The sequence below is a fragment of the Nematolebias whitei genome, chromosome 6 (assembly GCF_014905685.2).
Source record: "Nematolebias whitei isolate Nwh7 chromosome 6, NemWhi1, whole genome shotgun sequence".
Taxonomy (NCBI): Eukaryota; Metazoa; Chordata; class Actinopteri; order Cyprinodontiformes; family Rivulidae; genus Nematolebias; species Nematolebias whitei.
Window position 1 is genome coordinate 38,127,456 of NC_056503.1, and position 72,089 is coordinate 38,199,544.

At 40.6% G+C, this 72,089-nt stretch overlaps 2 protein-coding genes across 2 annotated transcripts; one reads left to right on the top strand and one right to left on the bottom strand.

Moving 5' to 3' along the window:
* The first annotated feature begins 5,730 nt into the window (after positions 1 to 5,730).
* On the top strand, positions 5,731 to 52,281 carry synrg (synergin, gamma). Its single transcript, XM_037677588.1, has 23 exons — positions 5,731 to 5,789; positions 10,201 to 10,241; positions 12,310 to 12,440; positions 12,757 to 12,884; positions 14,938 to 15,043; positions 15,123 to 15,234; positions 15,964 to 16,326; positions 19,996 to 20,262; positions 21,248 to 21,328; positions 21,421 to 21,617; positions 22,613 to 22,849; positions 22,928 to 23,058; positions 25,868 to 25,983; positions 26,294 to 26,356; positions 29,538 to 30,491; positions 37,065 to 37,607; positions 38,696 to 38,859; positions 38,986 to 39,039; positions 39,524 to 39,620; positions 40,021 to 40,169; positions 40,579 to 40,689; positions 40,814 to 40,852; positions 51,810 to 52,281. The coding sequence occupies exons 1-23, from the start codon at positions 5,755 to 5,757 to the stop codon at positions 51,939 to 51,941; spliced, it is 4,251 nt and encodes a 1,416-aa protein (XP_037533516.1). The 5' UTR covers positions 5,731 to 5,754; the 3' UTR covers positions 51,942 to 52,281.
* A 12,708-nt stretch (positions 52,282 to 64,989) lies between these two features.
* dusp14 (dual specificity phosphatase 14) lies at positions 64,990 to 71,364 on the bottom strand. The gene is made up of 2 exons (XM_037678261.1): positions 71,297 to 71,364; positions 64,990 to 65,742 (listed from the first exon to the last, which is right to left on the bottom strand). The coding sequence occupies exon 2, from the start codon at positions 65,637 to 65,639 to the stop codon at positions 65,019 to 65,021; it is 621 nt and encodes a 206-aa protein (XP_037534189.1). The 5' UTR covers positions 65,640 to 65,742; positions 71,297 to 71,364; the 3' UTR covers positions 64,990 to 65,018.
* Between the last annotated feature and the right edge of the window lie 725 nt (positions 71,365 to 72,089).

The window sequence follows — 72,089 nt, forward strand, 5'->3', positions numbered from 1 at the left end:
CCCCGGTTGGACCTGGGGTCTTTCTGTGTGGAGTTTGCATGTTCTTCTCGTGGTTGCGTGGGTTTTCTCTGGGTACTCCGGTTTCCTCCCACAGACTAAAAACATGCATGTTAGTCTGCCTTCAGGCCCAGACCTCCCTCGCAAAAGAGATCTGTGATCTCAATGGGATTTGCCTGGTTAAATAAAGGTTAATAAAAAATACAATAAATAAATAAAATTCTGCAGACCTACCCTGCAGCAACGAAGCCCATAAACAATGTTGTTAACTCTTAAACCTACTAATTTTAGCAGCATACTACTAAATTTACTTACCAGCGTGCCCCCGCTCGGAGGTCCACGTGGATGGGCTGCCAGCTCTCAAGATTCACCGATGGTCTGGAAGTCTGGTTCCGCTCCAGTTCTGGTCCAGTGGGTCCCGTGCTGCTCTCTGCATCCTATGGCCGCCGAAATCACTGTAATAAGCTCCAAACTTTTTCTGAGCAGATCAAAACTTTCCCTCTAGTAATTTATTAGTAATTATTTACTGTTTGTTTTTTATTAAATAACTTTTACTTTTAAACCTGAGACATTTGGGGTTCAACCACCACCAGATCGTTACAATAAGACACGTTAAGTTGTATTAGGGTCTTGGCTGGGTGGTAAAAATGTTGGTATTTGTTGAAATAAATATCAAATGTGTTGGCGGAGTTGACTTTGGAAGAAGTTGAATTGATCAAACTGATTCGCATCTTCACTTTTGTTTTTAAAAGAATGCAAAGTTTCTGGTGAGTTTCAAAACGTGTGTGAACCTTTATTTTGAAATAGTTTTTTTTTTAATCCTCGAGCTGCTGACAGAGAAGTATGGAAACCCATTTTGTCATGAAAGAAAAAAATAAATGTCCAACAGAAAGTCATAATTTCAAGTTTTAAAGTAATAATTATGAGAACAAATATCATAATTTCGACTTTTAAAGTCATAGTTACAAGAATAAAAGTCATAATTTCTATTTTTAAAGTCATAATTTTGATTTTTAAAGTCATAATTATGAAAACGAAAGTCATAATTATGAGTTTTAAAGTCATAATTATGAGAATAAAAGTCATAATTTCGAGTTTTAAAGTCATAGTTTCAACGTTTCAAATTTAATTTGGAAATTTGTCTTTTTACACCGTGACTCTACATGGATGCAACTTCCTGTCAAGCACCAGTAGTTTTCCTGCATAGAACATGGATTCATTCGTTCAATGTATGTCCCTCAGCCTTCAAACATCAGTCCTTTTAAATAAAGGTATGTAATGTATACATCTTTTCATCGCCACTTTATAGCATTTAGTATCCAAGCCTATTTCCGCTATGAAATAAAAGCCCAACAGGAAGTAATAATTGAGTTTTAAAGTCATAATTATGACTTTAAAAGTCAAAATTGTGACTTTAAAAGTTGAAATTATAACTTTTATTATCATAATTATGACTTTAAAACTCATTATTATGACATTTATTCTTGTAATTATGACTTTAAAAGTCAAAATTATGACTTTAAAACTCATAATTGTTACTTTTATTCCTTAATTATGACTTTAAAACTTGAAATTATGACTTTAAACTCAAAATTATGATTTCCTGTTGGGCTTTTATTTTTTTCTTTCATGGCGGAAATGGGCTTCCCTATCGACGCTATCTCAGACATAGAAAAAAGCTGCTAGCTCCTGTTTTATCTCACTGTTCTGATTTTTCTAGAAAACTTGCTCAGAAAAGAGTCACGTATTGACTTGTTTAGTCTTTTCATGACGTATTCTTCAATCACAGCAACAAACGGTGTTAGGGTCACTGTTGGCAAAGTTGAAGAAAATACGATTTAAAGTCCATTTACTCCAAAATTTTACGTTTTAAATCTACCTTCCATCTTTTTGGCTTCAAACTTGACCTGTTTATGGTCTTTTGTCAGACAACTGCTGCTGGTGCACGTTTACCCACAACCCCCTTCTCTGTTGTCATGGTTTACCAACCTTGTCTGTTTGGCAGGAAAATATAATACAACACTCAAGCTATAGATGATGTTTTGCATATGTTTGCATCATGTTCAGTCAACTCGGTTTAAATTTTTGGCAGCTTTCTCGGGGCCAAAGAAACTTTACGAAGGACCGTATCTGGCCCATGGGCTGCCAGTTGACAAGATCTGTATTATATGAAAGCAGTCAAAAAGGAAAAGCAGTGAGTGAAAAGGTTTTGTATCCCTCCTTCAAGAGGACAGGTAGCAATCACCTCAGGGGAAGAAGCTAAAAGAAGAGGATTTTAAGCGTCCTCTTGTTCCTAAATCTGGAGGGTTGGGGTTTGGCGGTTCTGGAGCAGGTGTAAAAGTTCAGGACGTGGAGAGAAGAAGCACCATTAAACCCTTCACATGCATCCAGCGAGCACCAAACAGCTTTTTCTTCTCCACAGCCCCAAACTGTCAGCAGCTCCCAGTTAAAAAGAGCCCAGAACTTCTTGGTTCTGTTGAAACACACGAACAGCTCAACGTTTAGGTGGTCAAAGGACACTGCTGGGCGTGTGCTCCTCAGAAGTTCAACAACGATATCTTTTGTTTTCTCCTCTTCCATAGAGAGATTCTTATCAGTGCTCGGATGACTCACCTCCGTCCTGCAGTTTGGCTGGTCACTGTTGGAGATAAGACGCACCACGGTTGGGTCGGCTGCTGTTTTTACTCAAGGAGGCGTTACAAAATGATGTGTTTGTGTTTACTCAACGCCAAGGCGGAAAGCCATCAGCAGTGACCCTGAAGGAGGATTTGGTTTGTTTTCCTGGTTTTAGCTTTTTTTCTCTCTCCCACTAATCATTTTATTGCAGGAGAAGCCTGAGAGGGAGTTCCTGGAGCGGCATTGGTGGAGACTTCATCTGGAGCAGCTGACCTCAGTGATGGCTGATTCCATCTGTTTAAGGCTGAGTTGGACCGCTTATCCACAGTGATATTAGTATTACAACCACCTGAATTAATCATCCATCCATCCATCATCTTCCTCTTGTTTCAGAGTTTGGATCTCAGGGGCAGCAGCTTGAGCAGGCAGGTCCAGGCAAATGATGATAACACATAGTACTTTATAAAAACAGTATAAAAGGTAATAATAATAAATTTTAAACACCCCAAATGTGCAACACCAGCAGACTGATGTTACACTAGTTGTCCCTTAGTGCACTTATGCAGTTTTTATTACAGCTTTTAAGTTCAGTAACGGCTGATGGGTAAAAACTACTTTAAAATCTGTTTGTTCTTGTCTTGATTGATCTGTACCTTTCCCCTGATGGTAATAGTTCAAACAGATCATGTCCAGGGTGAGACGTGTCCTTTAAGATGCTGTGGGATTGTCCTACGCAGCACGAACTGTGCAGATCTTCCAGTGAGAGAAGAGCAGCCCACGGTCTTCTGGGCTGTGTTGGTAACTATCTGGAGCGCTTTCCTCTGAGCCACTGTGCAGCTATAAGATACCACACAGTGATGCAGTATGTTACGACGTTCTCTATGGAGCATCTGTAGAAAGACAGCAGCAGTCTCTGAGTGATGTCGTTCCTCCTGAGCACTCTCAGGAAGTCCAGTCTCTGCTGGGCCTTTTTCAACAACTCAGAGGTGTTCATGCTACAGGTCAGATTCCCCTCAGTATGGACTCCCAGGAAACGGTAGTCAAAGACGTAGTATCTCCTTGATCTTCTCTGGGGTCTCCTCCCACTCGAACATGCCCAGGACATCTCGATAGGGCAACGTCCAGGGGGCACCTCTCTCCCAACCCAGAGAGTTATTCAGAGAATTAGTTTTTACGTGTGTTCCTTCACAGAACTTTTAGTGTGTGTCTGGTACACCTCTCCATAAGTTTCTAAAAAAGTTTCTGAGCATTGACAGACTAAACCAGTTAACCCGTTAGCCACAAGCTCTCTGTCCAATCAATGTCCTGCAGTCTGTTGGTGTCAAATCTTCAGCTCGAGTCAGGTGGGATCACCTAATGGAAACAGTCTGAACCTGCGCCTGGTTGACCTGAGTAAGGCCAAGTTGAGCCCGTGGAAGAAAGCCAGGAATGAGATGTGCATGAGACTGATGTGACTTTGTAAAGGAAATGAAAAGACTCAATTATTTTACAGTAATGTTAGACTGGTGAGATCAAAAACAAATTAAGTGGAAACTTTAGTGACCAGTTGGAGGATGGTTGATGGGGCTGGTTTAGTGTTTTGATAGGGAAAAAAAACACTTTTATTTAAATTCCAACAAAGTTAAGTTTCTTTGTGTTGAAATGTTTTGTCTTTCGTACAAAAGACTTAATTAGTCTGAGGAGCCACAACAAACTCAGTCCCACAAGCAGCACACTCACATAGTGGGTCAAGTTTGATGGTGATAAGATGGTTTCTGGAGTCCTCCCTCTCCCCCGTCGACCCCTCTGAGGCAGCCATGGTCCAAGTGTCTCAAAACATCAAAGTTAATGCTCAATAATCCAACATAAAGAAACCGTCCAGGTGACCTGATTTAGCGTTGTTGGATATTTTTTTTTACCTGGAGAATGAACTTTTGATGTTTTGCAGTTTATTTTCAACAATTTTTTTTATCATAATCAAGGATCCTTTACAGCTGGGTGTTGCTTTTCCTATTACACATTTCTGCAGGTGCATTGCTGTCAAATTGTTCTTTTGTAAAATTGTGAAGCTGACACTACTTTGAAAATAACATTTTACTCTTTTTTTTCCCAATACTAAAAGCATACGCTTGACAAACTGCTGCAAATTGAAGGGGGAATTAAGGGAGTCTTTGCTGCTTCATAGAGAAAAGTTATACTTTGACAATTCTTCCCTGGTTTAAACATTTTAGCAGTGAGACTGAAAAAAATAAGAAAAAACAAATTTCATAACTCCAGATGTTATTCAGCATGCAATCCAAAGATAAATACTGACACCTGCTGGTCATAACAGGAACTGCAGGAACTAAATAAACCAGTTTAAAGACTCAAGGCTACAAAACTGATGGTAAATGTTGCCCATGCTGGCTTTTCTCACTTGGTGAACTCAAACTTAAAGTGTGATCAAATGACAGCTGAGTTTCTGCATCTTTTTTCCTTCAGAGAGACGCAGGAACAACCTCCAAATGACAGACAAGAAGGGGAACAGCTCAGGGCTTTATGAAGAGAGTTATGTGAGAAATTCAAAGGTACAAAGCAGTTTGTTACAGATTGTATACATAATTCAATTTATGCACAAAATGTCAGCAAAGACAAAATACATTTTGTACAAATTTGTGCATGTGGAATTTATTTATTATCATTAGCCTTTATTTACTTAACAGCAGTTTTTGCTTGTAAATAAAACTGTTGCCATGTCAGGCGGTAAATCGCAAAATTTCGATATACTTTGGATTATTTTGAAGCATTCGAGTTGGAGAATTTAAAATAATAATATATATACTGAAACTGTATTATTGCATTACGTTTTGCCTGCACATCACAGTTGTTACTGCCTGTCTTCACAACTAACAATAGGAGGCATGTTGAATGTGTCACCAAGTGGAGCCATACACAGCTGTGACATCTTTATTTGTGGCCATGGCCTCTTTATGAATTTTTTTCTTTCATTTTGTCACATTCCGTCCATAGCTTTGCTCCCTCTTCTGAGACAACAAAGAACTTCCGCGGTGCACGGCTCGTCAGGCGCAGCCAGCTGTGCCTGTCAGGCAAAACTCAGGGCACCTTCTTTTCACGGTCGACGCCGCTGACGTCATCTTCATACTAGTGACTGCTGTTATCAAGATGGCGCTGCGGCCAGGGTCTGGAGGAGGCAGCAGGTATTTTAGCCTTTTAAAATTGAACTTTTTGGACGAAAACAATTTCTTTATAAAATATACACTTCCGACTTTCATACAACCCCCCTCCTGGCGCTCAGAACCGTCCCAGAGCTCGTGATAGAGGCCGGTTTTGTTGTCGAGCGACTGAGATGAGATGGCTGGTTGTCAGGTGTCTCGGCTAACGTTAGCTCCTGGCTGTTGTCAGAAAGGAAGCACATAATGCTAACAGTGCTCACATTTTTACACTTTTCGCACTAAATGTTGGCCATAGCAATTATTCTCCATGATGTCAACGAGGTTCTGGTTTATTACGCTCGTTTTCTTTGAAAGCTGCTAATAAAACCCCATGTAGCCCTAAAAAGACAGGTATGTGTTGACAGGCCTGAACGTACCTGCCAACATTTGTCACCATTTTAGCATCTTTAAAGACACTGACTGCTATTTCAGTATATGGAGAGTTTTTTTTAAAGAATATATGAGGCTAAAAATAAAAAGCACAACTGTCCACTCTTCGAAGAGTCAGTTCATTGCTCTGGTTTTAATATATATCCAGTAAATACCCCTAAAAGGTGTTAACTGTCACATCCATCCTTCTTTTATAAGCATTTGGAGGACATTGGGGAGCAGTGGACTGCAGAGGAGATGGGGATGCTTCGTGATTATTTCATAAGAAGCAGTTTGAATAATAAATATGGTCTGGCAACAAGCATCTCGGCTATCCAGGTGATACTGATCCGACAGGTGAAACCAAAACCCTCACACTGCCAAGGAAACAGGCTTACTGTACATTTTAAACAAATATAAATGAGAATTTAAGAGACTGAGCTGAAAACAGCACCTCAGACTGAGGAAGTCTCTTGGATGAGAGACGAAACGTTTCTAGATTTTTTTGCTTTGTATTGTTTTTTGTTTTTTTGAATGTCCAGAGGACCAGATTGAACTTTTTTGGATTTTTCTACCTGGATTATTGAGCATGCATCAGGATATAAATGAGAACGGCTTCTCAGATTTTACAGGGCTCATCTTTTTGGCATTACTAGAGCGAGAGAACAATCATTAATTTCATTATTTTTTGCTCTTGAACTTGAAGATCTTCCTATTTTTTTTTGTATACTTTTTTCTGCAGTGAACGATTCATTTGTCGTTATATCTTTGTCTTAGTACCCGTTTCTCTTCATAGATTACCATGTTTATGTGCATTAGATTACAATAAAATTCATTTCACACAAAGTGTGTGGCTACAATAAATTACATTTAAAAAAAATCGTGCCAGTTTATCGAAGGCGGCTCAATTGATAAGCCTCACAAACTGATGATACAGTCATAGCAATAATTTTTTAAAACAAACATGACCACTAGAATAAAATCGCTGGCGGAGTTCTTTTCAAAGCCCTGAAAACAAACAGATCTGACCTTTATTAGAGTCCCAGTATTTGTTTCCTCTCATTATACGTAGACTGTACATGTTTTGTAATTTATTTGGGGGAAAGCTTTTATTATAATATTGCAATAAATAAGAAGTAAATCACTCATTAACTGCACCTGTTTGTATTAAAATGATTAGTTTAAGTACTATAAACATGACTGCTCCAGCAGTAAAGCCTTTTTTTAACAGCTTTTGTCGATTGTAGCATTTGTATCAGTGCTGCGTTTTACTCAGTGAGATGACAAAGAGACACAACAACAGTCCATCATGTGTATGATGGATTCATGCAGTTTCTATGTTTGAAACAGTTTGAAGGGCTTTTACAGAGACTTGGGAAATTCAGCAAGTGTTTCCTTTCTAAGGGCGATTTCCACAGAACAGGAACAGAAATAATGCCCTGTCACCCTATTTGTCTTTGTTCAAAGCCCCGTGTTTTTTCAGAAGAGCGTGCCAGTAGCTGTTGGGTGATTACGGGCCTTTTTCCTCACAGTGTCCGCAGCTGCTGTAGCTGCTTATCTCCTCACACGTTAATCTGCTCAGCCGTGATGACCTGCTGTTCACTGCAGGATGGTGGGCAGCAGTGCCGTCGAGCTCCAGTCAGAGCTCTTTAAGCTGCAGATCTTACAGAGAGCAGATGTGAGGCTGTAAAAACCGTCCAAGTCGAGCATCATCAGTGACGTTATCAGTCGTTTTGATGGCAGCTTTGGCCTCCTGCTTGTAGGTCACCTGCTGTAAGTTGTCATTTAGCAGAAAAGGAACAAATACGCCCAAAAATAGTTTTTCTTGTCTTTCATCTAGTATTTCTGTCATGCACAGTGAACACAATTTGTTATAAAATGTCAATGTTAGGATATTTTCTAAAGGATTTTTAATGGTCAGACATGCTCTAAAAGGGTAAAATTATATATATATATATAATCCCTCTCCTCTCTCATAAACCAAGAAGTAGCTTGATTACTGTGTGGAGATATGAGGAAATTAATAAAAAAAAAAAACACTGCAGCCACAGTGCACTTTACAAAACAAAAAAAAAATACAAGGATAGTTTTTATTATATCTGGAGCGTATGAATTTATTATTTGTTTTAGGGGTAAATGAGTTAAACTGTATAGATCTTGTAAAATTCAAAACTGGTCAAATAATGTGCAGAGCAAAACATAATTTGTTACAAGAAAATAGGCTAAATTTAAAGGCTAAATATTATTATTATAGATAATAGAGACAAACGAGACAAACAGCCATTCACTCTCTCACTCGCACCTAGGGACAATTTAGAGTTACCAATCAGCCTAACATGCATGTTTTTGGTCTGTGGGAGGAAACCGGAGCACCCGGAGAAAACCCACGCATGCACGGAGAGAACATGCAAACTCCACCCAGAAGGGCCCCCGGACTGGGATTTGAACCAAGGACCTGCTCGCTGAGAGGCAGCAGCTCTACCAGTTGTGCCACTGTGCTGCCCAATCTTCTATCTGCAATAAAACAAATATAATTAGCTAAAAACAATTACAGTAAAGATAAATTATAGAAATTATACACCGTTTACAATAAATGAACTCAAAGTTCAGTTCTAAATGAAATGGGAAGAAGTATAAACGTGTATATTATCTGTCTTTTTTCATGTCCATTAACATTTGTCAAATGTCTGAAACAAAATATATTAATTCATTTATTCCACAAGAAGATAATCATGTTTTATTTCATGGAATGTACTCTTTGACATTTGGATTTGCTCTTTGAAGGAATGCTGCTGATAAATTACGAGAATTGATGATTTTGTTTAAAGCTTTATTAGACTGAAAGAGCAACCTCAACTGTATTTAAGTAACAACATAATCAGGCTTTAGAGCTGGATTCAAACTGTTGTTTGTTCTGAGTCTTGACTTGTCCCTCGCCTGTTGCGTTAGCGATGATTCAACGTAGCTGCGAGTCTTTCCCGTCAGAGGCCCTCCTGGTTCCATCTTTATGTCTTGGCATCGCTGCTTCCAGCCCCAAGGACCGATTTCTAATAAGTTCAACAAATAGCTGAAGGCTTGTGTGGGCTGGCTCCGGCGAGGGGGAGACTTGGCTCACTTGTGGAGATTTTCCTTAAAGGCTTGTTCAACGACCCAGAGAACGAGTCCAATTCGCCCGAGGTTTACCCAACTATCATCTGCACAGTTCACCCACAGGCGGCCTCATTGTTGTTACTACTTGTTAGCATTCAAACACTTTTGTTTGTGAAATTTTATCTAACCCAAATAAATCAGTATTTGTATTTTTAGTATTTTACCTCATTTCATAATGTAGCTTGATTTTAGTTTGTTTTATATCACTACCTTTATTTTATATGCATTTTATGGCTGTTAATTGTTGTGTGTACCTCGTCTGTGGTTTGTCTAAAACAGGTCTTTCTTGAAAACGAGTCCTCGTGAGTCGTGACTCAATGAGACTAACCTGCATAAATAAATGTTGAATTAATAAATTACAGAATTTATTTTATGAAAAACGTTTAACCTTAAAATCTGATATTTTAATGTAGGGTTGCAGCATTTGACTTCGTTAACTCTGTAGCTAAATAGCAACATTAGTCAGTAAACACATGGTTATAAAAGCACATCTTTAAACAGAAAATGAGTACCAGTACTTTTTTTGTTAAGTTGTCATTTGAAGTTAGATTTTCTAATGCAAAACAGAATTTAATCCAACAAAAGAGTCATTAAAATAAAGTTTGGCTTAATTTATTAACAGGTCATCATAAAAATGGTCATCTTTCAAAGATTGTTCCACATTAACCTCCGCCTTCCTCCTATAGTCATGCATTGTGTTGTACTCCTGCGTGCTTGTTTAAAACCTAATTTTATAGTTCGACAACAACAACCCTCAGCTGCTGGTGGTTCAAAGGAAGTGTCCTTTGCAAAAATCAGAGTTTCTGTAGCTGAAAACATCTTGAAGTTGTTTGAAAACCCTCATAATTTGTGTTTTTCCTTTTCGTCATTCTTTCAGCTTTATGTTTCCTGTTGGAGGGGGCCTGGGACCTCCACAAGGTGAGTCATACTGCAGTCAGTGTTAAAATATTTAACCGGGTTTCTTTTCAAAAGATTCATTAACAATTTAAATGTGATTTAGGTGCTTATTATTGAAGCACGTTGTCATTAAACAAAGATTTATTTTTAAAAAAATTCAGTAAAACATATTGGTCACATCATATTGATTAACAAGTCACTAATAACCAATAAATCAAAACTACTAAAACAGGAAACAATTCATGTTTCTGTTAAATAAATGTTGAGTGCTGAATGACTGCTAAAATTAGCTGAAGAAGTTGAAACTGGGTTGGCAAAGCTCAAAAAAGCAGAACACTGGCTAAAAGCCAAAATAGCAAAATGCTAGCTAAAAGCTAAAATTGCAAAAGTGTAGCAAAAAGGTAAAAGCAGCAGAATTTTAGCTTGAAGCTAAACATAGCAAAATGCTAAAAGCAAAAAGAAGCCGATTAGTAGCTAAAAGCTAAAAATAGCAGTCTTCTTCTTTCATCTTTTCCCTCTTCAGGGGTCGCCACAGCAAGTCTTCCTCCTCCATCTCACCCTGTCCTCTGCATCCTCAATAGTGGTAACTATAAATAAAAAGTAGCTAATTGAGCCGGGCAAAATTAATCTAATGAGCTAAAGCAGATTTCAAAGACCTTGCAAAATGTTTTAAAAAGTTAGCTAGAAATTAACAGTAACAAAAGCCTAGCTGAAAGCTAAAAGAAGAAAAAGCATTAGCTAAAAGCCCAAAGTTGCTCAATGCTAACTAAAAATTAAACCTTGCTAACAAAGCAAAAGGTTAGCTATAGCAAATGTACCAAAAGATTAACTCAAATCTAATAATAGTAAAAAGCTAGCTGAGAGCTCAATTTAGCGTAATGGTGAATGCAAACGGTAAATGGCCTAAGAAGTCCAATATAAACTCCAGAGGTAGATTTAACAAAGAACAATGTTTTAAAGGAATTGAAAAGATGTCGGTGATTTCCTTTGGGGAAAATATTTATAAATAAAGTTGAATATTTTGAAAACTATAAAAGTTACCAACAACAAAAGCCATAATGCTCATCTCCTGAATAAGCTGAACTTTTTGTCTATAATAGCACCACATAAAAATAATGGGGAAACATCTGTAAAGATGCGTGTACTCAACTGATCATCCAAAAAGCAGAAGAAGAAAAGTAAGCGTTCCTTTTAACAACTGGCCCCTATAGTGTTTACATCACAGGCAGCCCGGCGGTGCAGTGGTCAGAGCTGTCGCCCCTCAGCAAGAAGGTCGCCGGTTCACCTCCGGGCCTGTCTGTGTGGAGTTTGTTTGTTCTCCCTGTACCCGCATGAGTATTCTCTGGGTACTCCAGAAAAAAAAAAAAAAAAAAAATTATCACGAGATGTGAATGGTTGTAGGAAAAGTGGGCAAAGAAAATGTATATAGTGTTTACATCACCAGCTGTCATTAGAAATGCACTGTAGCAATAAAAAAACAGCTCCCTGGAGGTTTTACTTTTATTCCCCTCTGCGCTGAGACTCTCAGTTATATCGTTGCTCTTCCACGGGCGCTTGCCGTATTGAGGCCGCTGACTCTTCAGTAACACTGATAAGCCATTCACGCACCACTGGGACAAGCGTCTCTTAGGGTCATTACATGCTTCTGTTAGCAATGTCATTCCAGTCAGACAAATGAGACTGTTAGCAGTCTCTGAAACAAGCCATTTATTCAGCCCAGTTGAGCTTTAACGCAGTGAATCATCGGGAGCCTCCTGCAGGAGTTCACTGCTCTGCTCGTCAGCTTACACAGCATCTGTGAAAATAAACACACACATTTCCAGTTTTTTCCTCCCTCACTTCTCTTGTTTTGCTTCAGGCTGCCACAGTAGTCGCCAGAAAATCGGATTTGCATTATCGAATCATTTCCAGGCTCTGGAAGCTGTTTTTTGTTTGCTGCCTTTAAAAAAACAACAACAACTTGACCTCTGTTATCTTTCACACAGTAAACTTGAATTCAAACATGCTGCTTTATTTTAAATACTAACTGTATACACAGTTCATTTCAATATCTGCATTAAATTAGAGCTGTTTTTGTGTGTTTCTGCAGGAATGGTCCCCATGCAGCAACAGCAGCCACAGCAAGGCTTCCCGATGGGTCCTGTCATGCAGCCGAACATGCAGGGCATGATGGGAATGAACTTTGGGGGACAAATGCCCCCAGGTGCCATTCCTATGCAGGTCAGGCTCACATTTTATAATGTCTATGCTCTTGAGGATAAATAGGAACGCTGCTGCAGGGATTCAGCAGATGTTTTCTAGTGGATTTAAAGCTCCTCTTATTCCCATTTATTCCACATTAACGTCTTCTCAAACTACTTAAAACATTTACAAGAATTTATTGCAGCCTGGTGGGTCTTAACAAGGCTTTAGGACATTAACATCAGTCTGTATTTTCACTGAGACCATTTCATATCAAACCAAATGACTGTGACACTAATGAGATTTATCCACTGCTTTTCTCTGTGTTTAATTTTCACGTGTGGGGATTTCACAGGGTGGGATGGCGATCGGGATGCAGACCCCCGGGATGCAGTTCTTGGGTCAACCGCAGTTCATGGGCATGAGACCCGCTGGACCACAGTTCACCGCTGACATGCAGAAACAAATGGCTGAGGAGCACCAGTAAGGCATCTTTATCTTTTTGTAATGGTTTTATTTTATCGTTAACATGATTTATTTTAATATATGATGATTCATATCTCCTTCAGCATCATTCGCTCTGATGATTCTTTCTTTTTTATGAAGTCCCATCAGGTTACAATGTTAATTTTTCTTCTGTGTCATGGCTAAACAGCAGAATTAACGATTCTGTTTGCGCGAGCGCAGCTGGAGGTTTTCATAATGTCCCAGAGACAAAACTTAACTGAGAGGTTGAATCACTTTAACCTCTGCAGCGTTCAGGACCTTTCTCTTGTTTAAAATGTTAAAACTCTTTCAAAATAATTTCTCCTTTAATCTTCTTGTTCAATATTTTTAGACTTTTTGTTCATTTTTATACTGTTGCACATAACAGTCACTTAATATTGTGGTTATTCTTGTTTTCTGGAAAACTGGCTCTGAACTATTGATGGATGGGATGGCTTGGACTGGGGTTGTCAAACTTTTTGGGTCCAGGGACCCCCTCATAACCCTCATCTTTATTAAATAATTCTCTTCAGTTTGTCTCTATAATGCAGTGGAAATATTTGTGTAACATAAATTCATTCATTCAACCTTTATTTAGACAGGTTAATCTCATTGAGCCTCGGGGACTCATTTACAAGAGAGACCTGATTTCTTAACAAAGAGTGACGACAACAGTGAATAACAATGACAACAATAAACAGTCTTAAAAGAGGCAAACAGATTTTATTTTTAACGAATTAAAACAAAATGTCAACCAAAAGGACAGTCAAAGGAAAGAAGTAGTGAATAAAAACAGCTAGCTTATAAGGCGTTGTAGAAAACTAAAAACATGAACATGTCTGCATTAGTTGTGTTTTTAGTTTTGTGCACCTACTTATAATCTAGCTGTTTTTTTATTTTATTTTGGGGGGGTGGGGGTGTTGCTACTTTTTTTTTTCCTTTTGACTGTCCTTTTGATTGACATTTTATTTTAATTTGTAAAAAAAAAAATCTGTATGCCTCTTTTATGATAAATACTTAAGACCTGTTCTTTAATGGTGTTATACAATTTTTATACTTTTAAACACGGGGTATTTTTCATTCAAGACGCACTTAATTACAACATTTTTAATTTCAACTTCCAAAAATTACAGTTGTGACCAAACTAACAGAATCAAAAAACACATTAAAGCATCACCTTTTCACATAATGAACATGAATGTTTTGCCACTTCTTCAAATTATTACATAAAACTTAACATGATCATAACATCACTAGTCATACCAAGTAACAGGGTTTAATTTGTAAACCGATTGAAGCCAGAACGTAAATAACGAGCGGGTGGTGGTGGTGGGGTCTGGGGGTCCTCCCCCAGAAAATTTTGAATAAAGTAGATGTGATGTCCTGCATTTTGGTGTATTTTATTGGATTGTTAAACATGTACATGCTTGTAATTAAAACAAACAAACAAATTTTTTTTAATATATATTTATTTATTTATTGCGGACCCCAAGCACCGGCTCACGGACCCTCAGGGGTCCGAGGACCCTAGTTTGAGAACCACTGGTTTAGGGAGTGGTTTTACTGTTTGGGCACTGTCAGCAGAACATTTGGGTGTTGTGGGTGTGACAGTAGGGCCGTAGCCTTCAACTCTTGTTGTGTCCTCAGTCCTCAGGTGTTTTTGTTTTGTGACTGCACTCATAAGCTGCTTGTTCTAGCTGCATAAATCAGTTGAAGGAATGAATGCATATCGCTCACTGCCTTGCCTGCCAAGGTTTTAAATAAAGGTGTTGTTCGATCAGTTAGCACTGAGTTATGCGTTCACTAATGTTGATCTGCCATGGCAACGATCTTAAATCAAGTTTACTTCAAAAGTAATCAGTTGTAGATGTGCATCCAATTATATTTGTCCGTGAGTTTTGTAAAAATCTGTCACTGGTTCTCGAGATGTGTTCCTAAAGGACAAAGGCACTATCTGATTAAAGCGCGTCCATCTTACAGACTGTCACAAGCCGTTCCCTTCTTTCACCTTTGTCTATGCCTGTGTTAGACCATGTTTGTTTGTCTTCAGAAAACGTTTGGAGCAGCAGCACAAGATGCTGGAGGAGGACAGAAAAAGAAGACAATTTGAAGAGCAGAAACAAAAGCTGAGGCTGCTGAGCAGCGTCAAACCCAAGGCGAGTTTCATCGCAGATTGTGTTCATCTTCCTCCGTCTCTGTCTTTGTTAACCTCTGAACTGTTGGTTTTCTGATCAGACGGGGGAAAAAAGTCGAGACGACGCCTTGGAGGCAATCAAAGGGAACTTGGACGGGTTTAGCAGGGATGCAAAAATGCATCCAACTCCGTCATCTCAGACCAAGAAGCCAGGTAATTTCACCCAAATCAATTAGCTCTCAACCCTGACACTCCTTGTTTTTTTCCCATAGTTTAGCTGAAGAGCCATGGACATTAGTCAAAATGTAGATTTTTCTATCTGAAAGTATGAAAAACAACATAAATTGCACCACATTACTATAAAACTGTTTTTTTTTTAACCATTTTATAGTTATGTCTGCTCTATTTTTTATAAATATACATACATTTTGTTTAAATCTGAGTCTGTTATTCTTCTTGACAGTGACTTTGCATTTTTTTAAACTAATGCACACATTTCTGTGGATTTAAAAGAATTATAGACGTAAATTGATCAAACCCAGTTTAACACAATGGTTTTAATGTTTCAGATTCTTGCTGGAAAACCAGTTTTTGAAGCTGGGCGAACTTACAGCTGCCTGGTTTGGGTCAGATCTGAGTCGAGCACAAAAAAAGGGCATTTTAAAGCTTGAATCATTGGATCTGTAAAATAAAGTAACGTCTAATTTGTGTGCGTTTATCCTCTCTGCTCAGACGTCTCAGTTACACTTTTCTGTTGGGATTTTCTCTCATTTTTATCCACTGCTTTAGAAAACATGAAGTTTAACGTTTAACAAGCACTTTTTGTCGCACATGTTATTGGTTAGCGTGCTCTTGCAACATGCAGCCCTTAATTCATTCTCCATGGCTGTGTTTTGTGCCATCATCATCATCATCGTCAGCATTATTTCTTAATTTTTGCAGACTCATCGCCATCACACCCGTCTGTCACCACTCATTCCTTCCCCTCTGCTTTGACTGAGGATAATGATGAGTTTAGTGACTTTCAGGGGCCTTTAGACGCCCCCGCCTCCTTTCCTGCACCCACCTCCTCCTCTTCCGACTTCAGCCTCTCCTCACAGGCCCACGTTCAGCCCTCGTCCTCTGCCAGCAAAGGTTTTGATGAGGACAATGACGAGTTTAGTGACTTTGTTCAGGGACCTGTAAACACTTTTAGTTCCTCTAATGTCCACCTCTCCTCTCAAGCCCAACCATCATTCCCTTCCTCACAACCCCCCACCACCTCCCACCACTCTGCTGTCATCAGCTCACAGCCTACGTTTCAAGGTAACTCTTCTTCCTCTTTGTCGACTCTTCCCCTCCCCACCCTGTAACGTACACCCAGCTGCTAAATCCACGTAGCCCTGTTTATTTATTTTTTTGTTCTGACCTACAAATGGAGTGAGAGCTTGTAGCCTGCACCACTGATGGTATCAAAAACCTTTTAAAGCTGCCAAACATTGAACATTATTTAAACTAGACAAATTGCATTTCCTGTGAAAATACAGTGTGAATGCTTGTTGCTGAAAAACAGTTGAAATTAGCTAAAACATGCTGAAATGTGGCTGCAATGGAAGAACAAGCCTAAGTGAGCAGAATAAAGCAAAAAGAAAACATGTTTGCTGAATTTGGTTTAATTAAGCAGAAATGAGCACAAAAATTAGTAACTTAGCTAAAAAAGCTGAAATTAGCAACAAATGGCTGAAAAAGTAGCAGAAACAGCAGAAAGAAGCTTAAATTACCAGAAGGAAGTAGAGAGAGCACATTTTTGCTGATTTAGGCAGTAAAAAGTTCAAACAAGTGCAATAAATGTGGACTTACCTGAAAAAGCTAAAATTAGCATAAAAACAGCTAAATAGTAGCTGAAATTGAAGAAAAAGCTGAACCTTGCAGAAATAAGCTGAAAGGAGCACAACGAGGTGAAATGAACAGAAAGAAGTTGGAAGAAGCACAAAAATGTAACAGCTGAAAAAACTGCTGAAATTAGCTGAAAGTACCAGTAGCTTATAAAAAGTTTAAATTTGCACAAAGAAGCTGAAAGAAGCTGAACCAGAACAAAATGTGAAAGGAGCAGTAAAAGGTTGTAAACAGATTTAAAGATTTGAAGGATGTAAAATGAGCCCAATTCATTTTGTATTGGGGGGAAATGCAGAAAAGGCTAAATATTTAAAAAAGCTAAAGTTGTGCCAATACCAAAAGTCATTGCACCCTTATCCTGAAAGAACTGAACATTTTGATTTATGATTTGTCGAAGTAGTTTAAAACTGCAGGACGAGATAGATTCCAAAAAACGTATGGAATAGGGATAGTAACTATAAGAAAACTATCAACAGGATCACAATAGTGTGAATGCTTAACAAGTATTCACACAATAAGTATGCTGAGTACATTAAACCCTCCCTGCTTCATCAATAGAAAGAATGATTCTCTGTAGGTTATACCCACGTCGTAGCTTCATCCTTCAGCAGTTAAACGGTGCACTGATTGAAGGCTGGAGCTGTCGTGTCTCATTAGTCATTTCTGTGGTGAGCAGCTGCAGTTTATGTGCCATGAATGACAGGACAGAGAGATCCCTTCTGTCCAGAGAAAAGAGACTGAACTTTCTGTTCACTTTAATCTCCAGATTCCAGAGACTTTTCTAACCTGCTGTAGAGATTTAGTTTTACATTGTGAATGGATGGATTGCAGCTCTTAACTGTGTATATTTTCATCTTCTTGTATTTATTTTTAGGATCAAAACTGCATGAAGCATGAATAATGTGGCTGAATTAAATTGTTTGTGGAGCCAGCAAAGTCCATGAAATGGTCTAAAACACAAGAGAATGCATGTTTTTACTGAGTGCAGACATTTATTAAAAAAGATGAGTAAGGAAGAAAGCCTGCACACTCGTTCCTGACCACAACACTGATTTATCTGATAACGTTTCGATCCCAGCTCGAGCTCCGTCAGGTTAAAAAGTTTGAACAATAGAGTTTGTCTATTAAAAGTCTCTCACTGAAGAAACATTTAGGTAAATGATTTAATAATGATCAAGTGATAACCATACAAAATCCATCAAAACTCACAAAGTACTATTTACTATCACAATGTGAAAAGACAAGCCAAAATATATTTTTGTACAGAGTGAATTCCTCAGATGGGTACAAAAATCAAATTACTGAAAATGCAAATTACCAAATTTATTTGTTTAGATTAACAGAACTATACTTACAATAAGTACAAATGTAGAATATAACCTGGGGGTAGGGGAGTAAGTTTAAAATAGAAATAAACCTTATATAATCAGGAAACTTATTTACTTTGTGACATTCGTTCAGCTGCCCCTTCTTATGCATAAATTTTGTGTAGTTCTCTAAAAGTTCAAAAGTAAATTATTCGACTTTTTAAAAATAATTCAAAATACAAATTAAACTAGAGAAATTGCATTTCCTGCAAAAATTCAGTGTGAATGCTTATTGCTGAAGGACTTGTTAATAAAACAGCTGAAATTAGCTAAAACATGCTGAAAGTGTAGCAGAAATGGAAGAACAAGCCTAAGTTAGCAGAAGAAAGCAGAAAGAACACATATTTACAATAATACAACTTTATTTATAAAACTCTTTAAAACAACACCAAAGTGCTTTGCTGAATTAGATTTAAATAAGCAGAAAATAGCACAAAAAAGCAGAAATGAGCTAAAAAAAAAAAGATGAAGCTGAAATTAGTTTTAAAAAATTGCTGAAAAGGCAGAAAGAAGCTTAAATTACCAGAATGCAATTGAAGGAGCTGAAATAAGCTTAAAAAATGCTGAATTAGCTGAAAAAGCTAAATATAGCACAAAAGAGCTAAATAATAGCTGAAATAGCAGAAATAAGCTGAAAGGAGCATAACAAACTGACATTGGCAGAAAGAAGTTCATTAGGCTGAAAGAAGCAGAAATTACCACGAAAAACTTGAATTTATCTGAAAACGGCTGAAATTAGCTTAAAATGCTACAAACTAGCTGAAAAGATAGAACAAGCTTAAATTAGCAGGAGAAAGAAAATGTTTGTCTAATTAGGCTGAAAGAAGTAGAAATGAGCACAAGTGGAAATTATCTGAACAAAGCTGAAATTAGCCAAAATCAGCTGAAAAGTAGCTAAAAAAAAAGCAGAAACTTAAATTACCACAAGGAAGTAGAGAGAGCACATTTTTGCTGAATTAGGCTGAAAAAAGTTGAAATGATTGCAAAAAGGTCAAATTAGCTGCAAAAGCTAAAATTGGCACCAAACAGCTAAATAGTAGCTGAAATAGTAACGCTGAAACTTGCAGAAATAAGCTGAACCAAGCTGCAATTAGCAGAAAGAATGTAGAAGCACAACATTTTGTAATTAGCAGAATAATATGAAAGGAGCACAAAACAGCTGAAAAAAACAGCTGAAATTTGCAGAAAGTAGCTGAAAAATGTTTAAAGTTGCACAAGGAAGCTGAAAGAAGCTGAAGCAGAACAAAATGTGAAAGGGGTTGTAAACACATCTAAAGATCTGAAGGATGGAAAATGAGCTCAATGCATTTTCTATGAGGAAAAAATGTCAGAAAAGGCTAAATATTAAAAAAATAAGCTGAAGTTGCACCAATACCAAAAGTCACATCAGGATCGTCCTGAATGAGCTGAACATTTTGATTTATGATTTGTTGAAATAGCACAAAACTTGTGGAACAAGAACGATGCCAAAAAACGTATGGAAGAAAAATGGATCACAATAATGTGGATACTTCATAAACTCTCACATAATAAATTTGTTAGGTAGATTTATATTTGTGTTCTAAAAGCTGAATTTTTATTTTTGGGAATTTCTTTTGACAAAATAGTTCTTACAGACATCTTGTTCTTTATTTTAACTTCAGCTTACTGAAGCTCCTGGAAAGCAGAAGCGTATAACGTTCCAAGTGTTGGTCTCTGTTAAAACAAGTTTGTTCTTGGTTCGCCCCTCTAGGCCCGTCCCTGGAAGAGAAGCTGTTCTCCTCGTGCGATCTTACCGCTGATAAAACGGCTCATGTTAGCTTTAAATCCAAGCAAAGTTTGGCTCAAATGACTCCCGGGACTAAAGTTTCATCCCAGTTTCATGCCAGCCCTAAAGCCAGGAACTGGGCTGCAGCCCCCGAGGACTTGAGTTCTGCCTTTGTCACAGAAAACCTGCGAGAAGCCCCGGTGTCTGCACCCTGCCTCCCCCCGTCAGCCGCGGGCCTGTCTGGTGACAGTGGTGAGAGACGTGCCTGTTTATTGGACTCCATAGCTGCCGCTTCACTCCCCTCGCTTTGCCGTAGACTTAACACAGAATCGAGGTGTTCTTGCTCCCCTGGGGAAACGTTTCCTTTCTAACTTGGACAGCTCTTTCCTTCTTTGCTCATAAAATCTGATTTTTCTACTAGACTTCATGCTTTTATGCATTTTAATGAAATCAAACTGACATATTTGTCATCGCAGTGACTCTTACAGAGATCGCTGTAAACATTTTTCCACCTTTCTGTTCATATTTTGACATTTTTATTTCTTCTGTCGGTGTCCTCTCCTCACATTGTGGAAACAAACAGTCCTCGGTGATACCTGTTGTCTAATACGCCGCCTCTACGTTTTCTCTGTTAATAACCACCCAGACGACGACTTCTAGCGCATGCCTACTGCTTTGGTTTAACAGGGATGCGCATGGATTGGCAGATGCCGCCGGGCAAACATAATTCAAGGCTGATTGTGCATGCTACTCTGCAACTCCTTTGTGCTGTTATTTGTTTTCCCGTATCTGTGTCATCAAGGAAAAGGTGCTCATCATGCAGGGAGATTTGTTCTAAGATTCATTAAACTGCCCAGGACTGATTGGATTATTATGTGGCAAGTGACTGCTTGAATAAATACAAGGTCTTAAAATGAACCGAGCTATTTTACAAAAGACGTTTTGTCGGTATATGTTAAGAAAATACATTTTTGAGACGCTCTGAGTAGTTAAATTAGATTTTTTTTGTCTTATGAGCCAGTCTCTGCTTGAAGCTGGAAGTGACAGACTGATTTATTCTCCGATGTGGCAGGATTCTTGTGATTCAGCGCAGGAGAGCGAGCCCTCCAGACATCAAGTGTGTGGTTTTTGTTGAGTTCGATACAAGCGGGGCTCGGCTGCCAAACAGCTCGGACACGACTTGAGTCGTAACAGTTAACTGTCTGCGTGTGTGTGTATATGTGTGTGTGTGTGACAGGCGGCGTTGCAGTGTACCCACAACAAGAGCACATCCAGTCCTTGCTGCCATCCTGGATTTACAACGACAGCCTCGTCCCCGGTAAAAAAAATAATTCTGACAATGACTCAGATCAAATCTGATGCATTTTAAAAAGCTCTATGACCGGATATATATTATTTATTTTTCTTCAGACATGTTTAAGAAGGTTCTTGAGTTCACGATGACTCCAGCAGGGATAGACACAGCCAAGCTCTACCCAATATTAATGTCATCGGGCCTTCCCAGAGAAGCACTGGGGCAAATCTGGGCGTCAGCCAACCGCACAACGCCTGGCATGCTGACCAAGGAGGAGCTGTACACTGTGCTGGCACTAATTGGCGTGGCGCAGGTAAACACCGCCGTCAAAACAAATTATCCACTTGGAACGACTTCACTAATCTTCCTCATCAGCTTCCACTCACACGCCATCAGTTCCTCGCTGAAATCATTGGGGCTCAGGGAAACTGAAAAAGCCCACAGCCTCTGAAGAATTGTGAGCCCAGTATTTGGCCAAGTCCCCGTCGGATCAGTTTGACAGGAGGCTTCTTATCATCTTCAGCCCAAGTCTGTCACCATCACCCCCCCCCTCAATCCCCCAGGGGGTATGCAAATCTGCAGGCAGCTCACGAAACACAGCGTGCCACTGCTTCCATTCTAGGAATAATAAGACACCTTTGTTGATGTAAATCTTTTAGAGCCTTAAAATACAAACGGTACGTTTGCATTCATGAGTCTGCAGGAGAAATCAGTTCAAAGAACCCCGGTGAATAAATGTATCCAAACATGATTCTTTAAATCGTAGCTGATTTCATCCACTGCGCCCAGATCTCTAAAGTGACAAACAACTTATATTTTTGAAACGAATAATTTTGAAACTGTAAATTAATAAAAATACATTTTCAAGACGTGTGTTAATATCGCCTGAGTCCATTTTCACCTCTTCACTTTGACTGTGATTCACTCTGTTATTCATTAAGGCTGCCAGTCCAGTGTTTGTTTCGGAGCTCGTCGAGCAGCTTTTAAAGAAAGCATTAAAGTTATGCACATAATGTTCACCTACATTGGGAATTGTGTAGTATGACTTTTGGTAGTAGATTGTTGCACAACATAGACAAAATCTGACGATAAAATGTGTAAAGAATAAAGAGGCAAACGATGAGAAAACTCCAAAACAACAAAAAAGAACAAAAAGCATAAACTGAAGAATTTTTTTCCTGTAGCAGGGCACGGATATAAAATTTGTCTAATTATTGTGTTTTAATGCAACATCACAGTTTTAAAGTAGATTAGCTGTGTAATCATTAGACAGTTATTTTTTGTTTCATCAGTCATCTTTGCTTTCAGAGTGGCCTCCCAGCCATGAATGTGGAAATCCTCAGTCAGTTTCCCTCTCCACCTGTGCCCAACCTGCCAGCCTTGTCATTGGCCATGGCCCCCGTCATGCCCCAGCACCAGCAGCCCATAATGACCCAGCCCCCAGTCTCCATGTCCATAGCAGCTCCGGTCATGGCTATGGCACCCACCGCACCTGCACAACCAGCTGCTAACACAAATTTCATTGCTTCTTTCCCACCTGCACAGGTAATCCATGCAACCTTTTTTTTTTTCCTTTTTCTTATATTTGTAGTGCATTTGCTAACTCACAAAGTGTTCACATAGGCGACCAAAATCGAGGATGATGAATTCCAGGACTTCCAGGAGGCTCCAAAAGCAGGAACGGGAGACCAAGCCTTCACAGATTTTCAGGAGTCTGGAGGAGGTTTTCCCAGTAGCAGTGTGCACCAAAACAGGTACTGAGTGCATCAACTTATGTTTAGTCTGATTAGTTTTAACTAAGTAATACTTAGTTTTAATTAATCTAATGCCTTTAAAATATGTTGGGTTTGACACAATACAACGGTAAACTTCATTCTGAGATGTCCTAATATTAATAACATTTTGCATTCCAATCATATACAAAAACTGATGTGAATGTTTGCAGAAGGAGCATTTAATATTCACCCGATGGTAATTGTAGCAGAAGTATTCTGCATAAAAATAGTCTTAATTTCTTGCAATAACCTATCAACAGCAGTGAATGCAGTGGTTAGAGCTGTCGCCTCACAACAAGAAGGTCGCAGGTTCACCTCTTGGTATGACTGGCCATAGTGGACAAAAGAAGGACGTACAGACCCTCGTCTACTATGGCCAGTCATATCCCGGCCTTTCTGGGTGGAGTTTGCATGTTCTCTCTGTGCATGTGTGGGTTTTCTCCAGGTACTCTGGTTTCCTCCCACAGACCAAAAACATGCATGTTATGCTGATTGGTAACTTTAAATTGCCCCTAGGTGTGAGTGAGAGAATGAATGGTTGTCTCATTTGTCTCTGTGTCCCTATGATTTATTTTTCATTCAACCTTTATTTAAACAGGTTAGTAGGTTATTAATTGAGCCACAAGGACTCATTTACAAGAGAGACTTGAATTTTAACAAACAGTGATGACAACAGTGGATAATGACAACAATAGACATTCACAAATGATGCCTACAATTTTTTTATTTTTTTTTAACAATTGAAAACAAAATGATAATTAAAAGGGAACGTAGCGAAAAAAACAGCTAGATTACAAGGCAATGTAGAAACTAAAAACAGGAACGTGTCTGCATTGGTTCTTGCCAGGAACTTAACAGATGTTTAAAGTCACTTAGAGAGGTCAAGGTCGAGAGCTTCAAATCTTTTTGCAAGATGTTCCAGGAAACAGGAGCGGAGTAGGAGAAAACCCTTTTGCCTAGTTCAGTCTGCACTGAGAGGACACTGCAGGTAATAATGTCCTGAGAGTGCACGCTGTAGCTGCACTCACGCAGAAACATGTAGGAGGAGATGTATGAAGGCAGCAGGCCAAGAAGTGATTTAAAGATGAAAATGTACCAGTGAGAGAGTCTGCGTGAAGTTAATGATGTCCAGTTAACCAGTGAATACAGGGTGCAGTGGTGGGTGTGGTAGTTACAGCCAGTAATGAATCTTAGCGCACCATGATAGACAGCATCCATCATCTGCAGGGTGCTTGTAGAAGCGTTCATATAAATAATGTCACCGTAGTCGATGGAGGAAAGGAAAATCGCAGTTATAAGGCATTTCCTAGCATTCAGAGTTAGATAGGATCTGTTTCTGAAAAAGAAACCTAGTTTAACTTTCAGTTTCCTTACTAGGTTTTCCACGTGAAGCTTACAAGATAGATGCGAGTCGACCAACATACCCAAATATTTATAGGAATCAACAAACTCAATATGGACACCATTAAAGGATAAAATCAGAGGAAGGACTGCTGGGACCGGCTTCCCGTTTGAAAAAGCAACCCTTTGGTTTTGTCAGCATTTAGGACAAGTTTGGGACGGAACAAATCTGACTGGATGATGTGGAATGCGGATTGCAAAAGCTGGAAAACCTTAGCAACTGTTTATGCTGGACAGTAAACAACTGTGTCATAAGCATAGAAGTGTAAGGATGCATCAGGGATGTTTTGACCTACATTACCTATGTAGATTGCAAAGAGGGTGGGTCCTAAGACGGAGCCTTGTGGTACACCATTGTTAACCGTTAAGTAACTGGAGGAAATACCATTATATTGAGCACATTGCCTCCGATCTGAAAGATAGTTAGAGAACCAACCAATGGTGTGATCTGAGAAACCAATTTCTGAGAGTTTATGACACAAGATGTTCTGATTCACTGTGTCAAAAGATTTAGTCAGGTCTAAGAAAAGTGCAGCACAATAATCCTTAGCATCCGTTGCTTCAACAACGTCATTAAAAACCTTCAGTGAAGCAGTCGTTGTGCTGTGTTGTTTCCTGAAACCAGATTGATGTGGAGGTAAAATGTTAAATGAGTCCAGATACTTTTTGATTTGAGTGTTGAATATCAGTTTTTCTAGAACCTTGGCTAAAATGCAGAGTTTAGAGATTGGCCGATAGTTGTTCAGTGAGGTGGGGTCACTTCCCTTCAGCAAAGGAAGAACAAAGGCTGTTTTCCAAGCGTCTGGAATGGAGTTTTGGCTTATGGAGAGATTAAAGATGTGAGACACTGGTACTGCGTTGGTATGAGCGGCCAGCCTTAAAAAATAGGCATGTCCAGGGCCACCGCCTCTCACACAGTGATAGCTGGAGATAGGCAACAGAGAAGCGGGCAAAGATGATGGATGAAAAGAAATTAACTCGGGTAATTTCATAATGAATTAATTTAGGTGGGCAGCAGAGATGCTCATTTCTTCAAATTGCTTTCCGAGTTTTTACTGAGACTGTTCTTTCAGTGATACAACGCTGAACTACAATTATCTGCAGAAAGACAACTTAGATAAGTTTACTTCTGTTTCGTAGTTTAAAAACGAGCTTGTATTAGTGGTAACTAATTATTATGACAACATTTGCATTAAAGTCTTCTGTAAAAAATGTTTTCGTTGTCCTGGAAGGTGTATTTGTTTTGACAGTTTTCCTGTTAAGTGCACACTTCAGCCTAAGAACATAAGCTGTTGCTCTCTAAATACTTCTGCTGGGACAGTAATTAGCTTCTATTATTGGACTTGATTTGTCAGAAGATGTGATCATAGCTTTTCTGTCCATGCAGCACACCTGCCATGCTGACTCCAGTGTCTGGTTCCTCCTCTTCCTCGTCCACCGATAAGTACGCTGTGTTCAAGCAGCTGTCTGTGGATCAGCCTGCAGAGCCCACGCCTGCCTCAGGTAATGTCTGCAGCCCATGTTGGATCTAGTTCTCCCAGCATTGTCTGTCCTTTAGAAAGTCCAGCCAGGTCCTAAAACAGAGGTATTTATAGACGGCAGTTACTAACTTCAGATGTTGAAAACGGGACAGGTAATAAATTGTGATGCATAGACCCAATTAGCTTTAATGATGTCAGTTTAATGGAAATGTTTAATCAGCCTAATCTTTTTTATATTCTAATTAACAATTAGTTCTGGTTTAACATAGCAGACTACATTACCTTGTTATTCTGGTTTTTTTTTTTGTTTTTTTTTTTTTGTCCTGGTCCAGATGTTGGAGATAAATACAGTGTATTCAGACAACTGGAACGACCTGCTGACAAGAAACCAGTCGGTAAGAAACTCACATTTTCTTTCTTGATCATTTTGATCGTTCTGTATCAAAAATATTTTGTTTTGGCAGCTGAAGTAGAAACGGTGAACTTAAAGATGTTCCTCTTTTGGCTTCACATTAAGAGACGGAAGTCTAGTTTGAGATAGATTTAGTGACACAAGTGGAGTCAGGCTTAGATTTGCTTTAATTCAACTCTTTGTGAAAACTTAAATAAATCTGTCATGTCACCACGTTGCTGTTAGGCCGTGTTTACACTGTTCCTTGTTTTGCGAGTGAGCGGTGTTGATCCAGGTGTATTTACCGTCCATGTTCCATTAGAACAGATTCTGATGTGGGCTGCTCCTACAACTCCAGTAAGTCGTGCTTTGCAGTGACCTTTCTTTGGCATTGTCAGGCTCCATCTTCTCTAATGAGCCTATTAGTTATCTCTCTTCCACCACACACCAGCAGCGTGAACAGATTCTCTATTTCACTCTGTGCATATATTAAACCACAATGGATTAACAGCAGCTGAAGCTTAGTACTTTTTGGGTTTTAACTGGCTCATACTAAAGTAAGGTCGCCTAGTTTTGTAACAGAACAATGCAAAAGTTTTTAACAAATAGTGTTTGTGTTCATTTCAGCTCATTAGACAAAGAAATTAATAAAAGTTGGACATGCTTTGTTTGAGGTTTTTCAACTGTTCACTGCATGGTAGTGTAGATGTGAGATATTATCTCACTGGGCTGCTAGTTGGCAAACAGCATTCACAAAGCAGTCTCTAGAAAATCTTGCAACATTTGCAGGGATTCTGAATTCCCACCTTGGTGTTCCAGAAGGTCAAGGAATTTTCCCTCAAGTTTTCTCTGAATCGTTGCTGGTGTCTTAAACTCTTTTGGAACCCTTCTTGATTTTGTTGTAGGTGTCACCAAGAGCTCAAGAGCTGTATTTTGACACCTGCAGGGAGCTCTCTGACAGAAAACATGTTAAGGTGTAAAATGCACACTACTGATAACGATTATTTTATATAAAAATTGTCCAAATCCACCTATCTTCATTTTAAAGGAGTACTCCAGTAAAATCATCCAATGTGGTTGCAGCTGCTGAGGTGGGCACAAAAGCCACTTTGCCATGGATAAGTGCAATTCCACTCAGCTCTCGTCTTATTGGTTCTTCTCATGTGAAAATGATTTGCCACTGTGACTTGTTTTCCTGCTCTGTGGGTGGGATTGTAACAGGTCACTGTGTTGGAGCCACTCCACTTGTTGTGGTCTTTAATCGCCTTATTATCAAACTTCAATTCCTTTAGCTCATCCTGGCATTGCTATAAGTCCAGGTGTAGCCATGCAGCATCATCATCATCTCTGATATCATCTTTGATATCGCTCTGAAAATGCACTCATTTCTTGTGGTGCCGTCCAGCTCCCGCTGAATCTTAACACCAGCCAATAAAGTTAGGAAGGTCTGTATTTCATCATCGGTCCACAGCACTATTTTTGGAGCTCCCATACTAGAAACTAGCAAAACCAAGACACTCAACACGATCAGAGAACAAATGGAGGTTCAGATGTAGTTTGCCGTTTTGCTAGCTCCACTGGCCAATCAATGGCTGCTGTCTGCTTACGTCAAAATCATCACCCCGAAGCAGTCTGCTTGGAACCACAAACAAGGTGGTCCCATAAACCGGGCTAAGTGGGGGTGGGTACTGGCAGTGGGCAGGCCCTTTACTGGTGCGGTGGGGTGCAGAACCAATTAGGGATGCACCGATCCACTTTTTTCACTTCTGATACTGATACCTGCGTTTTCGTGTCGGCCAATACCGATCCTATACAGAAAAAACTGTGCTGAATTAATAAAATGGCTTAAATCAAGTCATCTGGACCCGTTTCTGAAACGGGTCCAGATGACTTGATTTAAGCCATTTTTGTTGTTGTCGTCCTGGATGATTGAGCTTATAAACCCAGTGCTGACATGAATGTACTGTATTACAAATTTCATTGAAAACTCTGCACCAGAACAGCGCACATAAACACACCAAGAGCTTCACAAGCTTGGCCAAACATGTAAAAACAACACAACTTTAATTTTTTCAGTCAGTACAATTATGACATCACTCAGAGCACAAAGCATAGAATTAGAGTGAATAGATCTGACCAGTCATGGATCGGTCACATTGTCATGATACCCGAACAGAAATTTTTTTTTTTGATATCGGGACCGATACTGGTATCGGATCGGTGCATCTCCAGAACCAATGAGAGTTGACAGTGGCAAAGCACCAAAAGGCTCTTTTCCCATGAGCTGGACTTGGCCCTATTCTGGACAACCCTAGTCTTGCTCAGAGGATATCCATTTGGTGATCCTACCTGCTCCAGCTTGGTTCTTAGGACCTACATGGCTGAGGTGACATGGGAGCTGCACCGAACTGATGATTTAACACCAGCTGACTGCAGGTCATTGATTGTACATGCTCCACGTCATTGGAAGAGTCATGCCAGCGAGCGCTTCAGAACTGCCATTTTGTAAGGCTTGTAATCCTTCTTTGACTCCCTTTTACCTCGGCTAACAATAGACTGAACACAATGTGTACCATCATCTCAATGTCCTCAATTGTATCTCGACATTGGAGGATGTAGCAGCCTTGCCACAATGATCCCACCCACATCGTGGTAGTACTCATTTGTATGGAAAAATTGCAGCCCATGTAGAATTGAATTAAGGTGAGGCGAGTTGCGCTACACCCCACAATCAAAAAACCGCTGTAGTGGGTCATGGTGGGTATGATGTGGGCAAGGGTGGTCAGCAAAACGTACAAATGTTTGAAAGCCATGCAAAAATAAATCGTGATATTCAAAAACTGTCAAAGCAAAACGTGGCTGCACGGCTCACTGGCCTCCTGGTCACAAATGCTCAGAATTCTGCGAGACTGCCTCTGAAAATGTTTGAAATTTAGTCTCCAACAGTTGCAGCCCAGCGAAATACCACTTGTAGAATGTGTGTCTATATATCCAAGCTTGTTTGTGCAGTGAAGTGTGCTCTCTGGTCACTTTCAAGCTCACCGTTCATCACAAGATGTTTATTTTTCTCAGTGGAACCAAAGCATTCATCAGCTCACTCCTTACAGGATATTAAACTCAATAGTTACAGCTGAGATTGTTTTGACTTTCTGTCTTTTACTCATCCTAAATTGTTTGGTTTCCAGGGGAGGGATTTGCAGATTTCAAGTCTATCAGCACCGATGACGGCTTCACAGACTTTAAAACCGCCGACAGCGTCTCTCCACTAGAGCCGTCCGATCAGGCCAAGATCTTTCAACCTGCCTTTCCCTCTGCTTTCCCAAACTCTCAGACTCTACAACTTTCACAGCAGCAGCCAGCAGTGTCTGTTTCTCAGAAAATCCCCCAAAATCCCCTCAACATGGCCGACCTGGACCTTTTCTCCTCCATGGCTCCCTCCGTTCCTGCCCCCACTGAGGCGAAACCCAACACATTCCCCTCTGTATCTGTGCCCCCGTCTTTAGTGCTCCTGCCTGGTGGGGCCAAACTTCCAGGAGGAGGCACAGATGATTTTGGTGACTTTGCCCTCTTTGGCTCTTCTTCTGACACCACTCAAGCTTCAGCACCAGGAGGAGCTGCAGCACCTCAGGATGACTTTGCAGACTTTATGGCGTTTGGCAGTTCTAGTGGAGAGCCAAAAGGCGAGAACAGCACGGGGGTCCAATCGGAGACCTCCACAAAACAGCCTCAGCAGAGCTCTGACAAGTACGATGTGTTCAAACAACTGTCTCTGGAAGGAGGCCTTTCCTACGACGACACAAAGGAGAGCGGTGGCGGCTCCTTCTCTTCCCTCAAGAGTGACACGGATGACTTTGCTGACTTTCATTCGTCAAAATTCTGCACGGCACTCGGTGCTTCAGAAAAGACTTTGGTGGACAAGGTGGCCGCTTTCAAACACGGCAAGGAAGACTCCGCCTCCGTCAAGTCCCTCGACCTCCCGTCCATCGGCGGGAGCAGCGTGGGGAAGGACGACTCCGAGGATGCGCTCTCGGTGCAGCTGGACATGAAGCTGTCGGACATGGGAGGAGAACTGAAGCATGTGATGTCAGACAGCTCTCTGGATTTGCCAGGCCTCTCGGCCCACCAGCCCCCAGCTACAGGTGAGGAACTAGTGCGTTTGCTCTGGTGAGGCTCTTTACAGTCCATTCGCACTCAGTATTGTTTTCGAGGCCAACCAGCCAGCCTCTTCTCCTCTGTGGAGACGCTTACAGTAAAAAAACACTAAACTAAAGATCAAGGAGCAAGAAATGTGGTCCTCATCAAATCAAATATGCTCAAATTTTAAAGATAAAACACCTAAAACATCAGATTAGGAGCTTCATCTTACATTTCATCACTCATCTCTTATTTATTTATTTATTTATTTACACAGTTACTCCCTCTCTTCCTTTTAGTGTTTACCCTCCGCTCCCTGATACGTTGTTAGAATGATGAGCACCCACTGCTGGTGTATTCAGTCGATGTTTACAGACGAGGTCAGCGGCCGCTGCGTGTCCGACCTCTGACGAGTCTCCCGTTTGTCGTGTCCGTGCTGCAACAACAGACGCTCACACCACAGAGTACCGTTTATGTGCGTGTTGCTGTCGTGCCGTTAACAGGCGGTTCGGTTGAATGCAGTTGAGTGCAGGAGGGCGTTCGCTCTGATGATTCATGCTTTTGCACAAAGAAACTCACAAATTCCCCAAAGCAACACCTGAAAGGCATCTTTTAGCCGTTGTGGCGCACCAGAAAATATCATTTTGATTAGCTGGAAATGAATTTGGCATGCATGACCCGGGGGAAATGACTTATAAGATTGCTGGATGCAATTTAAATTTCAGACGTGAGCACTTGAATGTGAGTGCATGTGTTTCTCTTTGTGTCTATCAAAGTAATGGTCTTACTCTGCAGTATTCTCAGTCCAGCTGTGCAGTGATTTTGGATCTAACAAGACTAATATGAGATTTGGTGTGGGCCGTTTCCTTTTTCTTCTCATCCTCGTGTTTTAATGAACATGGAGTTAAAGCCTGTTTAATAAAATGAAATTAGCTCAGTCTTAAAAATCAGGTAATTTACATGTCAGCACTTCCTTCCCTCCTCAAAACCTAATTATTTATTCATCAAGCATCTCACCTCCACATCATGGCTCATGTTTCATTGCATTACATCATTTGTAACGTAAAACGACCCAGCAGGTGATTGTTTTCAGGTGAATAATTTGTAGTTTAAACATTTGTGATGTTTGCTTTTAATCTGAAAATCCTGGCAAAAGTTTTTTTTTTTTTTACAAGCTGAGAGTTTGTCTTCACCTGACAGCATTCATGCAATTCAAATTATTTTACTTGAGGAATTTAGATTTAACTTGATAGAAATTAAAATATTAACATCCTCATTGCCTCATTTTAGTCAAGCTCTTTTGCACTGAGAGTAAAAAATGATTTTTGAATCTATTAAGCAGCTGATTAGACAAAGATGGCTGATTTAAAGTCTCTACTTTAATCAAACATGCTACAGAAAACAGTGTTTCCACTTCTTTTTATCTACTCTTTCTGTTCTGGGAGAGCTTTGGCACGAACCTGTTGTTAAATGTAGCAGGCCAAGAAAAGTGAGCACCTCGCCGTGCTTTCCACTGTGTTTCAAGAAATGTTTGTAATCTCAAAGAGTCAGTATTTTTGTGAGGTTCCTTTTGACTCACAAAAGGAATCAGAGCTTTTACCTGTTTTGTGACACGGCAGCGTAAGTTTCTGACGTGTGGCTGTACGCTCCTGCTCTCCGAGAACATAACGATGTTCGTATTACCCTTCCTGCCTTGCCATTTCCTGCAGTGTGCCTGCTTTTTTCCAATTTGTGAAATTGACAAGAACACAATACAGAATAAGCATTTTATGCATCAAAGTATTGCAAGTTGTTTTTATCTAAGGAAGAAATGTATACATACAGATTTAATAGTGTATTTTTATTACAAGGATATGAATTATTTTATTTTGTGGCTAGAAAGACTCTTTGGTCTCATTGTGATTGACAGCTATGTAGATTAAAAGTAACTTACAGTATTTAGTAAGATATTTTAGGTTAATGTGAATCAAAATGTATTACTTTTGTTTAAGAGATCGTAGGAATTTGTTCATTAGCACAGTGGTTTTCAGCCCTGTTCCCTGAGGAACACCATCCTGCATGTTTTAGTTGTTCCTCTGCTCCAACACACCTGGTTTGAATGAAAGATGATTAACAGGCTTCTGCCAGACTTAAGGAAGAAATTAAACCACTGAATCAGGTGTGTTGGAGCAGAGAAACAACTAAAACATTCAGGATGGTGTTCCTCAAGGACCAGGGTTAGGAACCCATGCATTATCCTGCTTTGACAAACCACCTCTGTAGCGAGGGAAATGGGATACTGTCTCTTTAAAGCTGTTCCTGCATCTGTGATTGGATGTAATTAAGACCCCCACTGGAATGTCAGGTGCAAGATAGCCCTTTTTGTTTTCTGCAACCCTTTGAGCGCTTGAACTAGATCATATATGTTTACAAGCAAATGCAGACGCCACAATCTCCTCTTATGTATCTGTTTATTTATCACAGATCATAAATGGTTTATTTTAAAAAATACTCCGAGGCGTCCTCCCTTAAAGCTCTGCCAGTCTTTCCCATCAGGTCCTCAAAGGGTTAATGCTTCCTCTCATGTTCTTTAAATTACCGGACTTCCCAAAGTGTTCTGTATTCAGTTCTTTTCCAACAAAAACAAACACCTGTGTCTTAACTTCTTAGTCCAAGTTTGTCATTTCTCCCCAAACTTCTGGTTCTAGTATGTGAATGTGCCTTCTCTCTGCTTCTTTATACTCGGGTTATGTTGGTTTACCTTCCTGCTGTTTGTTATTCTTCCTTTTTCTCCTGACTTTGCATGCTCCTGTAATGTAAATGACTGAAAACTAATTTCACAAGTGTTAGTTTGATCAACCTCTTGTAACGATAGACCTCTTGCACAGTACTTTGTGACTTTCTCTCTTTCTCTCTACTGATGTTGTCGTAATAAACATTGCTATTAGTATTGCTAAAATGCGTACCGTCTTTTTTTTCCTTCTTCCCTTTGCTTCCTTACGAGGCTTGACGTAGTTTGATCACGCAAAGCTTACAGCAGTAGATGCTTGTCAATTTCACAAATTGCTTTTTTGTGTGCGTCTGTGGGTCTGTCACGTAAAATTGGAAGGTGGGATTTGTGTGGTTTTTTTGAGGTTGAGGGGAAACCTGAATCCTTAAATGTGTAGCTGTCAGATAATATCTATAACGTAAATTATCAATGACTACGGTAAGGACTAGAGCCCATGTAGTGACAGGAGAGCGGTTTTATTGATGCTGTCAGAGTGACCAGGTTGAGACGATTCCATTTAAAGGAAGCAAATGAGTTTTGTCAGCAAAGCTTTGTCAGTAAAAACAGCCAGTATCATCATGCAGCCAAATAAAAGATAAAAAGCAGCTTTAATGTAGCAGTCGGATTAATACAATCCACCTCAGGCCGTAAAATAACAAGAGATATTTTATTAAACAGAATTCTCCACAGTGTAGGAGGGAGCATGTCTTTCTCCAACATAGTGGGTAGGTATTAATGTCGGGATTTAAAAAAAAATCAGCTAAATGCAAAATTAGTTTCTGCATCTTTAAAGTGCTAAATATTTGACGGGTGTGGGAGTAATTTTGTAGCTGCTTCCACAGATAAAGACATTAAAGGGAAACGTGGACAAATCTGGTCCGTACTTTTTTCCGCAGCTTCTGCTGCTCACGGTTTTCACAGCCGGAGCTCATTCTGAAGAAGTTTAGCTCTTGGAAATACTGGAGGAAGTCCAGATTGTATTGGAGGCGAGACACGACGCAGAAAGTATGTTTTAAACATGTTAAGAACAGATGAGGATCGTCTTTGAATGGTTCTTCTGTTAACATCAAAACCACATGCTTTTGAATGTTTTCACGTTGGGTGTGGGAATCTTGAGCAAATTGATTTTAATCAATAGTGCTGAGCTTAAAAAATGATTAATGCTATTTGATTATCTTAAAGCTGAACTGGCTTTGGCTCATTTTTCATAGACACAGATATATAAAATGTCATATCTAATAAAGAGAGCTCAATAACATCCATCCATCCATCCATTATCTTTACCCGTTTATTCCATTTTGGGTCACGGGGGTCGCTGGTGCCCATGTCCAGCAATCACTGTGCGAGGGGCGGGGTACACCCTGGACGGGTCGCAAGTCCATCACAGGGCCACATAGAGACAAACGAGACAAACAACCATTCACTCTCTCACTCACACCTAGGTACAATTTAGAGTTACCAATCAGCCTAACATGCATGTTTTTGGTCTGTGGGAGGAAACCGGAGTACCCGGAGAAAACCCACGCATGCACGGAGAGAACATCCAAACTCCACCCAGAAAGGCCCCTGGACCGGGGTTTGAACCAGGAACCTGTTCGCTGAGAGGCAGCAGCTCTACCAGTTGCGCCACCGTGCTGCCCAGCTCAATAACATGTTGAAAAAAAATCTAACCAATTCAATTCAGTTTATTTATATAACGCCAAGTCACAACAGAAGTCATCTCGGGACACTGAACAGAAACATTCATATATATAAAAAGTAACTTAATAACATTATTTATCTGAGGAGCAGACTGCTTTGAGTCTGACTTCATTGCAGACTCTCATCCTGAGCAAGCTTAAAGGCAACAGTGGAAAGGAAAAACTCCCTCATGAGGAAGAAACCTTTAACAGAACCAGATCAGGACAAGCGTCCATCTGCTTCAACCGGCTGGGTTTTAGAGGAACAGATACACAATGGCAGGCTAAGAATCACATGTTAAGAAAGAAATGGTATCAAATGAAAACTATTCAATTATAACGAATCATTTAAGGAAATTAGGTCAATTTTTCCTCCAGGAGTGTAAGCCTATAGCAGCATACCAAGCCAACCCTAACTATAGGATTTATCAAAAAGGAAAATCTTAAGCCCAGTCTTAAAACTGGATAATGTGTCAGCCTCATGGACAGAAACTGGAAGTTGGTTCCACAAGAGAGGAGCCTGATAACTGAAAGATCTTCCTCCCATTCTGCTTTTGAAAACTCTAGGAACCACAAGTAAGCCTGCAGTCTGAGAGCGAAGTGCTCTGTTAGAAAAATACGGAACATTAAGATATTGAATATGGAGCTAGGTTGTAGAGGGCTTTGTAATCAGGGAACAACGGTTAAGACAGATGTTGACACAACACTGAAAACACCATTTAAATGCTAACACAATTAGCATTGAGTTTATAACTGGACATTTATACACACATCAAATGCTTCAAAGGCATTATTAGACGTTATGATAACTTTATTAGCTATAGACATACTTAACTCATCACAACAAATCAGGTATTAAGTCATATTCGGTCAAACTGAGCTAAGCACATTTTCAAATGCCTGTTTTTTAAGCTACATTTTGATACCTACATCATCTTGATGTAAGGGGTTCCAGAGGTGTGGCTTGGTATGTCTTGCTACTCAGGAATACCCCAGGATAATTGGTGTGAATCCTATTTTTACCGTATTTTAATGAGGATTTATTTTCGTCATTTGAAAGAGGAAAGTTTAAACCATACTTGAATGTTGGGATTTCTTGTTGGGATATTGGAAATTTAAATAAAAAAAAGCTTCACTAGCATGCAGGGAAAGTAGCAAAAAATGTAAGACTTTTCTGCTAGAAATCATTGGTAGTTGTTGGTACTGCTCAGAAAAGTGCACATTCTTTAGTATATTTCAGATATTTCCTTCAAGGGACCCATAGATAAGATATTTGTTCATCATATTTAGACAAAATCCTTGTAAAATTTTAAACTAATCCGGTAAAGTTGCCTATATCTCCACTATTACTACTACTACACTATATTTCTATTACAAGAAGCTACGGTAACTCTATTGGGACAAACTGCATCATGGCAATTACTCTGCTAACCCACTTAAAGTGTTGGCACAGATTATTGCTAACAAAATCCATTTTTGACAATTTAAGCTCAATATAGTCTCTTCCGTGCATGCGATCCATCTAACCAAACAGTTTACTTCCCTCTACTCACAGTATTGACAGACGAGTGGAAAGCATCACAAAGGACAGCTGAAATGAGAATAACAGCCACTTTTACTCACAGCTGTACACAATCTCAGTAAATGCTTTGGAAAATTCCTCTCACCTGGTAATCCTCGGCACATTTTACCAAGGCGGCGTGGAAAATCTTTTTGAGAGTGTCTGATGCAAACCTTGTTGCAAACCTTTCAGAATTGTTGTATTTGTAAAAACAACTTACGTCTTCTCATAAACCTGATTACATGACATCAGCCTGAACGCCAAAATGCAAATCCATAGTTTCTTTCTTAAGTGTAAGCAGTTATTTAGTCAAAGAGGGAATATTTGTGAAAGAACCGGGTATTAATAAAAGTAAAGATGATAATAGTCGGGATTAGATAAATACATCTTTGATTTCAGATTATCTGATTTCAATAGAGCTATATACGAGTTTCATAGTGCTGGTGAAGTGACTCTTGGGATTCTTAAAGCCTCACAGACACTTTTATACTGGTAAAATTATTAGCCCGTGCTCGTTGATCATCATCCTATCACAACAGCATCTGTGCTATTCCCAGGAACCACCTGTATGTATGTGTTGTCGTTACAGAAGGAGACGAGATGAAATTTGATCCGTTTGGAACGTCGGGTCTCAGCAGTCTGGCCAACTACGACTGGTCAGAGCGCGAGGAAAGTCAGAATGAGCTCAGGAGGTCACAGGGCTTGGAAGGAGCTTCTTTTCCATCCTTAGTCCCATCACAGAAGACGGAGCTTAGCTTCGGCAGCACTGAAAACATCCCAAACAGTTCTGTGGCAAAGATCACCACCTCCCTAACCACAGAGAAGAGCTCGTCTGCGGGAGACAAGTTCGAGGCCTTTGCCGACTTCGGCTCCGCTGACCGAGGCAGCGCCAGCGACGATTTTGGAGACTTTGCCAGTACCGTTTCTGGAAAGTCCAACTTGCCTGCTGTCACTGCAGAGGCGGGATCTGAAGGAGCCCAAACTGAGACTTCAGAAGAGTTTGGTGCCTTCCAGGGGGACAAGCCTAAATTTGGCAAGTCGGACTTTTTGAAAGCCAGCGCTCAGACCAAAGTCAAGTCCAGCGAGGAGATGATCAAGAACGAGCTCGCAACCTTTGACTTATCTGTTCAAGGTGAGTTATCATCCTAATTCTCCTACCTCTAGGTATTTATTTGACTTTTCTTTGACTTTGGTAGTCTTTAAAAAAATCATCTAAAAAAGTTAAATCTGGTCCTCTGGACATTCAAAAAACAAAACAAAGCAAAGCAAAATAAAAAATGTTAGATGTTTTGTTTTGTTTTTTGAATGTCCAGAGGACCAGATTTATCTTTTTTAGATTTTTCTACCTGGATTATTGAGCATGCATCAGGATATTTAAAAAAATCAGTTGTGAAGCCAGTGATGGCAAAAAGAGAAAAACCTTAAATCCTTAGGTCCAAAGGGATAAGGGTTAAAACGTGGACTCTTGTCTTAATGTAAGCCCTTGACCCTTAAATGGCTTCTAGTATGTTTTTCCACATCTTCTCACTATCCTCTTCTGATCTGTAATCGAGCTGTCAGACATTAGATGGTGGTGTTGCCATGACACTCCCGCTCTAATGGCAGCAGCTGCTGAGATGGATTATCAGAAACCAACAAATCCATAAGCAGAAATGAACCGTAACGACTTTAAGGCCGTTCATTCTTTTAACTGCTGTTTGCTGGTGTTATGTTCCACGAATAATTAATTGCAGCTTCCTGCATCAAGATAAAAGCCCCACAGTTTCACTGCTGCTGGTTTTAATTTGTCCCGGGAAGCAGTGATCTGATCAGAGCGGGGCTGTGCGAGTGGTTCAGGGGAGAACGACACATGCCCCTGTAGCTGGTGGAGGAGGTAGAGGTAGATTACCTGTCTGGACGAGCCACACACGCTCAAGTGTTGGCTTGTGTTTGTGGCTGTTTTTTGTTGTGGTTTCTTGGCAGGATGGTCTCTCTGACTCCCTGTGAATTATTCATAACGGTGTATTATTGGATACCTAATTATTGTTTGTCAGAAATGAAGCGTTTACTCATTCAGCACTTGTCTGGGAGGAACTGGTCACATCAACACTGACAGTGTGCTGGTGTAAACAAATGTGGATAGCGCATGTTGACTCATCACTCTGAGTTTCTACATTTGTTTGTTTTCAAGGTTTTCTCCGTTATTATTCATCCCACTCCTGTCTCCCGTCTCGACTTCAGGTTCCCACAAACGCAGCCACAGTTTGGGCGAGAAAGAGATCGGACGTTCTCCTCCGTCTCCAGCTCCAGAGCAGCCTTTCAGGGACCGATCCAACACCCTGAACGAGAAGCCCACCCTGCCCGTCATCAGGGACAAGTACAAAGACCTGACAGGGGAGGTGGAGGTGAGCAGATCCTCTGCCTGTTGGTGCAATCAATAACAGACTAATACACAGAACTAGTAAAGCTGGAAAAAAGTATTTTTTGCGTTTGGCTTTTGTGCTCATGTGAGATAATCTGTGTTGTTGCAGGAAAGTGAGCGTTATGCATACGAGTGGCAGAGGTGTTTGGAAAGTGCTCTGGAGGTTTGTTTGTCTCATAGCAACATTTGTTTTGTTGTGAAACTCTTAAACTAATAGAGTAGAATAATTACAAGGATTAAAATGTTTTTCCCGCCTGGACCTCCCGTACACGTTGGGACAAATGTATTTATACCTGCATGTTTTATTTTGTTGTTTTCAAGGAAACAGTGGACTATTTATTATTGAATTCTGCATTTTGCCTGTATTAATTATTGTTTTTCCACTCCTTCAATATTTAATCATTTTTTTATTTAATTGTTCTGGAATCTAAGGTATCTGTTAAATTATGAAAACAACTTTCAGAGAAAGAAGAGAAAAAGTGAGGGCCTGTTTAATGCAACCAAATAAGTTTAACCAAACGTGTCAAAACCTTGTAGAGGTTAATGCTGAGTCAAAATGCTGGCCAGCTGTTTTGCGCTAAATATAATTACGATGAACAAAATGAGCATGTTTGATGTAACGCTCGCCCCTGTCTCTCCACATTAAGGTCATCACCAAAGCGAACAACACCCTGAACGGGATCAGCAGCTCGTCTGTCTGCACCGAGGTCATCCAGTCTGCTCAGGGCATGGAGTACCTGCTGGGTGAGGAACCACACGCCTGAAACACCTCAGGGTCCTGAACTGTGAAACCATGAGTGGGCGAAAGACAGAGCCAAAATAAAAATTACAAAAAGCAGAACAGCTGACCGTGTTGCTCTACTGGTCTCGTTTAAACCTTTCTGAAAAATGTATCTGCACAAACAGCAACAACTACCACATTAGACGGACAAAGCATATGTTGCAAATTACACATAGACAGAAAAACTTGAATCAGAGTTAAGCTTTTCTTTTCTTAACTGGCATCATATCATACCTGTTCTGTCACTTTCTGAAATCACATTTAAACCTTTAAATAAAAAGATAACAAACCCCCAGCTGTTCACTAAACCTCTTTGAAAGGAGGTGGTGTTTTATTTCTTGTTTTTTGTGTTTTCTCCGTCAGGCGTGGTGGAGGTGTACCGTGTCACCAGGCGAGTGGAGCTGGGCATCAAGGCGACGGCGGTTTGCTCAGAGAAGCTGCAGCAGCTGCTGAAGGACATCAGCCGCGTGTGGAACAACCTCATCAGCTTCATGTCGCTGGCCAAGCTCGTAGTAAGACGGTCAAAAACATCAATCTGATAACATGATTTATGTACTACACCTGCTGACGGGATGTTGGAGTCACAGATTCTGTTTCTAACACAGAGTGTTGTTGCTCTGTTGAAATATAATCAATGATTCATTGATTCTGCTCTCCTGAGTTTCCCTGGTGGGCCAGTTTTCAGATTACAGGAGGGGTATAGATTTATTTATTTGTTTGCAAGTGTTTTGTAAAAAAGGACGAGGTCTGTCGTCATCCACGGAGATTAAAATTTAACTGACAACATAAAATATAAAATGTTGACGCTGCGAGATGTTTTTTGAAAGCAGTGCTGTTTTTATAACAGACATGACTACCGGTACGTCTTTCCCTGCAGCTGGAGGTAACTCCTGTGTGTGTGTGTTTTATTTGTGTGTGTAGCCTGATGAAAGCTCCCTGGATTTCTCCTCCTGTATTCTGAGGCCCGGCATCAAGAATCCCAAAGAGCTGGCTTGTGGAGTTTGTCTGCTCAACGTTGACGCTCGCAGCAAGGTTTGTGTCCACAAACACACAGAGGGAAGAACTGCGGCGGACGCATTTTACAGAAACCTTGTCGTACTCATCCACAGCAAACACCAACTGACCTTTGTTTTTGTTACTTTGAAACATTTTGCAGAAGAGGGAAGGAAGCGCTATTGGACGTCTGATTAAAAGAGTATGAGAATGACATCCAAACTCGGTTTTTTTTTTTTTTTTAACTCTGGGTTCTTCTTTTTCTGGGGCCAAAGTGACAAAAACTTTAAGTATCACACATAAAAGCAGCTGTCTGAAAATTGTGTGCTCTTTTCAGACGTCCTCTGTTTCTGCCTGCATGCCTGTCGAGCTTTTTCTTCTCACGGGATTCAGAGTTTATCTAAACAATCACGTGCACATTCACATATTTAAATAGTAAAGTACTTAAAGGAATTAACTAAACCTTTCCCTTTTACTGACACAAGCCAATTTTATGATCTACGATTAAGTTTATGTTAGCTCAGTGAATTAAAACGTTGTTTTTTCCAGCCCACCGGTTTGATAAAAACATCTGGCGATATCTGTAAATGTGTGAACAGTTGAGTGAATTTTCTTGTTTTTGTTGTAAAGTGTGGCACTTAAAAGGACTTTTATGAGTCTAAAAGTGTTGCACACTCAAGTTCCTTAAGTATTTTTTCTTGTTGAACTTTTGAAAAATTTAAAAACGCTTATTTGTAGATACATGTATGTAGAGTTTAATGGTTAATTGGTATGTCATAATTATAACGCAAAGATTCTTTGATCTGAAAGCCTCAAAGTAGGATGTAATAAGGTTTTGCTTCTTCCTACTCATTTCTTACACCGAGTTGTTCTGTTGTAGATTTCTGGGGTTTATTATTATTAATATTGCTGACACGTTTAAAAAGACTTTACTTTAGTCACCGTTTGACCCTCGGGTCTTTCTCAGGACTAGGACCAGGCATGATGACGTACATAATGTTTATTTACAGGATGGCGTCTCTCATCTTAGATTCTCTTCTTTTCTGCAGAAACAAAAATATTTATTTTACTATCAGTGCACAGAAAGTGAGAGGAAACAAAGATGTTTGGAGCTGATACATTGTGACATTTGACGACATACAAATACTGAATAGATCTGAGAGGTATAAACAGAAATACCACATTGTGTTTTGCGTTAGCATTCAGTCTAAATACTGCAAGGCCTAATTTGTTTGTGCAAAAATATAATGATAACTGTTCTAAAAACGTAGAAAGACCAGAGAACTTGCATTTTTCTTGCAAAAGTTAAATGAAATTAGTTGAACAAATAGTTTTAAATAAAACTAGCTAAATTAACTGAAGCTGAAAGCTAAAATAGTAAAATCAGGAGCTTAAATTCACAAAACTACTGGTAAAAGTTATAATTTCCATAACCATAGCTAAACTGTAACCAAATACAAACATTAGCTAAAACCAAAACAGAGACTAAAAGTTGCAAACAGTAGCTAAATGCTAAAATCGACAAAACCAAAGTTTTAAGTAAAGATTGGCAAAACAGAAAAAAACAAGCTAATTGTAACAAAACTAGATAAAAGCTGATTGTAGCAAAAACTCAAGCTAAAATGAGCAAAACATTACTTAAAATGTTAAATTAGCAAGACAGTAGCTAAAAGCTAAAGCATTAGAAGACAAAAGAAGTAGATTTCAGAGAAGAAAATGTAAAATATTTCATTGAATTTTTTGTGGGGAAAATCTTGAAAATGAAGCTAAATAATTAAGTATCTCAAAGAACAACATGTTTTAGTAATCAAATCAATCATTTAACCCATAAACACCGTTTGGTCAGTTTCTTTTTGACTACAACTTTCATATCTTCATATTTTATCATATGTTTCCTCCAAGAAGTGAATGAAGTCAAAGCTTGGCAGGCCCGCTCAGAAACGGGTTCTAATCTGTGGACGGGCCGTTACTCTTCAGATGTGAGGTCAGGCTATCGTCTCCCAGCTTTGCTGCTGATGTTGGACTAAAGCCGATCAGAAATAAGTGAGTGGAGAGATGTCACTTTGACACCACGGGGCGGGTTCTGGCTCTCTGGGGTTGGTTCTTCAAGGTAATGGGTTCATTTTTTCCTCTCACCTCCACCTCGAGGTAACTGCTCCCCTCCCCACTTCCAGCTAACAACCATCAATGTTTCTAACACCTGTCCTCTGACTGATTCTGTGTGACTGTGCTTTTCATAGGCGTGGGTCTTTTATGGTGTTTTTGTATCGGACCCTGCGGTTTAAAGGGCAGAACGCTGGTGCTGATTGTTTTCTCGTCATCTCCCTGCTGCTCTGCCAGAGCCAGACGGATGGTTCGGTGCAAATATATGACTGACTGCGAGGCACCTCGGCTGTGAGCAGATGTGGCTTCAACATTAGTCAGGAGTCAGGGAGATAATAGACCCACACACACACTGCCTCACTCCTGTGTGCGCAGAGGCGGGCTGAAATTTATGCCGTTTTGTTTTGTCTCTGTGCCACCAGGACAAGATTAATAATGCATCTTTTAATTACATTCTGGGCAGAGCCACACTGCTAGGAGCACATGAAGCCACGTGGAGCCTCAGTCTAAGAGGAAGTGAAAGAACCGAGCAGACGGCACTGATTGGTCCATTGTCCTTCAGTGAAGACGTGCCGATTTGTTTGTTACATCAGAATTAGAGAGGGGAGGAGATGAATACAACAGATGCGCTTCTCTTGAAGTTCTGCTGTGAGTTTTCATGATTCTCTATGTTTCTGTGAAATTTAATCATTTATATAGAAGCAAAAAAAAACCATCTCCAAGTTTTTTGTTTTCACGTCATCCCATGAAAACATTTTGAACTTAGAAGAAACAACTGTCTTCACTTCCCGCAGCTCCACTTTACTGGATTTTTTTTATGAAATGTTGGTAGTGGTACTGATTGCTGAACTAATTTAAAGGTTTAATATTCCTTGAAGGAATGCACATCATTTTTGAATTAATGTATAAAGCTTTATTGTAATTTTCACAAGTACAACAAAATTGCAGAGCCTCACCTGCTTGTACAAGAGGTTGCTGAGGGCACAGCAAAGCATAACAACATGTACATTAAATATAAAGAGGTTTAATACAGAATTAAAAAAAACAAGATTGTGTACATCATTGCTGTACACAGAATCAACTTTATTGTCATTACACAGTTAAGCGCAGCAAAAATACATTTCAATGCATCTGTAGGGTAGATGGAAGTGTACGGGGGCTGCAGCTTTGTTGTGAAGCGCTGCCCTTATCGATTAGATAAGAAAAGGGAAGAAAAACATGAGGAAAGAAGATATTAAAAAAATCTCTCAAACTAGCTATGTTTACATGCACAAAATTATTTGACTGGATTGAAATGTTTTCAGATTAAATAATTCAAATGAATCGTTTACATGGGCACAATCCGTTCATGACGAGCGTTTACATGCAGCGGGCTTTGTTCTGAACAGAAGTACTGATGTGCGCAGAGTGGTAAACTCTCTTTAAAAAAAAAAAAAAAAAAAACACAGAAGAAGTTCTTCTTTCGGGATGAACGTAAACAAACCTGAGTTCCCAAAATGGACCCGCAACAGGTACTGCACTCCCTGACTGAGCTGCAGGTAATACAGATCATTTTGAGCTCTTTCAAAGTTTCTAGTAGAAATGTTGTGTCGCTCACTGACCAGTTTTGCTTCCCCGACATGCTAATATGATTAGCATCTAGCCAGGCAGAAATGGCATAGGTCGCACATGCGCAGTCAGGTTCATTTTTCACGATCGGAAAAGAATGAACAGATTAAGCGTTTACATGGACACCGTTCGGTTTATGAATCGGCGTAAACCACCTGTTTCTTTCCAATTACAAATTCTTTCAGATTGCGCTGAATAAACAAAAAAAAATCTGAACGGGGCATTTACATGACGCGTTTTTATTCCAAACGGCCATTTAATCTGGTTGCTTATGTCCATGTAAACATAGCTACTGTGCCCTTGACACACAGGGCACAGTGTAAGGTAGCAAAAAACTACCTCAGCACAAAGCAACATAGACGTTTTGCAGTGGGGGGAGAGGCCGACAAAGGCGATGAGATTGTCCGTGAACGCTACCAGAAATGTTCATAGTCCTGATAAAGATGGCACAGTGTCTATCAACCGGTTCAGCTCAGATAAGAGTCCACAAATGTTTTTTTTGGGGGGGGGGGGGGGGGGGGGGGCAGAGTAGAGCTTCATGATTTACTTATCCTCCAGGAGCAATTTGAGATGAGTTGTCCTATCCAAGGCCAGCGGGGATAAACAGCAACTGTTTTGAGACGGGCCAACTCTACTGATTTCATGTCTGCCTTCATAATTTCTGCTGCTACACTCTATGGCGAATCCAAACAGCCTGAATTGTGGTCATTCCGCCTGTTCGTGCTTGTAACCTTATCCAAGGTCGATTCCTTCATGCCAGTGAGTTCTAGGAGCTGCAAGTGGCCTGCAATTCTCAGAAATCGCATCCAGCTCATGGTTTAACTCGCAACGCATCTGAGTCTGAGCACTCGAAGCACAGTGTAATCCTTCGCATTAGGCAGGCAGCCTCACCATTGCCAAAACGGCTGCCAACATCTTCCTAATATATTTTATTCCACATGACTAACATAGATGATTTTATATTAGGAAGGTTTTGGTCCAACCTTCCCATGAGTTGACGCTTTTCTACTACCACACCAAGTTTGAGAGAATGACTGAAGTATGATTGAGCTAGAGGCATTTTTCTGCTTTTAAAAATCAGTTGCCTGTGGTGACCATCTTGAATCAGTTTAACGCCAAAAGTTAATCAGCAGTATATGTTGACTTCATTTTTCAGAAAAAAGGCATTAATATTTGGGCTTTTTCAAGTAAAGAACATGAAATGGGAGCTTTTATTTTTTGCAGTTTTTCTGAAGTGTGTCTTCCATCCATCCATCCATTATCTTCTGTTTGTTCTAAAGTTGGGTCGCGGGGTCATCAGCTTGAGCAGAGAGGCCCAGACATCTCTTTCCACAGCCACCTCTTCCAGCTCTTCTGGGCGGACTCCAAGGCATATCCCGACCAACCGAGAGACATATAGTCTCTCTAGCATGTCCTGGGTTTTCCCCGGGATCTCCTCCTGATCGGGCATGCCCTATGCATCTCCCTAGGGAGGCACTCAGGGGACATCCTTACCATATGCCCGAATCACCTCAACTGGCTCCTCTCGATGTGGAGGAGCAGCGGTTGTACTCCAAGTCTTTCCTGGATAACTGAACTTCACACTCTATCTCTAAGGGAGAGTTCAGCTACCCTATGGAGGAAACTCATTTCAACCGCCTGTATCTGTGATCTCATTTTTTCGGTTTTTACACAGAGTTCGTGCCTATAGGTGAGGGTGGGAACAGAGACCGTCTGGTAAAGAGAGCAGCTCAGTTCCCTCTTTACCACAACAGACCGGCACAGAGTCCGCAATACTGCAGATGCTGGACCAATCCATCTGTCAATCTCACGTGCCATTCTACCCTCACTTGTGAACAAAACCCTGAGATACTTGAACTCCTCCACTTGAGGCAGAACCTCACCTTTGACCTGAAAAGAGTAATCCACCCTTTTCTGACTAAGGACTATGGCCTCAGATTTGGAGGTGCTGATTCTCATCCAAGCCGTTTCACACTCTGCTGTGATGAACCACTCCATTGAGAGCTGAAAATCACAGCACGATGACGTCAACAAGACCACATCATCTGCAAAGAGCAGAGATGGAATCCTGAGGCCACCAAACCAGAATCCCTCCACCGTCTGGCTGCACCGAGAATTTTTTTCCCCAAAAGTTATGAACAGAATCGGTGACAACAGGCAGAGTCCAACTCCCACCCTGAAGGGGTTCGATTTACTGTCGGCAATACGAACCAAACTGTCACACCTCTTGTAAAGGGAGGGAACAAACAATCCATAGCAACGAGCCCCCAATCCCATACTCGCAATGCACCTCCCACAGTGTACCTAAAGGAACACGGTCAAACGCATTTTCCAAGTCCACAAAATAAATGTAGACAGCACGGGCAAACTCCCATGACCCCTGGAGGACCCTAGTGAGGGTAAAGAGCTGGTCCAGTGTTCCACAGCCAGAACAGAACCCTCATTGTTCCTCCTGTATCTGAGGTTGGACCATTGATCAGACTCACTACTCCTGTACCTCTGAATAGACCTTACCAAGGAGGCTAAGGAGAGTGATGCCCCTAAAATGGGAACACACCCTCCACTTCCCCTTTTTGAAGAGGGGAACCACCACACCAGTCTGCCAGTCCAGTGGCACTGCCCCCAATATCCACACAATGTTGCAAAGGCGTGTCAACTAAGACAGCCCCACATCATCCAGAGCCTTAAGGAAATCATGGCGGATCTTGTCCACCCCAGGAGCACTGCCATCGTGGAGCTTTTTAACTACTTCGACGACCTCAGCCACAGTTATGGACAGACCAACCCCGAAGTCCCCCAATCAGCTTCCTCCATGGAGGTCATGCTAGTGGGATTGAGAAGGTCTGAGAAGTATTCCTTGCACCTCCCGATGACAACACTGGTTGAGGTCAACTGCACCCCACCTTCGCTGAACACAGTCGGCTGAGGAGACAGCTCTTTACTACCACTGTGTTCAGTCAAGGTGGGACGCTATTGACCTCAACCAGTGATGTCATCGGGAAGATTCTGGGCCATTTTGAATGGGGTTGACTCCAAAAGTGAACAGTTGTAAGGAGACAGTTTCATTAAAACCTAGTTCAGTGGTTCATGAGATATTTTATTAACGCAACAATCAAACACAGATGGGCAAAGCCATCATAGCCTTTCACCTTTGGCAGCTGGTGATAACAAACATTCTTTGCACCTAAAGTAGATAAACCATACAGTTAAAAGCGTTCGTTTAATCTGATAACTTCAGCTCGAGTCCATGAGTGTATCACCTAATGGGCTGCTGCTCTAAAGGCCCCCACCCTGATGAAACGGGTGGAGTTAGCCTCTGATCCATGCAGCTCTGCGCTGAATGGTGGATTTCTTACAGCGTGTCTTTGTGTGACCACCTTTCTCATTTCAAATCCTCTCCTGCCCTCCCCAGGTTCCAGGTGTAGGTTTGCAGGCACAAGTAGGCCAGGGCACAAAGAGCGCTGAAAGGAAATCGCTCTGCTTGTGAAATGTGAGCGTGAGAAAAGGTGACGAGTGGAAAATGTGTCATTCAGCTCCCATTAGGCAGCCAGCAGAGCATCAGAGCAGGCAGGTGGAGATGTGTTTGACTTAATGGTGTGTTATAGTGGTGAGATTCCTTTTTTAGTTTTTTTTATTCACACGCAATCCTTGCTTTCTGCTTGCGTCTCCCTCTGCTTGTGTGGAAGGTTCTGATTCACTGCACATGACTCATTCCTCGCTCCAGGTTCATCGCCACGATTTCAGCGGGGATGTTAGCGTCTCCTGGTTGCACACAAAGTGTTGCAGCTGCGCCCAGAGGAAGTCCAGGCTCACATGGAGGGGTCACACAGCTACGTTTAACGTGATTTCTTCTTAGTGTTTTGATCAAAATAAATAAATAGATTCATATTTGATGCGTGACTGTGATTAAAACACATCACATCATGTAACCCAACGCATCAAACTCACATCTGCTAGAACTTCCCATACAAAACAGAAATTTAACTTCTTCTTTTTTTTTTTAAACGAGGACAGAATCAAATAATAAATACCTGCGAAAACAAACTGAATTTCACAAGATATTTTTGCTGATGTCTTATGTTTGCAAAAGTAACTAGAGAAGAAGCTCAGTTTAAACTAGAGAAATTGCATTTCCTGCAAAAATTAAGTGTGAATGCTTATTAAATAATTAATATTAATAAATAATAATAATAAGTATTATTATTATTATTATTATTATTATTATTATTATTATTATTATTATTATTATTGAACAATCAAGTGCAATAACTGGCTCACCTCAGGGCCCCCTGTCAGATTTCTAAAGCCACTCAGTGACCAAGGAAGCCACCCTGCCCCTCACGTCCTCTACACAACTGCTTCCAGATGTTTCCATCAAACAGGCGTTCCAGAGTCCCACTGGCCAGGAAGAATATTTATAAGAACTCATTTGTACCATCAGCACTAATATTCTTAAACAAAGATAGACACATCTTAATGGTGGTTACTGATGGTGATAATGTGGTTTTATTTTTATTTTCTATTGTTGGTTCTTGTATATGTTTGAATGTAGAGCGTGTCAAAGGAGAATTTCTGCCACAATTGTGGTAGACAAAGTTTTATCTTATTGCTGAAGAACTTGCTAAAAAAACAGCTGAAATTATTTAAAAACAGCTGAAATGTAGCTAAAATGAAAGAACAAGCCTAAGTTAGCAGAAGAAAGCAGAAAGAACACATTTGAAAAATTTGGTTTAAATAAGCACAAAAATTAAGAAATTAGCTAAAAAACCTAAAATTAGCAAAAACAACAACAAAAAAAATTACCAAAAATTTGCTGAAAAGGCAAAAAGAAGCTAAACCAGAAGGAAGTACAAGGAGATGAAATAAGTTTTTTTTTAAAATGTGGAATTAGCTGAAAAAGCTAAATTTAGCACAAACCATCTATAAACTAGCTGAAATAGCAGAAAAAGCTGAAACAAGCAGAAATAAGTTACAAGGAGCATAAACTGAAATTAGCAGGAAGAAGTTAATTAGGCTGAAGTTAGCCGAGATTACCATGAAAAACAAATTCATTTGAAAAGCGCTGAAATTTGCTAAAACGTTAGCTGAAAGGTATAATAAGCTTAAATTAGCATCAGAAAGCAGAAAGAACATGTTTTCCCAGTTAGGCTGAAATAAGCAAAAATGTGCACAATAAGTAGAAATGATCTTAAAACAGCTGAAATTAGCAAAAAAAAAAAAAAAAAAAAAACAGCTGCAAAGTAGCTAAAAAATAATAAAGAAGCTGAAATTACAAGTAGGAAGTGAAAAGAGCACAGTTTAGCCGAATTAGGTTGGATATTGTTGAAATGAGTGCAAACAAAATTTAATTAGCTGAAAAATTTAAATTAGCTTTAACATTCATTATAGTAGCTGAAATAGTAGAAAAAGTTGAAACTTGCAGAAATAAGCTGAAAGATACAGAAGAAAAATGGATCTGACAGTGTGAACGCTTCATAACATTCACACAATAAATGTTCAGCCGAAAAATCCATTTCTTCTCGTCTCGATGAAAATAAATCCACATGCAACCAAGGTTTTTGACTCGAAAAGCAACACAGTCACTTTAGAATAAGATGTTATCCAGATGTTAAGTTGTTTGTTTCTATTTTTGCATCTGGATTCCTAAGAAAAATATGTGCATTTAGTGTGTATAATATAACATGTCCCTGCTTCTATCTGTAACTATTACAAGCTCTTTATTTTCATGAAGTAAATAATTTTTTTAATTAAATTTAGGCTTTTTCAATCAGCTATTGTTTTTTTCATTGTATGAATGCGTGTATGGTCCAGAGAGCTGCTGCTCCTTTGGTAACTTGGCTGGACTTTACAGCAGGGTCACTTAACGACACGAGCGCTCGTATTTAACGAGAGTTAATCACAGGATGTTATTTGTACAGTAAAAGCAGATAGTATCCGTTAGATACCAGCCTGGTGTAATTTGCACAAGAACGACGTAGCTCTTCTCTTTTCAAAGAATCGTGTTTTGTCTGAAAACAGCTGCCTGGATTGACCATTTGTGCTAACAGAGGTTTCCATGAAGTTATACTTTCCATCTCGCTGGTTGTTGCTCTGATATTTTCTGTTTTTTGAAGTTTAACATTTATTTTTTTTTAATCTACAACAAAGGTGCACAAATACATGTTTATTTTGACTCAAAAGTTGGAAATGGGCGATGGAAATGTTAAGTTCAACCTGACTTCATCCAATTTGCAGGATGTTTTATAGCTAGTTCATCATCAGACTAGCTGTTATTAACACGATGAGTGGAAAACGGCTCATTGTGTTGTTTCAAACATAATTTGTTCACTTAATAGACACTGGGCATTAATATGGAACTGTTACTGACACTGAGGGACTGAGTGCCACTACAATGACAATAGAAACACATAAGATTATTAGAGGTAATCAGTGCAACATTCATTCTTTGAAAGAGGTTAATTTTAAGGTCTGGGTTGATAAAGTCTCTGACTTTGTGTTTTCAGGTAAATCTTGGAAAATTCCAACTTTTGAGTTAAGATAAAAGTTTTTTTTTAATTTTTTTTATTGTAGTCATGTCAACGTAACATGTCATTGTTTCACTGAGCTGCAACCGTTAGTGACTAGTTGGCGAACGGGTAAAGTCTCCAGAACGTCTGGCAACATTTGCGGCATGGTTCGTAAGTCTTGCAGTGTTTTTGCGTAAATTTGGAGCATGTTTGAAAAACTCGTGCGACAGGTTTTCTCTCGGAACAATCCGAGTCGTCTCAACATCTCCAACCATACACAACGCACGGGAACTCTCCCCTGACATAAAGGCTAATGTCCAGGTGTAAAAACATGATTAAAACACTGGTCCAAGTTCATTTCCAGCATGTACTCCAGCAGATTAAATCATAAATGTGGGCGGAGCTGGTCAGAAGAATAATGTGCAAGACCCAGAATACAGTTTTACAAGCTGTGTACAAAAACCATAGTAAATGTGGCCATGCAACTTGTTTGTCACCTTGATGCAAACGCTCAGAAATCAGTGAGACGGCAACAGAAAATTTGCATCTTTTCTTTTAATATTGAGACGAGTGTGAGTCTCCAACTAGTCTCGGAGTCGCAGCTCGGTGAGATGTAACCTTTAGGTCAACAGACAGGGCCTGAGAGGGGTCAAGAGGTGTGCTGTCCTACATCAATGCACATTTCCCTTCCAAGTTGTCAAATTTAAATAGAATGAGTTGGTTTCATGGTATAATCACGGGTGTTTGATTAAACAGACCCAAACAGTTTTTACACTGACGAGCTGCTGCCTTGATGTAGGAAGTTTTAAAATCTGTGAAATCAAATCCTATCCTTCAGGTCTGTAGAGGGCGTAGATGTAGGACTCCTCATCCTCTCGTGGGCCTCCTCGTATTGTGTCTGCAGGTCAGGTCTCTAACATTTCGCCTCCTCACCCTCAACAGGCTTTCAACTCGGAGACGGACAACTTCAAGCTGTTGTACGGGGGCCACCAGTACCACGCCAGCTGTGCCAATTTCTGGATTAACTGTGTGGAGCCCAAACCTCCGGGCCTCATCCTGCCTGACCTGCTCTGAGCTGCCATGGCAACAGTGAAGGAGATTATTAACTTCAAGCAGGCGGAGTGGCTGGTCGCATCACGCTGAGAACGAAAGGAAGGACGTTTAAAGTCACTGGATCCTGTTGTATTCTTCTTCTGTTTTAAATCTTGACACGTGTTTCCTTCTTTGCAGATTTTACCCTCTTATCAGCTCTTTCATACAGATCACTTAGACGGTTGGGGACGTCACATTTAAATTACTAATGCTGCTTTATTTTATCTGATGATCACTGCCCAGTAAGGTAATATTAAAAATATTTAACACGGTTGTATTTAAATGATTAAATGGTGCAATAGCATTAAGAACACTGGCTAATGTCTGAGCACACGTTGAGTTTTTAATGCTCCTTGTTGCTTTTTGCTTCAGTTGTTTTATTCATGACTTTCTTTGCTGTCTGCGAAGACATGTTGAATCAGAAGTGAACGGTTTTACTTGAATTACATTTGTGCAGCAGGTCTGTTTGATAAAACTGTGGATGTGAGGATTTTAATTTCACTTCAAGAACATTCGAACTCACTGCTGTACTGGAAGGCAATTGTATCTTTATATGCATTGTTGAATTGACTGCTCTGAATGTGTTTTTTGCACTGTTGGAAGGAAACTTCACATTTTTTGGTATTTAAATTGTATTTTATGTTTTTTTGTGGGGGGAGGGTCTTGGATAACTAGTTTTATTTCTGTGTCAGTGTGGCGTGGAGATTTGAAATCTGATTGTGTCTAAGCTAAATGGTTGATTTTGTTTTCTTATTTTATTTTAGTGTCATGCTGTAGCATTGTAATTATCAAAGATAATGTGATACAATAAACCAGAGTACTTACAGGTCAGTGTTAATTTATGTAGTTTGACGAAGAGTAGAATAAAATGCTACAAAGTTAGAATTGATGCCAACACGCTAAGACATGAGTTCTTGTTTTTTATGTTAGGGATGCACGATATTATCGGCATGGTATCAGCATCGGCCGAGATTAGCGTTAAAGTTCAATATCGGACATCGGCCATTCCATCAAAATAACTCGCCGATATAAAAAGACGCTGTTTTTGTACGACAACCCAGTGACAAAGATGTCTGCAGCACCAGCACAACGTGATGACGTTACACGCGCCTCTACCTGATCTGATCACAGCGGAGAGGAAGAAGTCAAAATGTCGGCGGTGTGGAAGTTTTTTCGTTGAGGATGTCAGATTTATGGACTACGTTGAGCCTCGCTACATCGTCCCCAGTCGGAGATATTTATCCGGCTTACCCGAGTTACACGCCGTAATTTCCGACATCATTGAGAAGCTAATAGCCGATAGCACGACTTGTTGGGTGAGTTTTACCACAGACATTTGGACGTCGTGTTAGCCGCGTTAGCATGATTAGTTTTATGGCACAATGAATAGACAAAAACTTTGAACTTAAAAAGTTTGTCCTTCATGCACAGGAGTGCAGAGGATCTGCAGCTAGGAACTCGTAACAAGACTCCACAAGTGAGACAGCATCACAGGTGACTAATGCTAATAAATAACATTTAACACTTCATTTAATATAAGTTAAAGTGCTATACATATTATATGGCTGTTACTGAACATATGTCACCAGCTCTTACAGCTGTTGCACAATTTTTGTAGCAAATAAGCCTAAATAAGAGGACTATGTTCTGACAAAGGAACAAAAGGACAAACATATCAGGTATCGGCCAAATAAGTTTTAACATATTGGATATCGGCCAAAAATCCAATATCGTGCATCCCTATTTTATATGTATGTAAACTAGATCACAATCTATTTTCAAACGTCTATAACGCATAACTTTTTAAAACTACCGTAAACTTGAGTAAGAAAGCACATCAAAGTTCAGTCAGGTCCTCTGGACGGTTTCTTTTTTTGTTGAGACGTTTCATCCAAAGGACTTCCATCAGTCCGAGGAGCCACAACAAACTCAGTCTCACAAGCAGCACTCCCACAGTGGACCAACCAGTTTGCTGGTGATAAGATGGTTTCTAGAGTCGGCCCTCTCCCCCGTCGACTCCTCTGAGGCAGCCATAGCCAAAGTGGTTCAAAACAGTTCGTGCTCGATAATCCTGGTTTTAAAATATCCAATTGGATCACCTTCCAGTTGTTTACTCTATGGAAAACATTTTTTTGCTAATTTTTAAATAAAATTCAATTAAACTGGGTTTAATGGATTAAAATCCTGAACATGATTGAATCTTTGTGCACATCTAAATATGATCAAGATTAAACTGTTTTTTTGTGTGTGTTTGCCATGAAGGTGCTCTGAGGGTTGTAAATTTGAGGAACGCAGCAGAGTTCCATTCATCCATTATTTTTACCCGTTTCCTTTTGGGGTTGCAAGGGTCACTGGTACCCATGTCCAGCCATCTGTGAGAGGCGGGGGACGCCCTGGACAGGTCTCCAGTCCATCACAGGGACACAAAGAGACAAACAAGACAACCATTCACACACTCACTCACATCTAGAGACAATTTAGAGTTACTAATCAGACTAACATGCATGTTTTTGGTCTGTGGGATAAAACCAGAGTACCTGGAGAAAATCTGCGCATGCACGAAGAGAACACGCAAACTCCACCCACAAAGTTTCCCCCAGCTGGGATTTAGACTGTGGCAACCAGCTCGCTGAGAGGCAGCAGCTCTACCAGCTGCACCACCACTTTAATAATATATACTGTTTTTATGTATTTAATATGTTTCCATTTGAAAAATGAAAACTTTCATTTGAAAGATGAACGAAAATTTTCAAATGAAAAATGTAATTTACCATTAGAGTAGTTCAAAGGTCACCTCTGGCCCACGGGGTCGTAGTTTGTTGTGCCTGATTTGTTTTCTGGATCTATTCCTTACATGTTTTGGTCAAACAGCAGACATGTTCTACCAATGAAATGGTCTTTTAAATCGTGGACGTTCAGATGGTTTTCTGATCGTTTTTTTCCCATCGCAGGCGCTGCTGCGTGTTTTCCTACTCAATAATGTACTTTCTCTGAGGCCAGGGCGGCCTCGTCATTTTCATCACTTTGCCTCAAAATGGAATAAATTCTCCTCCAACAAGCTGCCGGGCCTCGCCGGAGGTTGAGCCCAGCCAATCAGATGAGACGTCTCGGGGCTTCATGAGACGTGTCTCATTATCGTCCTCGCACTCTTCAGGTGTGTTCTCAAACATCCATTTTATCCCTCGCTGTTCTCTAATTTATTTCCTGCAGAAAACAAATTCCTCTCCGTCTCACTGCAAACACAGAGACAGGATTAGGGAAAATTGCGAAAACAGGAATCAATTACCGAACAAGGCTGTGTAATTGGAAGTGCAGTGTGTATTTCTCCTTCCTGCGCCGACATCTTCACATGTTTAGTGTGCAGTGAAACAACCACTGCAGGAGACAAGTGATGGAACTGAAGCTGAGCTCCTGACGGCTGATCTTTGGTCTTTGTTTTGCTTTGGCTCATCATTTGTGACCCGTGCTGCCACAATGTGTTGTACAAGCTCGGGCTGCAGCGCAAGATATGTGAAATACTGATTTATTTATTTATTTTAATTTGTGTCATAATAAGTCCATAAACATGCAATCTAGGAATCCACAAAAATAGATTGAATCGTCTTAATCTATCTTTAAATCCAAGTTTTCTAACAGTCTTCAGAAATAAACCTGTTATAAAACTCGAACAATTCTCATAGAAATTTGCAGGCTGTCATAGTCCTAGGAAATCCCTTTGTATAATGTTTATCATGATGTGAAGCAAGAGCATCCCAACACCTTTTTTTTTATTATTCATTTTTATGTAGGGCTGCAATTCCCATTAATATTATTCCAGAGCAATAAAAATCGAGTTTTCAAACCAGCACAGTCGTAAACAAAACTAGCTTGTTTCCAGGTGATAAATCATCAAAGTTCAACAAAATGTCATTTTTAAACTTTAGGATGGAGTGTCTGACAGAAATAACTCAATATTGAAAATTTCCTTATTTTGACATACTTTGCCAGCATTATTAATTAAATGTTTTTTGACTTCAGACCGTATTCCAGCTGTTTTTACACCTGGATGTATTCCTCACGTTTAACATTTTCATGTAGATTTGAAAAAGACGAGTACTGACGGAAGGTCTAAAAATATGATTCCTACCTTACTTTATTTTTATTTTCAGCTATCCAACAAACAAACAAACAAAAAATTATAGTAAAACAGTTCATTAGGCAACCAGACGTGACACCAAAATTGGATAATTTATAAATTAATCCCTTAAACCTGAAGCTTTTTCTTGTTGTACGTTCCAAAAAAAAATCAAATTATTGTTATGATTATAATTCTTTTAATACATTTAGTAAAAATAAATAATAAACTAGAGAAAAATGCCACAGTTTGGTGTAAAGAAATCTTAAAGCTACTGCCAGTGGCTCATTTGTCACCATGGTAACCGTCTGTCACTCTAACTGCCTACTTAATGAGAGGCAGAAACAGACTAAAAAGTAAACCTTAAACAAACGGTGGTTGTGCAAAAACTACAAGTCAGCTCTTACAAATTCTTGAACTGTGAGCGACTGAAAACACTGATGTTCACATGTGAACTTTTGTTTTTGTGCAGTGTTTTATGTATGAGATACAAGAAGTTAACAAGACCCTTCACTTCCAGTGTTAACGAGTATATTTTTGAACTAAAAAATAACTGAAGCTGGTGAACGTTTGGGCGTTCACTGCATTCTGGAGGGATTTGAGAGTAAATCACACGTTCTACAGCAGGTAGAGACACACTTAAGGGAAGAAGACAAAAATCCCTGCATTGTGATGTACAGTTTGTACATGTATCTAAAAAAGTTGTGGGAGTAAGAAGTTTTAGACATTTCAGTCACATCATTAACTGTTCTGTAAAAATTTTAATCTGTGATTGTGTAAAAACCGTAAAAGATTTTAAAAAGTGAACTCAGACCTATCGGTCCACCTTTCTGTGATGCTTTTAAATTTTAAATGATGTTTCTACTATTTTCAGGTCTCTCTTGTAAATGAGTCCTCGAGGCTCAATGGGATTAACCTGTCTAAATAAAGGTTGAATGAATAAAGTATGCCTGAGCTGCGGAGCTCCAAGGATGGCTGGGTTTTCTCACCTGATCCTGTTGATTATTATTTTTGTGCAATTATTTAAAAATGGTATCTTTGTTGTAGAGTGTCCCGCTACCAAAAGCCATGATGCGTTATTACCAATCAGTCCACACATTGTGATGTACAATATACATATTTTACTCCAAAGTTGTACAACGAGATTAAACTTCTTCTTCTTTATATCCTCAGCTGAGACTTCAGATAATGTCGTATTTTTTGGACCTCAGACGTGACCCCTTTTTTTTTTTTTTTATCACTGATTGCAAATTGTCCCCGTGACCCAAAATGGAAGAAGCGGGTAAAGATAATGGATGGATGGATTGCAAATTGTCAGAATGGAGCAGGTTAATTGCTGGAATCTGCAGTGAGTTATTCAGGTGAGGGTTAAGTTGTTATATTCTGCACATTTGGACAAGTGTTAAGAGTTGTTTTAATAGGAACAAAACTAAACCATCTGGATATTTGGGGTAAAAATGAGCCATTTTCAGCAGCGGGTTTTTTGTTTATTAACCTGAACAAAAACTGTACAATCCAACATTTTTCAGTCAGGTCATCTGGACAGTTTCTATTTTTTGTGCTGAAACGTTTCGCCTTAGATCCGGAAGGCTTCATCAGTCAAGGAAACGCACAACAAAACTGATTCTTCCCCCAACAGCCTACTCCAAAGTGGAACAAACCAGTTCTGCTTGTGATAAGATGGTCTCTTTGGTACGCCCCCTCCTCCATTGCCGGCCCTCTTCCTTGTTGACTTCCTTGTTGAAAAACTATACAAGTTATTTGTGGGGTTCTTTGTACCGTTGAGATGTTGGGTGCAGATTGATTACAGCTCATGACTCGCAGTTGTTTGTCGTTTTATCCATCAGTTCAAACATCTGAGGCTCTGAAGGCGACAGACGGACGAGTCACTGTTTCACCGCAGAGACACGTTTCACGACAGGCCTCATTCTGCTGCTGCTTTCAAGACGTCAGGCTGATTTCCCTCTTTCATACCGTCTAAGACACTCGGTTATGGATTCTTTATAAAAACGTCCTCCATCCTGCACTTTCATTACCGTTACAGGGACACTAACAGGATTTAAATCTGCCGCGTGGGACGATTGTTAGTGTTTCCAAGTGCTGTCGGCAGCCGTTCCCTTAATGTTTGCAACTGTTCTGAGACTGAAAAAGAATCACGTCCAGCAGCTTGTGTTGCGGCGTGACTGAATCAGGCTGTCGGAGCAAAACTATGACAGCTGAAGTTCAGGCGGCACGTTGGCATCATCTGCAGAGCATACAGCAGATTGAGTGGAGCTGCAGCTCATTAAAGGCTGTTCAATACGTCACTGTAGCTACAGCTCATATAGTGCCTATAAAAATTATTCACCCCCCTTGGATGTTTTATGCTTATATTGTCTCCCCCCCCCCCCCCATCGTGGAGCAAAGGGGGGAAAATACCCTTCATCCGTTTTAGCATGCTGTGAGCATAACTTGGAAAAACAAGTCAAGTATCGACTTCCATTCAGGTGTGTGGCTACATCTAGTAAGAAGAAAGGTCCGTCCTTATCATTTGAGGGAACTATCATTTCTAGTTATTATAAAAAAAAAGGTTTGTAGGCTCAATCATCCAGGTAGATAACACAAAAAAGGTTAAATCAGTAATGAAGGCTACTTATGGGACAGATCTGGTTGGCAGGCCACAGACTGATGAAGTCTTCTGGATGGAAGACGAAATGTTTCTCCCTTAAACAAACTCGTCCAGATGAAATGATTTAACCTTTGTTGTGTTTTTTCTAGTTATTATATTGCCTAAAAACTCATCTCCAAAGCTCATTCAAATCCGTCGGTGATGGGGAACATCAGCAGGAAAACGAGGCGTGAAACAAAAACTAGGAGCGAGCAGGAGACAAAGGCAAACTGGTCATCGTGAGACTGGTGCATGTAAACAGTGGATAAACAGGACTAGTTAAAGAGGGAGAGGTGATTACAGAGCTGAAACAGCTGAGTCTAATTGGTAGATGCAGAGCAGGTGTGACTGACACTAAGATTGCAACAGACACAAGGAGGGAGCAGGTGAGTGCAAATAACACGAGGAAAAAAGTGGCTCGATTGAAAACACATTTACAAACGATTTAGGCTCAAAAACTGCAAAACACCAAAAACTTCATGATCATGACAGTGTTTAAAAAATACAGTTAGAAATGTGAACAAAAGGAGGAAAACAACAACAAAAACTTAGCATCTACAGGAAAATATAAAAATCCAGCCAAAGACTCGGGACCTGAGAGACTCGGCATCATGGCTGATCATGTTTGTGCTAAAATCCAGTTTTTAGTTGTTGTTATTTTTTGAGTCTCAAACTGTTTGATTTGATAATTTTTAATGGGTTCAATGAAAGAAAGTGGAACGAGTCGTGTCTTGAAGACAGACGGGCAGCTGGTCAGAAAAAGGTTGAAGATCCTGATAAAAATGGACTCTGCTGACGAGTCGACTGGAAACAAGCAAAGTGAACATTTAAAAAGTCAAACACCGTCTATGGCGACCGTGGATGATTGAGGTTTTCTGATTTTTATAATTAGCTGAAGAGCCAAAGGTCACATGATGAGCTAACCAGCCATTTGTTTTAGAAAGCCTGGGAAACGATCAAGACCACATTAAAACCTCTCAAAAGCAAAATATTTTAACGAGGCTGTGCAGAAAAGTTCATCAAAGAATAATTTAGTTTAAAAATCCTCATTCTGCACATTAAATATAAAAATAAAGGCCTAAATAAAGTAGAAATATTCCCACACAGCAGAGCTCGCTGCTTCCTGTTGAGCCTCATCTGAAACATCATCTGCAGAACCGTCAGTGGTTCTGTTGGTTCTGCACTGCTGAGGCCCAGCCCGCTCCGACGCTCAGAATGAAGTAAACGGCTCCACTTGCTGCTTTAATGACAGATGATGATTTTTCTGCCTCTGGCGAGAGACGCGTTCACTTACGGCCACGGCAGCCACCTGCATAAACTTACATTAACGCAGCCGGGAGCAGAATGCGAGGGAAATGGATTTCTTTTTTTTATTTTTGTTCTGGGGGAAAAAGCCCGGCCTGCACTGCAGCGTATAATTTGGAGCCATCACTCGAACGTCTCTGTGGCGTTGGGACTATCATCAGACGGGCCTCGTCTCGAGACCACTCCAGAGGGGTGGGCTGAAGATGAATCGCCTTCATCACTTTCTGCTTGCTGCTCTGTAGCCACAGCAAATGAGAATGAATGTCAGAACATCTCTTTGCCGCATGAAGAGGTCTCTTTTTGGGGGGGGGGGGGGGGGGGTAGAATGAACATGGGGAGGCCTTCAGAGAAAAATTACTGTCGTTTGTTCATGATGAAACACCTCAGAGACGCATCGAATCAGACTGCAAAAACATTTTCAGCTTTTAAACAACTGTACAGTGTCAGGGGCAAAGCAAGAGGGGGTATTGCCCCCCACCCCCTTTAAAAAAATCTTAGTAAACCCCACCACCACCATCCAGACAGTTTTATCCTCTTGAGTGCAAAGTTTGGTTTGCGCTCTTTAGGCCTCAAACAAAAAAAAAGAAACTTTGTTTTTGGGCAACAAGGAACTGAAAATACCGTAGTCTCTCGCTACTTCACGGTTCAACTTTCACAGGTTTGCTCTGTCGCAGTTTTTCTATGTAAGATTGTACACGGCACAGTACATGTCATCTTTAATATTACTCACGTGATTGAGACGGTACGGGATAAAAAGTTGATGAAAAAAAATTCAGACAGGTGCCACCATTTTGTAGTTTTCTTTCAATAAGCTTATATTGTAACGCCAGCCAAAAGAACTGCACGGCCCAGAAGCCAACAGTGCTTCTGGATGCTGCTTTCTGTCGAAATGGAGGGAAAGTTTTGCAACGCAAAGTGAGAAGTAACGATATATCTATTAAGCTCATAGCACTAGCAGGAAAGTGGCAAATAATCCTGAAGCTCAATTATCCACGTGCACATCGACCTGGATGAGGTGGTGGGCTTCATCGCTGCAGGGTAGGTCTGCAGAACTGGAACCGAGCTACTGTTCTGCAGAGATGGTGAGAATTTTTTTGTGGTACTGTACAGTACATTTTTCATTCAAACTTTATTTATACAGGCCAGCCTCACTGAGCCACGAGGACTCATCCAGACAGAACATATAACATATGTATGTTGTTAAAATGACGTAGGTTTAAGAGTTTAGAACATTGTAAGAGTGTGGGAAGCATTAATAAAGCATATATACACATTTCCTCCTGGCAGAACATGCTCTTTACATTTTAATAGAATGTTGAATTATTGCATGCTTTGAAATCACAGTCTCTTCAAATGATCATTCTCATCTCTGGTGACCAAGAGCCCAGTAGATGGTCACAAATGGTCAGACTGGTGCCAGTGAAAAGTTTGTGGTGTCGCAGCTAAACCAGAATCCACAGAATTTCAGTTTTATCTCGCGGTTTATTTTGAACATTTTAGATTTAATCAGTCACTACTCCATCTAACGACGCTTGTCCTCTTCTCTCCTAGATTTATAAAATGTATTTTAACCTCTGCGGCACAGTGGAGAAGTGGTTAGAGCTGTCGCCTCTCAGTAAGGGGGTAACAGGATCGCCTTCCTTTTCTTCTGGGTGGAGTTCACATGTTGCCTATGGGTCCTCTGGTTTACTCCCACACACACAAAAATTAGTTGGTAGCTTTAAATTCAGTGGTGAATGTTTGTCTCTGCGACTTGTCCAGGGTGCAATGATGATGATATTTTGCTAACAAGACAGACAAACCTTTGCTGTTTAAGCAGTCAACTGAGTTTCGAATGCTAAGAGCACAAAGACCCTTCTGTGGAAATAGAACAGCTCTCACTTCGGCGACCCATCATCAATAATAAACTCCCAGCAGGCCTCCAGAACGCCGCGGAGTTTGGACCACAACTTCATGCAAGAACCAGTTTGGTTCGACAGATTTCTGCTCACTCTTCTTGTACATTTTGGCCCGACTTGAGTTGTGGGCGAAGTGTTAACACATCTTTAGCAGTCTGAGCTCCTGAGCCAAACACTGACCGAGCAGCTGAACACTGCAGATAAAGAAATCTGAGAAGGAAGTTTAATAAAATTTGTCCTCAAGTCGGGCTTGGAGAGAAAAATGTGCTGCTTTAATGGATGTTTGCTGCAGCTTAGTGGTTTCTATTTAAAAAAAAACTTCAAAATGTCAGAAGCCTTTAAAGCAGTAGTTCAAAGCTTCTTTAATAAAGTGCTATGGAAATGTTTTGAACAGTTAATATCTTACCTGTTGTAGATACAGTGAAGCATTCATTGCCCTTTCTGCTGTTTGTCACGCTTCAGTCACACGTTGCTGGGATTTTATGATGGACCGACACAACATAGAGCGTAACTATGAAGTGGATCAAAAACGATGCGCGGTTTCCAAAACGTTTTTACAAATAAAAATGTGAAAAGTTGGAAATTTGTCCCCTTTAATCTGAAACCTCAGACAAAAATCCAGCGCAACTGCCTTCAGGAGAAAAATTAGTAAAGAGTCCACCTTAAAGTGAGTTTAAATCCAGATGTTCGATGAAGGCCACAGATGTTTGTTACGAAACAGTGCTCAAAAAGCATCATGAAGACCAAGGAGCACAGCAGGCAGGTCTGGGGTAAAGTTGTTGGGATGTTTAAAGCAGGACATAAAGTAACATGCTAAGATCTGAACATCTCACATAGAATCAGGATTATTACCAGGAGGTTCACAAGAAAACAAACACACAAAAACAAACATGGACACTTTTGTCACGAGTTAGAAATATGCAAACAAATGACCACGATATGCAAAAGTGGAAAATATTTAATGGAGGTAACTACTTGGGGACTCCAGTCCTGATATTTCTGGTGTAAGAGGCAAAACATTGAGTTTTACAAACGCAAAACTAAACGCACCAAAACACAAAGGCAGCTGTCCGTGGCGCCATCTTGGATCACCATCGATGGCTCAGTCAGAATCTGACTGAGAATCTGACACTTGTGCACAGACGCTCTTCATCTATTCTGACCAAGCTGGAGTTATTAAATAAAGGGGCAAAAATGTACATTTTCAGTTTCTAGCTGATGAAAACGAATCTCAAAAACCGTGCGGATGGAATCGCGGTGAAAAGCGGTTTTACAGAGTACTGAGTTAGGGGGACTGAGTGGAAATGACAAGCCACACTTTTAAGATCTGTAGTTGTAAAAACTTTTGAAAGCCGTGCATTATTTTTCCTCTAGTTCACAATTATATACTACTATGTGTTGGTCTATCACCTGAAATCCCAGTACAGTTGTCCCTCGATACTTTGCGGTTCAACTTTCGCAGACTCACTCTTTTGCAGGTTTTCAACGTAAGATTGTACACGACACACTATTGGCTGATTGATGGAAGGCGACCAATCAGAGCGTTGTACTGAGGGGTGGACTGGTCATCGGGAACACCGGGACATTTCCCGGTGGCCTGGCCCGCTTGGTGATCACCGAGGGGCTGAACCAAGGGCTTGGTTCGGATTGCGCTTGATTATTTAAAATAAACAATCCATGCCGCTCACTCAGGTATCCGCCTCACTGAAGATCACTGAGCAGTAGCAATGGGGAAAGACAGACCCCACCCCCTCCTTTCTCTTTCTGAGGCTGTCTAAGCCTCAGAAAGAGAATGGAGGATTTGATGGAGCATGGATTGTTTATTTAAAATAATGCAGCGGGACTCAAACTGAGGCTTTGGTCCAGCCCCTCGATGATCACTGAGCGGGCCAGGCCACCGAGAAATCTCCTGGTGCCCCCCGATGGGCAGTCTGCCCCAGGATTGGCTCAGTAACCATAGCATCGGTCTGTCTGCTCTCTTTAGCTGTGCTCTTTTTAGATCGTTTAGAACGTTGTTAAGAACATTGCAAGAGTGTGGAAAGGGTTTATAAAGCCTTAAATATATATAAATACTAAAATAAATATAACATCCCTACTTCGTGGATTTTCACCTATCGCGGGGATGTCTGGAACGTAACCCTCGCGATAGGTGAGAGACTACTGTGAATCATTTTGAAGTTTTTGAAAACACGGGAAAATTTGAAGGGCACTTGAAGATCCTTAATTATCCACAGAATCTTGGTTTTAAAAGATCTGAAACATCCCTTTAACGAGTGAGGAGTCCCACCCACCCTCACCCAGAAAGCAGCAGAAGAAAGATTTACAGCTTCAGTAACATTATTCTTTAAACCACAGAAATAGGGCAGTGTTTTGTGCTTTTCCCCCTCCGACTTTAACTGAATGTGAACTCAAGACAATAAATGAAGAGAAACCCTCCATGGAGCTGCCGCTTCTTTGAAGCAGCAGAGATCTTTTAATAAAGCTTCAGGTAGCACGACAGGAACATGACAGGACGATCCACCCTGTGTTACACAGGAGCTTTCACTGAAAACCTTCACTTCTTGATGAAATCTTTTCAGTTTTCACCTTCAAAAATGTAGCTGCGACATCTTTTGAGTGTTCAGGTAAAGTGCATCATAACTTTTCTCTTTCTCAGTACATTGCAAAAAAAAATAATTTGCCTATTTTTCTGCACACTTTTTGTGAATGCTACCATAAATTAAGAGCGTACTGCTGCTCTTCACACTAAACGTTACAGAAGACACAATAACCACCACGTGACACTACGTCAGGAGAAAGATCATCACCGTCAGCGCTGCAGAGGCCCGAGCACAGCCTTCTCTGAGGGCTCGCCTCCAGGAAATAGACGGCACCATCTTCCAAGCTCAGAGTTTTTGTTCGTTAGCACTATGGTCCCATTTGAACCTCTGCTTGAAGTCTTGCTTGGACCAACAGCAGCGCCACTGACAACCAGTTTTTGTTCAAACACTCAGGCGTCCCCCAACCAGAACAGGTCTGTGACTCCAGTCCAAAAAGGCAAACCAGCTTCACCTTCCTCCTACATCTTTGAGCGCAGACAGAGTTGCGACCGACGCTCACAGACCCCAGTACGGAGCGAGGGTCCTGCGGTCCCTCTCGTAAACGTCGGGTATGACCCCGTAGGGCGTCTGCACCATCTTAACAGAGTTCCTGCCGAACAGCCTCCTCTCGTACTCAATCAGCTGGCGCCAGAAGCCTCCGTTGGGCCTGATGACAGGACGGCGGGCCTTGACCCAAGCGTGGGCCTCAGCCAGAGACACGCGGTGGTACTTCATGAGGTACGCCAGGCACAGCGAGGCCGAGCGGCTCACCCCGGCTGCACAGTGCACCAGGACCGCCCCTCGTTTGCGGCCCACGCTGTGGATCTTATCGGCCACGCTGTCGAAGTAAAGGGAGATGGGGGAGTGGGGCATGTCGGCCAGCGGGACCTTCACATACTCCATGTGAGGCCAGTTGAAGTTGGGCAGCTCGATGGTGGCGTTGACCACGCAGGTGATGCCTTTGGACAGCAGCAGGCTGCGGTTGGACGCCACGTTGCCCCTGCTGAGGAAGAGGTTCGGGGTGATCTGGGCGATGCCTCCCAGCAGGCTCCCATTCTCGGGCAGCAGCCGCGGCACTGTGGCCGGCAACATGGAGCTGCGGTGGTGGTGGAAGAAGCCTTGGCTGCGAGAACCCATCGAGGAATCGAGCGGCGTTCAGGACGAGATGAAGAAATCTTTTCAAAGGAGAAAACCTTGAGGAGTTCAGAATCACAACAGTACGAGACCAAGCAGACGCATCCTGAAAGACAAACAAACAAGCGTTCACTTTTTCTCCAGATATTTTCTTCTCCTGTTGTGAGGTGGTAAACATCCAAACGCTTGAAGGATGAGTAATGACTCAGCAGTTTGTAAACATGACCAAACAAGAACACAACGCCTCCTCTCCACTCGAATATCCAAAGGTTCAGCTCAGTCAGCAGATGGTGCTACGGCTTTTGGTTTTAGTAACTTGTCGTCACTGGCTAACATTTTGACTAGTTTAACTGGTGGCTAGTATTTAGCTACTTTTAGATTTTAGTTAGCATTTTCTTACTTTTGGATGTTTTGCTGCTTTTAGCTTTTGGCTAGCATTTTGCCATTTTTAGCTTCTGGCTAGTGTTTAGCTACTTTTAGATTTTAGTTAGCATTTTCTTATTTTTAGATTCTAGATGTTTTGCTGCTTTTAGGTTTTGGCTAGCATTTTGCATTTAAGCTTTTGACTAGTGTTTAGCTACTTTTAGATTTTAGTTAGCATTTTCTTATTTTTAGATTCTAGATGTTATGCTGCTTTTTGCTTTTGGCTAGCGTTTTACTGCATTTAGCTTTTGACTAATATTTAGCATTTTTTAGCTTTTGGCTAGTGTTAGCTACTTTTAGATTTTAGTTAGCATTTTCTTACTTTTAGATGTTTTGCTGCTTTTAGCTTTTGGCTAGCATTTTGCATTTTTTAGCTTTTGGCTAGTGTTTAGCTACTTTTAGATTTTAGTTAGCATTTTCTTATTTTTAGATTTTAGATGTTTTGCTGCTTTTAGCGTTTGGCTAGTGTTTAGCTACTTTTGGATTTTAGTTAGCATTTTCTTACTTTTAGACGTTTTGCTGCTTGTAGCTTTTGACTAGCATTGTGCAATTATTAGCTTTTGGCTAGTGTTTAGCTACTTTTAGATAATGGTTTGCTCCTTTTCCCTCTTGACTAGAATTTTGTCACTTTTAGCTTTTGGTGCATTTAACTAATGTTAAGCTCTAAATGGGCCCGGTGATGGACTTGCGACCTGTCCAGGGCCCGGCCCGACCCGAAATTTGGGCCGGGTCAGCACAAAATTATGTGCTTGATGGGCAGGTCAGGTTGGTCTCGGGCTGTGGTGCGGTTTTATGAATCATACAGCACAAATAAAACTAAATACGAATGCACAATATAAAACTGTGTTAATCTACTTGTAGAGGAGGAGGCAGGTCTGACCAACTGATTGAAAGAGGTAAAAGAAAAATGTCCAGTTAAGCTTCAAATGGATCAGCTGATCACCGGCCGCATGAGTCTCCGCACCTTCTGTCATCTGCGGTGAAGGAAGTAGCAGCAGCTATAAAAGCCGATGCGAGCAGCGCGTTCAATTAAAATAGCCTTGTTCTATATTTTTCCAAATAATTTTGCTCTACAAATATTTTTGTTCATCTGTATAATAGAATATTTTAGAGCTGATTTTTGTTAGGCTATTCGTTTTTTTTAACATCCATTTAGTGACTTGTTAAAAAACAAGAAAAGTCTTCCTTTCTTTGAAATATGTTTTTAAAACTATAATGTCAAACTGATTTGCTTACAAAAGCAGTAAAAGTTTAATAAAAAAAAAAAGTTATTTTATTTTTTGGGTTCGGGCCCCTAATTACAGTTTGATTGAGTCGGGTTCTGAAAAAATGGCTACGGGCTGGGGCCAGATTTTTTAGGCCTGAATGCAACTCTAGTCCAGTGATGGCTGGATATGGGCACCAGTGACCCCCGTGACCCGAAAAGGAAGAAGCGGGTAAAGATAATGGATGGATGGATGGATGGATGGATGGATGATGGATGGATAATCTCTAAATGTAATTCTTCAACCTAAAATGGTTCAAAAATCTACAACAGGTAAGATAGTAACTCTTTAGAACATTTCCACAGAATCCCCCTTTTCTGAAATCTGAATTATTCCTTCATGACTTGTCTTCATGACATAAAAAAGTCTAAATCAGAATTTTTGTGAGAGATTTTAAATAAAGGGCTGAATTAAAATCCCATTTGTTGAGGTGGTCAGATCACTGCTAACTGTGACGTCTCTTGATGCTAATTTTTATTTTTGTTGATTCTCATAGCCATAAAGGAGCATTATCTTTCTAGAGTGACCAGTAAAAACACTGAACAGTTTCTGTGAAGCGCAGCTGATTCACTCGGAGAGAAACCCGCTGACCCACAGCAGCTTCACTGTCATCAGCAGGGATGAAGACGATAAGGAAACCCAATAATCCTCTGACAGGCCTTCCCTAAAGTGCTGATGCACTGCCAGCACCGGGCCCAGCTGAGAGCTGCTCCATCCACATGGTTATTTATACCACCGGCTGGGCAGGAGTCTGGCTGCACCGTGCGGAGGAGGGAGAATTATGCACAGAATCTGGGAAAACTGCAGCTCACAGCTGATGGAGTAAAAAAAAAAAAAGCAGGATCCATTCTCCATTAAAGAATCAGAACCGTTCACCTGACAGGGACCGGAGCACACAGGAATATCTGGATCCGTATATCAGAAACATGAAGGGGATCTGTCAACAGGTGGTCCCGAGTCTTAAATCTCCTGACACCGTTCCCACACGGTTGAGTTTTCATAGGTTCCACTGGCACAAACTGGAAACATGATCCATGACTGAGAAACCGGAGACCTGACGGAAACATCACACTACAAGAACAGGCCCCCCGGCACAAGAGCAATGGAGTCTGGTCTACCATACGAGACAGGACCCAAGATGCAGGCTGTGCAAAGAGGCCCCTGAGACAGTCCAACACATAAAAACAGGATGTAAGATCCAGGCAGGCAAAGCATTCGTGGAACACCATCACCAAGTGGAATAATACATCTGTGCCGAGTCTGGACTGGATGTCCCACAGTCAAACTGGGAGACGCTACCAAGAGTAGAGAATGGAAAGGCTAAGGTGCTGTGGGACTTCCAGATCCAGACCATCAAACAGGTGATGACTAACCAACCAGATGTGGTGGTCGACAAGCAAGAGAAGAAGGCAGTGGTGATAGATGTAGTAATCCTAAGTGACTGTAACATCAGGAAGAAGTAGGCCTGTTGCGATAAACAATAAATCAATTAATCACATGATGAATGAAAACTATCAACCTCAATTTCATTTATCGGCTTTATCGTTTCTTTGTGTCTCTCTCTTTCTACTGAAGACACTGGATGACAAAAGGCTCAACTCCGATACTCTTCACTGACCCCTCCCCTTTCTCTTTAAAATCTGTTTTAACCGTCCAAAATCACATTTTTGGATCGTTAAAAGCAGCTAAGCTATGAGCTAAGCTAACAGGCCGACATCAGAAATAAACCTCTGTCATGTCAAAGCTCCAAAATTCACAGTTGAAACCCGTGCCTTGGTGTAAAAATTGTTTTTCTCTGCAAAAAGAAGCTGAGAACTTCCATCCATCCATCCATTATCTTTACCCGTTTATTCCATTTTGGGTCACGGGGGTCGCTGGTGCCCATGCCCAGCAATCACTGTGCGAGGGCCGGGGTACACCCTGGACGGGTCGCAAGTCCATCACAGGGACACATAGAGACAAACGAGACAAACAACCATTCACTCTCTCACTTACACCTAGGGACAATTTAGAGTTACCAATCAGCCTAACATGCATGTTTTTGGTCTGTGGGAGGAAACCGGAGCACCCGGAGAAAACCCACGCATGCACGGAGAGAACATGCAAACTCCACCCAGAAAGGCCCCTGGACCGGGGTTTGAACCAAGGACCTTCTCGCTGAGAGGCAGCAGCTCCACCAGTTGCGCCACCGTGCTGCCAGCTGAGAACTTGTTTACTGATTTTTTATTTATTTATTATTTTTATTAAAAGCTTTGTGGGAAAAATGCTATGCTAAAGAGCTCAAATCATCGAGCGGCCGCCATGTCACGATGTCAGCCCACGTCACGTCAAGAAAGAGCCCTTCCTCCCATTTTTCTTAGAGACACTCTGCTCAACTATCCATCCTTTGGTTCAAACAGCCTTATACTGCCATCAGGTGGTCAAAAATGGTACTACACTCCAAACAAATCAATATTTCTTCTAAAATTTTACAATTAATCATTGTTAAATTTCAAACAATATTATCGTTTATCGCAATAATTTCTGAGACAATTAATCGCCCAGCAAAATTTGTTATCATGACAGGCCTAGGAAGAAGGAGCACGAGAAGCTCGAGAAATAACAAGGGCCAAAGAGGAAATACAGAAGTTGTGGAGTCCCAGTGCCGGCAGTCCCAGTGGTCACTGGAACGCTCTGTGCTGTGACCTCCAAACTAGAAGAGTGGCTCCAACAGATCCCAAGAACAACCTCAAGGATCTCTGTCCAGAAGACCACAGTCCTACGAACAGTTAAGATACAGGGCAGAGCATTCACGCTGCCTCTTCCCGCACACTGAACACCCCCCACCCCTGCTCAAAAACTGCCGGTACAAACAGCTGCAGCTCAGCTGTGCGCCCCCCCTCCCCCCCCCATCAACAGAATCAAACGCCCTGCCAACCAAACTGAAACACCCCCTCTCCCCCAGTACATAACTAGAACTTAAAGTTCTTATCAAATATGTACCTGGGACCTATGAGGTATGGACCTGGTACTTACAGGATACTCACTGGGTATATAACAAATACCTATAAATAATGTATGTGGATTATGGCATATTTATTTATAGGACATTTTGTGTACGTACCTGGCACTTACCAGGTATGCACCTAGTACCTATGGGTTACCAGTTACATTACTGGGTTATGTACCTGATACGTATAGGATACGTACGTTAAGTATGGTACTTATGGTAAGTATGTACCTTAGCAGGTATGCAAGGGTTATGTGCCTAGTACCTAAAGGTTACATATCAGGTATATACGTATAGAGTACTTACCAGGTTCATACCTGTTACTAACTGGGTACATAATTAGTATAGGGCATTTATCAGGTACTAATATGGTATTTATTGGGTATGTTTGTAGTACCTATGGGGTATGCACCCTGTAAATACTGTTTAACATATCACTGCCTGGTTCACGTGTATACTAGGTACATAGTACATGGCAGGTATGTACCATGTTGTATAATTGTTTTTTTTACAAAAATATAATGTTTGACAGGACAAAACATTAGTCTTTAACATCCTCCTCCTGCACAGCACGCTTTTAATCATCTTACTCACTGAATTTTGTTGATAATATTTAAATGGTAAAGTCTCTCTGAAGCAGCAGCAGGTGTGAAAACTTAATGAATGAATGAATTTCATGTGGATAGCTGTCTGCGCACGCGCTGCTCGTCCACGTGCAGATGACGCGAGCTGTGCGTGCGTTTCTAAGTTGAGGTGCTGAAAATAGAAAATTGTTTCACTGATTTTAAAAAAAGAAGGAAAGAAAAAGAAACTCAAGTGGCAGCAGCATCTTCAAAGAATCTCTTTTAAATGTCGTCTTTCGACAGGAAGCCCTGAAAAGAAACGCCCTTATTTTATTTTAAACAGTTTGAATAAATATTAGTGTAATTATGGTTTTACAAAATCCTACCGTGACGAAGTGTCTCCATCAGCCGTGAACTTACCAGCCGAGCCTCGCGCCGCCACTCACGGAGCTTTTCCAGGCGGCTGCGGTCACATCCGCCGTCAGTCGGTTCGACCGACCAGACGGTCCAGAGGATGGAGAGAACAGCCCGGAACACGCCCCAGCATCACGGGAGAGCCGGCGGGAACACGAGCCATCCGTACGTCCACCCGGTCCGACCGGGAGTCACTCCAGAACAGCGCTGCCTGCTGTATGGTGGGCGATTAGTGCCACACGGAGGGGCGGAGCGCCAACAAGACGGGGAGGAGCCTCCGCTTGCAGGAGGAGGAGCATGAAGGCTAACTCGTGACTCCAGGCTTTTTAATATACATTTTTTACTTCTTGTTTTTACAGATAGTGGTGTAGTCTACATTTTTGTAGTGGGTATACTGTGCTTGGAAACCAAAGTACACTGGTTAGTTAAATGTAATCATCAATTTCTTTAGATTTTTAAGCATATTGAACATTTCCCAATTTCTCTGATGACTATTTGAATAAACGAACAACAAACTTTGTACAACACTTTGCTTTGTATAAAAACATGCTATTAAATTTATAAAACTGTATCAAAGCAAAGCGCTGCATATCAATAGATTGTTACGGAAGCGTTTAACTGCCATTTAATGTATCAATGACACGTGCCTAATTATATGTCCTGTATCATTGGGCACTTTTAAGTGGGTATACTGAAATTCTTAAGCTTTTCTAGTGGGTATACTCCATATATCCAGTATCACATAGACTACACCACTGATACTAATGCATGTGATCGAAGTCGGAATTTTGCGAGGCAT

Bases quoted from the DNA above. Each gene is read 5' to 3' on its own strand.
- dusp14 (XM_037678261.1), bottom strand. From the start codon at position 65,639: ATGGGTTCTCGCAGCCAAGGCTTCTTCCACCACCACCGCAGCTCCATG.
- synrg (XM_037677588.1), top strand. From the start codon at position 5,755: ATGGCGCTGCGGCCAGGGTCTGGAGGAGGCAGCAG. The intron at 12,441-12,756 runs GTCAGGCTCACA...GGGATTTCACAG, and splicing joins CAGGTGCCATTCCTATGCAG to GGTGGGATGGCGATCGGGAT. The intron at 39,621-40,020 runs GTGAGGAACCAC...TTTCTCCGTCAG, and splicing joins GGGCATGGAGTACCTGCTGG to GCGTGGTGGAGGTGTACCGT.